General features: G+C 41.5%; 1 long non-coding RNA gene across 1 annotated transcript; it reads right to left on the bottom strand.

Annotated features, from left to right (window-relative positions):
* Window positions 1-22,641: 22,641 nt before the first annotated feature.
* Window positions 22,642-33,007, bottom strand: LOC120098808 (uncharacterized). Its single transcript, XR_015644727.1, has 3 exons — window positions 32,786-33,007; window positions 28,015-28,178; window positions 22,642-24,221 (listed from the first exon to the last, which is right to left on the bottom strand). It is a non-coding gene; the product is annotated as an uncharacterized LOC120098808 (long non-coding RNA).
* Window positions 33,008-72,089: the final 39,082 nt, after the last annotated feature.

Raw genomic sequence — 72,089 nt, 5'->3', positions numbered from 1 at the left:
CTTGTTAAGTTGTAATTTTGGGGCATCCACTCTGGGGTCAATTTGTTAAAAACCTTTTGCATCAAAAATCTTTTATCATAGTGTCTGGGTTGTATGTTGTTCTTAAAGGCTTCTCTCAGTTCTAGAAAACAACTGCTGGTCTCTCTGGGCCTTCCATTCTCCCCTCTCCTTATTCCCTTCCTTCTCTCATTTCTTTCTAGTTTTAAAACACCCAGCTGATCCAAAATTTGATTTAGTGTGAAGATGCATACTTTTCCTTGAGTGCCTGACCAGCTGCCCTACATAATTTACTTAATTATTCATCGTTTACCATTTCTTTATAATGACACAAAATCAAATTCCTAGACAAATAATTTGTCCTGAATATTCAATGTTGGGTTTTTATCCCAGTTTGAGCTTCCTTAACAAAATCCTTGGTTTGAACATAAGGCATTTGTTTCCCACAGCTCCTCCTTCATCAATCAGTGTTGTTGTTGATTTCTGATGGGGGTTCCCTTTCTAGTTAGCATTCAGCTGTCTTCCTCACATCATTAAAGGGAGAGGAATCTCTGCTTTCCTTCTCACAAGGGCAGTAGCTCTGTCCACTGTGACCTCCCCTCCCATGGCTTCATTGAAAGCTACTAAAGGTAGCACCACCAAGTGTCACCCAATGTGACCATTGAGTGTATGAATTTGAGGAAACACATCCAATCCATAACCATTTTAGAAAAGCATTAAATACAAGTACCTGCTACCCTGGGCAGAATAAAGAGCCTACCTAGCAATATTCCATTCTACTCAGATGATCTGAAGATTCCTGGGCTGTATCTCTCAGACAGGCAGCTCCTACTGTTTGTGTAGCCAGGCTATAAGCCAATCCTAACAACACAATGTATTAACAACTGTCGCAGAGCCATTCATTCATTCATTCATTCATTCATTCATTCACTGATCATGTGCATAAGAAACCATGGAGACACGTGTGTCATTGATCTCGCAGGACCCTGAGCCCTGTGAAACATGAAAGAGGGTCTCTGTAGAATAAAGCGTGTTCAGTCAAATGACTTGTAGCAACTGGTAGGAGTTGCTTCTATCCTGATTTATGGTGATTCTTACCATCAAATAAATGTCACACACAAGCACTTCCAAAAAAAGCAAGAAATGTTTTATTTCAAAATCTACGTGCATCTGTGGGAAGACCCAATCTATGTGAAAAAAAAACAAAAAACAAAAAAACAAAAAATGACACTTGAGGGACCTCTGAATTTCCTGCCTTTTCAATGGTTTCCTCATTAAAAGTACACACACACACACACACACACACACACACACACACACACGAACAGTAATGAATAATTAAGGAAAAATGAATTTCTGTCCTATAGAATCTAACAGAGACCAATTTTGCTAAGAAACTGGTAAGCCACATAAATATTGTATCTGGGTCAGCAGTGACTAATCAAAACTATCTACGGTGTTTTCCCTTTACTTGAATTGCCTTGAATCATAGTCACCAGGCAACGGGCCATGGCACATTGTTGTGCCCGCTGGTTAGGTTGTTATCAAACCTGCCTAGACTTGAAGTCTGTTGCAGCAAAAACGAGCACAGCCTCCGAGTGAAGTATGGAGTGGGGTGAGAACCAAACAAGTGAGGGGAGACACTGAGTTCCCCAGCACTTTGTGTAAATGTATTTGGTGATGTTACTCACTAACTCCAAATAAAACGGGAACCAAACAGAAACAGCATGTGCATTGTTGAAGCTGGACGCATGTTACTCGTATCCATCATTTTCCGTGGTAAGTCACATGTACACTACAGATGCTGCTTATCTCATCTCAGTGATGTAGGTAGCTGGTTAGTGTCCAGAAAAGTCCTGGCAGGGTTAGTGGGTTTTGTGTTTGTTTTATGTTTGCTTTAAGTGGTGGAACCAAGGACTGAGCACCCAGTAGGTAAGCAGGCGTTCTTCTACTGAGCTCGATCCCGAGGTCTTATACCTTCTCACCCCTCCCCACTTTTCTGCACTGAAAATAAGTTTTAAACTTTCCAAACCACGTGAATAGAGTTTCCTAAAATTCACAGGCTATTGCTAAATTCAAAAAGTTGCCCCTGAGGGTCGGGTGTCACCCTCACCACTGACTTCCGGTGGGGCTGTGATCTGTTGAGGCCCAGGAAGCAGAGAGGAGATGAAGCCAAGGACTGTCTATCATGGAACAATTTCTCCTCCTTAAAGGTAGGCATGTTCACGATATCCTTTAAGGAACACTGAGAGAGTTTTAGAACCTAAGCACCTTGCTGGGGACCCTCATGACTCAGCTAACACTTCCAACAGGTATCTATGTAAGAATCCACATTCCACAACTAACATCACCATCAATGACGACCCAAGGAGGGTTGGCCTGGTGTGGATGCTCACACATATAGCTGCAATGTGAAAGGGTGAATAAAGAGGGGGCAGGTGAGACCAACAGAGAACGAACGGGAAGGCCCCATCCAAAGAGAGTTCTAGAACGGAGGAATTGCTGGTTCATGAAGGAAATTAAAATAGAAAATACATGCCCACTATGAATCTATAGTTCACATCAGACTTTCGCTTGTTTTGAAACGAAAAATTTAAAATGTTTGTTTTGTCTGTCCGAATGCACATGTGCCATGTGGGTGCAGTACTGACAGAAGCCAGAAGAGGGCGTCAGACTATATAGTCTGGAACCAGAGTTACAGAGAGTGGTGCCATCCATCGTGCAGGTGCTGGAAACAGAAACCCGGTCTTCATGAAGAGCAGCAAGTTTTTGTTTTGATACATTCTGCGTTTGAGACAGGATCTCTCTGTGTGGCCCACGGAACCAGGAGGATAGACCAGGCCATCTTACTGTCTCAGCCTCCTCGGGATTACAACCATGTGTCAGTACACACGACCAAATCCTGTTTCTTGCTGTTTTTTAAAATATTCATTTTATTTACAAAATTCCAAGGGGGGGAGGGTGGGGGGGGGGGGGAGAGAGAGAGAGAGAGAGAGAGAGAGAGAGAGAGAGAGAGAAAGAGAGAGAGAAGGGGAGGGAGAAAGCGCTTTTGCATCTTGAAAAGTAATTGTTAAAAACACTACTAGCAATGAAGGGAACTCGACCAGACTTGAGCACATAGGCCTACCCATTAGAATACAGAAATAGAGTAGTGCAGGCAAAGAGAATACGTGTTCTGTCTAGTCGGCAAACCTCAGGTATGAGGTATCAGAGCTCTCCGAGAAACGCTGTACAAGAAAGAAGATTACATTTCCTGAAGGACACTATGATGGTTTGAACATGCAGGCCCAGGGAGTGGCAGTATTTGGAGGTGTGACCTTGTTAGAGTAGGTGTGGCCTTGTTGGAAGGAGTGCGTCACTGTGGGCGTGGTCTTTAAGACCTTCATCCTAGCTGCCTGGAAGCCAGTCTTCTTCTGTTTGTCTTTGGACTGAGATGTAGAACTCTAAGCTCCTCCTACTCTGTGTCTGCCCGGAAGCTGCCATGTTCCTGCCTTGATGGTAATGGACTGAATCTCTGAACCTGTAAGCCAGCCCCAATTAAATGCTGTCCTTTATAAGAGTTGCCTTGGCCTCAGTTAGTAAAACCCTAACCATGGCCACCGGGAACTCATTTCCCTAACTTGTAGGGAGCTGGAAGTGTATGGCTTAACCAAAATGGAGGTTAGTAAAAGACACTGTTTAATGGTTTGTAGCTTAGTAAGCTATTCAAAACAAGCCTTTGTTTGGTTATATTAAGAATTTATTACTATAATTTAGAACATAATTACACTTCAGAGATAATTTTACTATATTTTGATGTCAAAAACCTTAATTTTCTATGCCAACGACATGATGAAATTATATGTTAAAGCCATAATTAAAGTAGTAAAGAATTCAAGACCTGGCGTTCTTTAGAATTCAAATTCATGATGTTAGTTAATACTACAACATATCTGAGGGCTATTCTCTGAAAGGGGCACAGTTGGGTGACTAGAATCCCTGTAGTACATTTATTGATGTCAAATGAATGGATAAAATTGCAGTATTAATAAATGGGGATTTAGTATTTGAAAATTGAAGATTTGCAGATTTTTTTATTGAAGAAAATTTAAATATTCATAAATCTGCCCAATTAAGTGGGGGAACAAATGCCTAAAAGATACTTGATTAAAAAACCATGCAGTTTACTAATACCAAGTCGACAGGGTTAGCGTCCGTGCATACTTGTAACCTCAGAACACAGGCGGCAGAAGCAGGAGAATTGAGAATGTAAAGCCAGACAGGGATACTTGTGAGGCTCTGCTTCCTCCTTAAAAACTGAGGGGAAAGGTGTTACTCAGATCACCAACTACAAGTCCTTTTATTGAGATGAAGAGCTTTTTAACTTAGAAGATGGTCGGATATACTAGCTAGGACAAAAATCAAGAATAACAGTCAATCAGAGCCAATATGCAAATTAAAAATACAATAACACCTGGTTCTTTGTGGGTCAAAGCCTGTGAGGCTGAATTAATATCTGAGAGGCCATTAGAGGTCAATCACCAGAAAGAGTCTAAGTGGACAGGTTTGTTAGAAGGGAGGGGACCCCATTCTCATGGGCCACAGCCCAAGAGCAGGTCAACACTGAGAACAGGTTGGGGTCAGTGTTTGTCCCTCATTAGATCTGTTTTCTAAGGCATCTTGCCTTTATCTGTATTTCCTTTTGAAAAGATTTCCTGGGTGTTATAGTTTGTCTTTGTTCCAAGAAATATTGAGATGAATGAACTGTGAGGCAGTTTAGAGACTGTTTGATATTAAAATATTGAATCTACTTTAATTAAAGGAATATCACAGAACTTATATATTTTGTTGGTCAATGGTAAAGTATTGATATGGCTTCAAATTCTCACTTTAGAAAGGGAGTTCCCATCAGGAAAATGTTACAGTCTTTGTGCCAGCTAGTTTTATGTCAACTGATATAACCTAAAAGTCTGGAGAGGAGGGAACATCAATTAAGAAAATGCCTTCATAAGATCTGTCTGTAGGCAAGTTTGTAGGGCATTTTTTAAATTAGTGATTGACCAGGAGGGTCCAGCCCATTGTGGGCGGTGTCATCCTTAGGCTGGTTGTCCTGGGTTCTATAAGAAAGCAGGCTGAGCAATCCACGGGGAGCAAGCCAGTAAAGCAGCACCCCTCCATGATCTTTACAACAGCTCCTGTCTTCTTGAGTTCCTGTCTTGACTTTCTTCACAGATGGACTATGAGTGTCAAAATGTAAGACCAATAAATCCTTTCCTCCCCAGCCTGCTTTTTGGTCATGGTATTTCATTGCAGCAATAGAAACCCTAACTAACTTATACTTAAGTTTCTTTTTCCAGTCCCATGGAGTCTTAAATAATCTTTTTGTCACAAGTAGTTATAGAGTTAAATACAAGTGAGTTCCTTTCAATTTTTAGAGGTTTAGTTTTTACTTTTATCTGTGTGTCTGTGTGAGTCCACAGAGTCTAGAATAGCATTGTTCTATCCCCTGGAGCTGAAGTCGAGGGAGTTGTGAGCTGGCCTATGGGAACTTTCGTCCTCTGAAAAGACATCAGACATGTTCTCTTAACCACTTGGCTATCTTTCTAGACTTCTGGGATGTGTCTTTAAATCAGAGTAGGGAACTAAAGTGAGACTTTGAGTGCATATCTGAATAATAATACATAATGCTAAATTCCCAGTACCACTTGATGATTCTAATGAAATAGTCAAGTTAGATAAATTGGCACCACCTGTGTTACATTTTAAAGGACCACATTAACCCTATGTCTTCCAGGTCTTTGTGAGTACAGTGAGCATGAGGGCAGCCACGAGCTTGTTTTGCATTTGTCATGGCTGGTGTCAGAATGAAGTTTACTGCTCATAATGAAGCAAGCCGAACTAAGTCAGAGGTGGGTCAACAGTCACTTGCTTGCCAGCTCAGAGGGTAGCTTAATTTTCTGAAGAAGCCAGGCAACACTGCTCATCTGAAATGGCAGCATGCTGACATTTTCCCTAAGGAGTCAGGGCTGGTACCAGAGTTCTGAAATTTAATCTGAGGCCCAATAGACAAGTGGTATGACCTTGGTTGAAAATAATAATGCACCTGGGGTGCGAGGGTTGCTTTCAGGTTTAGAACAGACCCAGTGCTGTTTACAAAAGGAGCCTGGTTTTTCGAGGAATGAATATTAATGTCTTATTGCCATAAGGATTAGAGAAATTCTTTTATTTTCCAACTCATAATTGGTTTATCAAGACGGTGGTTAAATCCTCAAAATGGTCTTCAGTTTGTGGCAAGCATGTAAACTTATTTGTCCTCTGAGCCATACATCCCTGGCAATTGAAAATAATTTAAGGGGTTGGAGATTTAGCTCAGTGGTAGAGCGCTTGCCTAGCACACGCAAGGCCCTGGGTTCAGTCCCCAGCTCTGAAAAAAAAAAAAAAAAGAAAGAAAAGAAAAGAAAATAATTTAAAAGAATGTTTGAAGATGAAAGGTATATGTTGGATAAGAATCACCAGAAGTGACATGTTTGTGACTCTATGACTAGGGCCAAGAGGTGCTTCATCTATCTATGAGCTTGTAAACCTTTGAGGCTCCCCTCAACCCCAAGAGCCAGTACCAGACTTTGTCTACTGTCTATGAAGAACAGTGGGCATAGTCTCTGGAAGGTTCTGGTTTTGTGGAGAAGCTTCCATTACGGTTTCCTTTCCTGGTAGAAGACAATAGTTTCAACACTCTAATAGACAAAATAAGTCTCCAAATATTTGGATTAAAGACTTGTATGTAATTGACTGGTCTTTTTAAACATCCAAGTAAAAGGTAGGTATCATACCAAAAATAAAATTTCAGTCAGTTGATTTGTTTTTATGAAGCTATAGTAGTAGAATACTACTACTACTATTATGGTAGAAAAACACCCACAATATGCTATTGTTCATTGACAGTTTATCTTTTTGTCAATATTGATCATCTTGGAAGAGAACAAATTACTAAGAACCACAAATAATGAATCACCTTCACCTTCAATTTGCTGTGTGACTCACTTTATCTTTTTTCTGCCTTAAAAATGTTAAGAATACTCTTCAAAGACCCAAAATTTGTGAAAGGCTTTTAAACTCTCCAACATGAGCAACTTTGCTTTTTAACTCCAATAACTTTAAAACAGACTTTATTAATTACCAGTAAAGTTTGTTGTGACGTTTTTAATGGGCTTGAACACCAGAGGCTGTGAGTTGATTAAGCACTGGGCCTGGGAGTCATGTAGGGGGTGCACATCTTTCTTTGATCTGCTGCTGTCTCTCACAGAGTATCATTTACAGATACTTAAACCCTTTGAAGCTCTTCCTGAGACTCTCGCATCATTCTTTCAGCAGTTGGGGAAAGCACCCAGCTCTATGCTAGCCTATTTCACCAAGAGGAAGAAGTCTTTCCTTCTAATCATCCTATCAATTGGCCCATCAGTCTAGTTGCAGCAACTCATTAGACGTAAAAATATCAATTAGGTGTAAATATTCTCTTGCTTCAGATATATTTATTATCTTAAAAGTGGCAGTAGGCAACAACAATAGGAACAATATAAAATGTAGTGAATTCAACTATTGGTCTATGTGCTGCTGGAGGCAGAACTGGAAGAATGGGGCCATCTAAGCCCCTTGGAGCCCAGATGATTCCACAACAAACCCAAGATGCCTGACATGGAGCTGCAGAGCTTGGTGTCTGCTAGGCTGTCTTTCACCCTTGCATTTGATATGACCAGCCCTCCACCTCTTTTGCAGTATTTATCCTGTGCCTTTGAATAATGTAATGATACAACTTGTTTTCTAATGTTATGGGACTCAGTTAGGAGATGCTTGAGTCTCAGAAGAGGCTTTGAACTTTGAACTGGTGACAGAACTGATAAATATATGTGGAGCTGTGAAGGTAGACTTAATGTACTTTGCTCTATGAGATGGCCAGGGGCCTGGGGAGACAAGGGATGGGAGAATATGGCTTAAAAGCAATGTGTTTGTTCAGGTTGATAAATGGTGGACTTGTGGTGGTTAATATGGACTGACAACTTGACAAGATTTGGAATCATTTAGAGACCAGCTTTAGGCATGCTTTGAGGATTATCAAGAGGGTAATTGAGGTAGAAGACCCATGCTAATGGTAGGTGATGTCATTCCATGGGCTGAGGCAATCGACTGACAAAACCAGAAATAGAGCTGAGCACCAGCATTTCCTCATACTCTACCTCCTGACCATGGCTGCAATGTCATCTTCTGCCTATGACTCCTGCTACCTGCCTCCACTTACCACCATGAGAGGACTGTACCCTAAAACTATGAGCCACAGTAAAACCTTTCTCCTGTAAGTTAATGTCTCAGGATGTTTAAAACAGTGGGAGAGTAACAAATACTTTATCAAGACATGGCTGAAAATAAGAAGGTAGATTTTTGTTTGTTTTTAAATGATGAGAGGGATATGCAAGTTTTAGTAGGTTTATACTTTCATTTCTCTAGGCTAAAGGTCTCAACTAATTTCACTTACCATGTGAAAACCAAGTAAATTATTTCTTCAGGATCTATACCAAAACTATAACTTGTCTCTTTTCAAGGGTACCATTAAGATATACTTGAAAGTAATCATTTACAGGTTTTCCACAGTTAGTGGTGATATCTGTTTATAATTCAAACACCCCATAATAAAACAAACCCATTTATAATAGGTAATAACCGAATCAAATCAAATCAAAACCACAACAAGCTCTCTAGGAATAAGTTCAGCCAAGGAGATAGAAGATGAAGGGGTTGGGGATTTGGCTCAGTGGTAGAGCACTTGCCTAGCAACCGCAAGGCCCTGGGTTCGGTCCCCAGCTCCGAAAAAAAAAGAAAAAAAAAAAAAAAAAGAAGATGGACTTCAAGACATTTAAAGCTAACAGTGCTGACATCAAGGAAACAGGTAAATAAAGCGAAGACCTCTCATAGTGGTGGAGTGGAGGAATCAGCATTTCAAAAGCATCCAATTTCCAAGGGAACTGACAGGTGTACCACAATCTCTGCCAGCATCACAATGGTATTTTTTCACAGAGAAAAAGAATTAATATCCACTCAGAGCACAAGCTCATAGTAGAGCCAAATCAATTTGAGTAAGAACAACAGAGCTGATTCCATTAAATCTGTCGATTCCACAAAGTATCATGAAGGTATGGAAGTGAAATACAGGGCTGCCTTCAGGATGGGCATATAGGGGAGTGGACAGAAGAGAGGGCCTGGAAGGAAAGCCCAGTTATAGTCAACTGACTTCAAGGAGGGGACCAAGTACGTGGGATAGAAAGGAGCACTCAGTGCAGCAAATGCTGTTGAAAGAAATGCACACCCATGTGCAAAGGGCAAGATTGACCCTCGTTGTTGATGCATGCACAATTTAAATATAGACGGAAGACAAAAGCAAATAACTGAAACCACCCACTGGAAGAGAGCAGAGAGGAAAATCTTCATGACTCTGCTGTAGGCAACTGTTTGCCAACTATTATACTAATAGGTAGTATATTATACAAGCAAAGGTATATTAAGTCAAAAATTTCTGTGCCACAAAGAAAATAGTAGGATGAAAAGTTGAGCGTATAGAGTGGGAGGAAATATCAGAAGTAATTATTTGATAAGGGTTAGTAGTCAAAATGTATAAGACAATTCAATAGCAAGAGACAAAATGAGCAAAGCAATTACAAAATTCCCACCTAATTAAATAGTGAACAAATGCCTGGAGAGAATCTGTCCAAGGAAAATAGACAAATACGCCAGTAGGCATAGGGGGAAAATGAATAGGCCATGATTATCAGGGAAATGGAAATGAAAAACTCAGTGTGGACCATATCACGTTTTCAGGTGGCTGTTAGGAAAAAGTCCTGGTGATGACAGGCTGGCAAGGATGTGCTGAAAGGGGTCCTTGTGAAGAACTGATAGAAGTGGGCTCCCTTTGGATGGAAGCAATTCTAGAAAACAATAAGGAGGTTTCTCAAAATAAAACTGATAATATCACCACACGATGCAGAGTCTCATTTCTGCATACAATTAAAAATAGAAACCAAGATCTCAAAGAAATATCTGCAGTCCTTTTTTTTTACTTTGTGTCATTTAAAATATTTTTATGTAATACCCTTTACTTTAAAATAATTATATCTATTTCTTGTACATGGTGCTGTATTGCAGAAATAAATTTTTCTACACACAAGTTCCTATCTATATCTATCTATCTATCTATCTATCTATCTATCTATCTATCTATCTATCATCTATCTATCTATCTATCATCTATCTATCATCTATCTATCATCTATCTATCATCTATCTATCTATCTATCTATCTGTCTGTCTATCTATCTATCTATCTATCTATCATCTATCTATCTATCATCTATCTATCATCTATCTATCTATCATCTATCTATCTATCATCTATCTATCTATCTATCATCTATCTATCTATCTATCTATCTATCTATCATCTATCTATCTATCTATCTATCTATCTATCTATCTATCTATCTATCATCTATCTATCTATCTATCATCTATCTATCTATCTATCTATCTATCATCTATCTATCTATCATCTATCTATCTATCATCTATCTATCTATCTATCTATCTATCTATCTATCTATCTATCTATCATACATTAGCATATCCCCCCTCCAAGGTTCAGTATCTGACTATGGCAGAAATTCAGAACATGATGGTCAAATCACTTGCCACAGAAGTTGCAATAGTTCATTAACAGGCCATTTTGTGGGTGGAAATAATATTTTAGGGCAGCTATTCCTATAGTAATATAAAAATAGAAATATTGAATGCAACTTTATGTAATCTGCTAGTTCCCCATGACTCTGGGCTCACTTAGCTTTTGCTTTTCCACACTACCAACTGCAGACATTGTACAGTTTGGCACTTAATTCTTAGTTGCATAGCTCCTGTTCCCTAGGGAGTGATTGGTGACACTGAATAAGTTGCCATCTTCATAGGGCAGCGTCTTCTCCTTGAGTTCCTGTGATTTTTGCAGAGTGCTGGGTGTGTGCTCTGCACTTAACACTTAGAACAGTTAAGCCTGAGCTGGCTGGTTTGGTCAACTGTATTCAGTTGTGGCGCCAAGGATGTTTTGTAACACGCACAAGATTAAACTGGGTTCTCCACCTCATGAGCGCTGGTACAGGTGAGTGTCACCATGCCTGGGCGAAACGTTTGTCTTAGAACCATTCTGAGAGCACTATCCTGTGTTTTTGTTGTTGTTGTTGTTGCTGCTGCTGTTGTTATTTGTTTGAGAAGAGCAGAATGATTCCTTGCTATGTTACAGAACTGGACAACTAGAGTAAGCGAACACCTTGTGAAGAACAGGTACTAGATCCGTATAAGCCGATCGCATCCTTATTGACTCCCTGTCATGTTGCAACTACAGGGGTTTCAATGCTCACTTTTGGCCTCTGAGGTCACTACACACACACACACACACACACACACACACACACACACACTCATATCATGTACTCCAATCCCATTCATCTCCCCTCCCTTTCATACTTGGTCTCTGACCTTACAACCTCCCATTGAAAAGAAGAGAAGAGAAAAGAGAGACGAAAAGAGAAGGAAAAAGAAAAGACAACACAAAGCCCATGGAAGCTGCAGTGTGCCACAGAGCCTACCCTTTTGCTCCAACAGCTTCATTTTCAAACATTCATTTCAGCGAGTCACTGGTCTGGTTAGAGACCTGTGGCTTTTGCGACTCTAGCAGTACTGGGTCCTCACGGGGACTCCTCTTGTATCCTGTTGTTGCCCTGTGTCGTGGAGATCCCACAGTTTTGGTTCTGCAGGATTGGCTCCTTCACACACTCTAGCAGTTTATAGATGGGTAGGTGTTAGGCTGGGCTGACTCAAAGTCCTGGATCTAGGCCTGGGTGATAGCTGAGTTGTTCAGGCCTCTCTTGTCCACCTCACAAGGGCCAGTTCTCCAGCGCTGTTACAGTAAAGGTTGGGCTAAGCTCTTCCATGTCCATAACGCCAGGGCCGGCTCTATCTACTGTGTTGTCCAGGAAGGTGCAGGTCCACTCTCCTAAATGCTGCGGCTAGTGACGGTTGAGCCACACTGCCCAGGTTGGGGCAGGACAAGTGTCCTGCCACAGGCAGTGAGGGGCATCTCTCCCACACCGAATGTACCAGGCTCAGGTCAGGGGCAGGGCTTCTCTCTTGAGTGCAACAGCTGGTGTAGTGTGGAGCCAGTTTACCCACTCGTGTACCCTGGGAGCCAGTTCTCTCATTCCACCCGGGTGAGGGGTGGGGCCAGCTCTTACATCTCCTGCAGGGAGCAAGGGGTTGGGTGGACATCTCCCACAACACTGAACAGCTGCCAGCGCTCTCACTCTGGTGCCTTCAGGGCCAGCTAGCCCATGCTGCCTAAGTGGGAGACAGGGCCATGTCTTTTGAGTCCTGTATTCAGTGAGGGGCACAGCTCTCAGATTTCAACATGGCCCTAGGCAGCAATCCAGACCAGGGACGCCCACATGGCCTTTGGTGAAAACATGAACCACAGACATCACATCAACACACACACACACACCTGCTGCTGTAGGGCCACAGAGTCAGACATGGCCCTTGGTGCCAGCACGGGTGAGGACATCATCATGACCTCACAAGGCAGGGCAGGGTACTCACACCAGGGTGCCACTTACCACCTTCATGTTTCCGGTTCCTCCTCTCTTCACAGTTCACAGACCCTTTCTGCTTCTCTTTCTCTCCTATCTTTCTACCCCATATTTGCTTATCCTAGCGGCACCCACCCAGAGGTATGGCACACCTCATCATAAAAATATTCTTTAAAAAGGAAAAAATATGGGGGCTGGGGAGATGGCGCTAGTTAAGAGCACCAGCTGTTCCTGTGGAAGATACAGGTTAAATTTTTAGCACCGTAGGGTGACTCACAGACATCTGTAATTCCAGTTTTAGGGGATCTGATGTCCTCTGATTTCCTTGGGCACCAGAGACAAACGTGATGCTTGTACAGGTATTCGGAAAACACTCATGCATGTGAAATCGAAAAACAAATTTAAAGTATGGTTATGTATCTAGTATCAGTTTCAGTGTGCCATATATTGAACTTGGTGTTTCATAGAAACTTATTTTAAGGTTTCCGTTTTAATAATGCTTTTCATGCAAATTTGAAGAGCTTGTATTAGCTGCTTCTCTTGTGAATTGAACAGCCTGTGATAATGATTAAAGTCCAGTTTCTGAAAAAGCAACAGCTTCTCAATATGTGTCGAATAAAGAAAAACACTCTCCATTCCGGGCCCCACCAACCTCTGCTCTGCAAAAATAACTACTACAAAAGCAACCGCATCGAGCCTCTTCCCCATGTCCCTAGGAAATAACATTCCTATGCACAAACTGAATAGGATGCAACTTTACGTAAGGGAATCACATGGAATGAGCTGTCCCATAACATATTTAAATTTCAAAGTATACTCTGAATGTGTTTCTATATCTATCAATTTTTATCTTTTCCTTCTTTTATTTACTGCAATATATTTTAAAGTGTTATGGTTTAAGGCTGCAGTGCCCCCTTCCTCCTCCGTAGCTCATACACTGAACATCGATCCTCGGCTAATGATGCCGTATTGGAAGATGCTAGAAACTTTAAGAGATAGGGCTGAGCTGAAGGAAGTAGGTCACTAAGTGATTTTTTCTTTTGTCTGTGTGCTTTTACCATGGTCCAGGAGCAATGGAGCAGCCAGCTATGGGCTGAAAACAGTCTAAAATAATTTCTCCCTTCAGTGGTTTGTGTCAGGTGTCCATCACTTCAGTGACCACACACACACACACACACACACACACACACACACACACACAATGTGTGGGTAAACCATAGTTGGTTTGGATATTTCTCATCAGTGGACATTGCTACAGTTTGAAAGCTCTGTTTTCTGTGTAACTCATGTCGAACACCTCACGTTGTGGTTGCGTTTCTAGGTCGGGCTTTGTTGGAATGATGGCAGCCTGAGGTTGTGTCCTCATGAGTGGTTAGTGACTTGTAAAGACTTTCTAGAGTCCCCAGATCTTTTGTTCTTGAGCTTTGCAAGTTAAGACACACGGTTCTTTGCTTCCAGAGGCTGAAGCCTCAAGACTGGATTTTGGAGACACACAGAGTGGCTCTTACCAGCTTCCAAACATGTCAGTTGCCTCTCTTTGGGATGTGTCAGCCTTCAGAAAGTTCTGGTAAATACATCTATATCATTTATAAATGAACAAGCCCGAGGTTTGTTTGTTTGAGGCATGGCTTTGCTCTGTAGCCCAGACTAGCTTCAGAGTTGTGATCTTCCTGCCTCTGCCTCTGCCTCTGCCTCTGCCTCTGCCTCTGCCTCTGCCTCTGCCTCTGCCTCTGCCTCTGCCTCTGCCTCTGCCTCTGCCTCTGCCTCTGCCTCTGCCTCTGCCTCTGCCTCTCTGCCTCTGCCTCTCTGCCTCTGCCTCTCTGCCTCTCTGCCTCTCTGCCTCTGCCTCTCTGCCTCTCTGCCTCTCTGCCTCTGCCTCTCTGCCTCTGCCTCTGCCTCTGCCTCTGCCTCTCTCTCTGCCTCTCTCTCTGCCTCTCTGCCTCTCTCTCTGCCTCTCTGCCTCTCTGCCTCTCTGCCTCTCTGCCTCTCTGCCTCTCTGCCTCTCTGCCTCTCTGCCTCTCTGCCTCTCTGCCTCTCTGCCTCTCTGCCTCTCTGCCTCTGCCTCTGCCTCTGCCTCTGCCTCTCTCTCTGCCTCTGCCTCTGCCTCTCTCTCTGCCTCTGCCTCTGCCTCTGCCTCTGCCTCTGCCTCTGCCTCTGCCTCTGCCCCTGCCTCTGCCCCTGCCCCTGCCTCTTAAATGCTAGGTATACAGGTATGTTCCCCTTCCTGGTTCAGGTGGTTGTATTTTGTCATAACAACACAGTTGGGTTGAGGTAAGGACTTGTCTGTATTTTTTTCCCCATTGCATACCCCACATGTACTTCTTTCTGCAAATGATGCTTTGCTACAGGATAGTCAATGGGTATTTTGATATTCATCATTATACTTTAGAGAGTGATCTAGACACTTGCAGAGAGAATAAAGAATGCTTTTTACCTTCATTAAATTTCAGCCTGTATGGAAATGTATTGAACTATCCACAGGCTACTTTTACCATCCCAATGGAGGGAGTGCCCTGTAACCTTGGGGAATTGGGAGGATTTACGGAAGAGGCAACAAAGGAGACCTGTCCTGAGGAATGAATAGATTTGGCCAGTGCAGACGGAAGCTTCTTTAGAGACATTATGTTGTCTACAGAAGTGATAGCATTATTTCAGGCTGGACAAGGCAAGCTGGAGTGGGGTCTCTAAGGAACACACATCCAGACAGTGCCAAGGGAGAACTGCTTCCAGGTGAATGCCCTGAGCAGAAGCAACAGAGAAAGGAATGAATTTCCAGGAATGATAAATCATGGGATTTGGCCACAGCAGATTTGTAGAAAAGGCAAAGAAAGAAAAGGAAGATTGAGGTCAAGTCATAAAGGTCTTGAATTTCTGGCAAAAGCCTTTGGATATTCTCCTATAGGACCTGGAGGACAGTTATGAGGAAGAAATTGGCAGCCATACCATGAAAAACAAGGTAGAATTCTGGAGAGTGTCTTTGTATTATGGGAAGGAATGTATTTTAACTGCAGGCAATTAAAGTATTTTAGACAACATTAGTTAAAAATTGCCTCACATTTTAAAGTGCTCAGATATATACTAACCCATTGCTGATTAGTTTCCTCATGACCTTCAATACACATTTAAAATTCTCACAGAGAGAAAGATAGCAATATCAGAGGAGAAACGGAGGAGAGGTAGATGGGGGTTTCTGCTACTATACACAACAGTCTAGAGGGGAGTAACAGTGGCAGCCAGGACAGTTGGGGGCTATTGCAACAGACCATGGTGGCTTGGGGAAGGACAGGAGGTTTGTGGTGATGTGTGGTGAGTGGGAGCTATCTGCTGAGAGAGAAGAGCAGTGTCAAGGATGCCTCCAAAGGAGTGCGCTGTGGCCATGGGCAGAGACGGCGGGGGAGGCCTCTGTGTTGACTCTGTTGACATTTTCATACTGGCTGGCTTACTCAGCAGCAAAACTATTCATTCTGTGTAGTCACTATTAGTTTCTGAAAAATTATATTTGACAAAAGTGTTTGGGGATTTTTAAAAATTATTATTAATAATTTATTTACTTTATATCCTAACCGAAGCTTCTCCTCCATCCTCTCCTCTTAGTCCCTCCCTTTTGTCTCCCCTACCCCTATCTACCTCTCCTCCCTTTCTCCTCTGAAAAGGGGAGGCCTCCTATGAATGTCAACCAGCCTTGATTGCAGTGAGACTAGGCCCATCTCCTCCTATTGAGGTTAGACAGGCAGTGAAGTTAGGAGAAAGGGAGCCAAAGGCAGGCAACACAGTCCGAGACAGCCCCTGTTCATGTTAGGAGTCCCACATGAAGACCCAGCTTCACAACTGTGCAGAGGGCCAAGGTCTATCCCATGCATGCTCTCTGGTTAGCAGTTTAATCTCTGTGGGCCCCTTTGGGCCCCGGTGAGTTGGTTCTATAGATTTTCTTGTGATGTCTTTGATCTCTCTGGCTCCTACAATCCTTCCTCCCCCTCTTCCACAGGATTACCCAGGCTCTGTCAATGTTTTGCTGTGGGTCTCCGCATCTATTTCCATCAGTCTCTGATGACAGTTGTCAGATCCTGTTATAGGCTCCTGTCTTGCAAGTATAGCAGAGTATCATTAATAGTCAGGGGATGGGTTTCCTCTCATGGAATGAGCCAGTCATTGGTCAACCCCTTCCTCAATTTCTGCTCCATCTTGTAGGTAGGACAAGTTGTGGGTCTAAGGTTCTTGGTTGTGTTGGTGTCCAAGTCTTTCTATTGGAAGTCTTGCCTGGTTACAGGAGATAGCAGTTTCAGGTTTCTTATCCCCATTGCTAGGAGCCCTAGCTAGGGTCATAGATTCCTGGGAGTTCCCGTTGCCCTATAATTCCCTCCCTCATTCCAGTTGTCTCTCTCAGTACTTTCCCTTCCCCATCCTTCCCAACCTGACCCCTCCTGTTCCCATTCTCACCCTTTATCCCACCCATTCCCCTCCCTCCATCCACCCCTGATGTCTCATCTAGTTCCTTTTCTCAGCAAGATTCAAGCACCTCCCTTGGGTGTTACTTCGTTTCTTTGGTTCTGTGGATTGCAGCATAGCTATCCTGTACTTTATGACCAAAATCCACTTATAAATGAGTACATAATGCACCTGAACTTGGAAGCCAAGCAGGGTTGGGCCTGGTTAGTACTAGCTGAGATTTTTTTTTTTAATTGACCATTTTAGTATTTAGGAAATGTATAAAGCTTTTATAGTAGAACCCCCAAAATTTAGGATTAATTGTCCCTGTAGTCTGAAAACTACAGTTTAGCTATGATTCATTTTTTTTCTGTAGATGATTAAAGGAGTCAGTTTTGGTGGCCATCTATAAGTCTGCTACTTGCTCACTTCATTGAGGACTTATTTCATGTTGTTGTTTCTCTATTCATGGGAGAGTTTATGAAATAAATGTCAGATGGTATATGTAAGACAGCAACACAAATTTAGAAACTAAAACCTATGAGAATAACCATTGCTTTTCTTCCTGACCTGTACTCATTCCGCTGGTTAAAGTTACCTATTCAGTAGCACCAGTGGAAGGGGAAGCCCTTGGTCCTGCCAAGACTGAATCCCCAGTGAACGTGATTGTTGGGGGGAGGGTGGTAATGGGGGGAGGATGGGGAGGGGACCACCCATACAGAAGGGGAGGGGGAAGGGGAATAACAATAGAAATGTAAATAAGAAATACGCAAGTTAATAAAGATGGGAAAAAAAGTTACCTATTCAGGCAAGTGTACTCAATAAGCAAGACTATCATGAATGAATCAAATCGGTCCCCACCCTAAGGCAGCATACTGTATAGCAAGCACGTCAGTTGGCCTTAGCAAGCTGTGTGTTGAGAACCTGGTTCTCCCATCAATGGTCTGGCATGGTATGCTGGTTGGGTTTTTGTCAACTTGACACAAGCTAAAGTCATCTGGGAAAGAGTAAACCTCTTTTTAGAAAAATGTCTCCATCAGAGTGGACTCTAGGCAAGTTTGTGAGGCATTTTCTTGATTAATGATTGGTATGGAGAGCTCAGCCCACTGGGGATGATGTCACCTCAAGGCAGATGGTCTTTGGTTGCATAAAAATGGAAGTCAAATGAGTCACGAGAGCTTGACAGTAATCATTATTCCTCTGTCCTGTTTCAGGTTCTACCTGTAGCTTCCTTTGCTTCAGCTTCTGCCCTGTTTTCCCTTAGTGATGGAGCCTGGCATGTGTTGAGCAAACCCTTTAATTCCCAAGTTTATTTTGATGTTTGCCACTGCAATAGTAAAGCCAACCAGGACACATGGATAATCAGGACTAGACTCCATGTGGCCATCAGTACCACTCGACATGCTTGTCATGCCTCCGGATTGTCCCTTCCCTATCTCATGGCCAGCTCTTGAAGTTAATGACTGGGAAACCTAGGCATTCTTCGATTTAGGAAATTTCTTTCTTGATTTAGATCCACACAATTTGTGTTGCCCTGAAAAGTACTGTATTTCACACATGAGGCCCCACACGCGTCTATGATTAGAGTGCCAGTTTCTTCCCCATACTTTTCTCAGCATCAAATGCTTTTATTTTCTTTCTTCTTTTAATTAAAAAAAAAAAACAATAATTAAGAAGGGTTTCATGATGTAGTCCAGGCCTCAAAGTCACAGTCCTCCTGCCTCAGGCTCTTCTGTGGTGAGATTACAGGTATATGCCACTGTATGTAGCTTAAAACAACATTGCGACTTGGAAATGCAGAGCTAACAAGGAGCAGGAGACAAGTGCATATTAAATATCAGGGGACCGAGTGGGCGCCATCCCCTGTTGAGAGCAGCTGGCAGGTGATGTGGTAAGACGCTTCTAAATACAGTGTTTAAATACACAGACGTGCGGATTACTGCTTTTATTTCTTCGGCTGTTGTCTCTGTGTGTTCCTCTCAGTTTCTGGGAAGAATGTACTGGTTTACATCTGATTTGCTTCTTTCCTATTCAGCCTCATTATCTTTATGCAAATGCCCATGCTTAATTACTGCCCATGCTTCTGCTGCCTGAAGTCTGAGAGCGGCTATGCAGGTATTATGCGGGGAGGCACCAGGAGATTTCATGCTTCTCCAGGAATTCTTTTTCAGATCACTACCTTTGATGAGTACTATTGTTAAGTGTGTCATCGGGGAGATCTCTGCCTTTTTTGTGCTCATTCGCCCAAAGATCAAACCCAAATGCAAAAATTAAAAAAAAAAAATCGTTGTAGCTGATCCACCCCGAGTCACATGAATTTAATGCCCTGCTACAGCGTAAGTCTCATGTGTAGATCCAGAAAGAGGCCATCTTAGAAGCTGGATCTAGCTCTATATTATCTGTATCTCTATATGCCTATCTCTATACATCATGCTAGAGCACCACAGGAGCGTTAAAGCGTGCTCAACTAAATATAATGTGCATTCTCCTCTGTGGCTAATGCTATTGGTCTTTGAGCGCCATTGCTTTGGCATCCCCAGCCCTGCCCTTCCCCACCCCACCTCATTCCCTACCCCTGCCTTTCTCCTCCCCACCTCATCCCCCACCCCTGCCATTCCCCTCCCTACCTCATCCCCCACCCCTGCCATTCCCCTCCCTACCTCCATTTTTGTTCTTGGCACACATAGTAGGTGCTCATCTAGTATTTGTCAGAGGAATGGAATTAACATTCTTTAACTTGACCCCTTTCTTCAGCCCACTATTCTCCCTCTACCTCACCATTGACTGTCTCTTAGCTGTGGAGCCTTCCCTCAGGCAGAGTCCTTTTTGCTACCCAGGAGAGGCTGGCATTTGTTGCCATCCCTGTCTGTCATTTCCACAAGGTCTGCACTCATCACATCCTTCCACACTTTCATTTTCCTCAGAAGGCTGTGAGCTACTTGGCTTAAAAAGACAGGATTGGCTTGTCAGTGGAAATCTTACACCTAAGCAGAACGCCTGGCACATGGCTAAATGTGCCAAGGAAATTATTAACTCCAGTAAAGCACAAAGACAGAGGACAGTGCGATGCTCTTGGTAGCGGGTCAGCTCATCACCCCTTCCCAGCAGATTCAGTCGCTTGGGGAAACTAGTGGCTGTGAATTTTTTTTCCGTGAATATGGACTAAACCCGGGATGCCGCACAGCATTCAAGGAGGTTTTCATTATGTTTGGTGAGTCATCCTTCTTTTCCTTCCTATAACAATCTGCTGAATCTGTCAAGCAGAAGTAAATGCCTTTGACAGTGAGCTCACCCCTTCTCCAAGGAGTGCTTGACATACACTGCTGGGTTCCTGACTCTCCTGACTCGTGCCAACCAGGAAAAGACATTTGCTAATTGGATTGCTCTAGAGCTTCTTTTGAGAAGTTCCTGTTGTGACTTTTAGCTACCAAAGCATTTGAAAAGTCACTAATGACCTTAAACTTAGATTCCGTTATAGCCCAGGACAGGCATGTGCGACAAATTCGACAAATCAGAGCATGCCCCTAGTTTGAATGAGAAGAAGACTCATGGGAAGACAGTCCTGTGCAGGAGAACATGGCAGCTGGTGAGCACAGGAGGGAAGCAGGCTCCATCAGGGTGGAAGTTCAGCATCTTCACACATGTCTTCTGGGCACACCAGGCATGGCTGTGTCATGCTTCCTCCTGAGGTATCCTTGTTTATTTTGAAGTCTTGTCCTTTCGGCACTACCTGGGGCTATTCTTCATGGCCTAGTATTGCTTAATAAAGTTGCTTCTTGTTTCAGCTGGGCTGGGCAGAGGCCAATATTTACATCTCACATTCTTATTCAACACTCACAATGATCCTGTTATTTAAATAACCATTTCCAGAGAAATATTATTTTCTAATTATTCCTAGGAAAGCTCCTAGATGTGGTATTTAGAATACAATTTCTTATATGACCTTGCTCATTTCCTTAAATTCTATTGATTTTCTACTCAGAGTAGTAATGTGGCTTTGTAAAAACTTCCTCCTCCTCCTCCTCCTCCTCCTCCTCCTCCTCCTCCTCCTCCTCCTCCTCCTTCTTCTCCTCCTCCTCTTCTCTCCCTTCTCTTCCCCCTTCTCTTCCTCTTCTTCCTCTACCTCCTCTTCTTTTACATTGAGTTAAGGTGTCCCACTAAAAGCTCTATCACAGCTCCCTACTGAAGTCAACTCCTATTGTACGAATAGTCTTCAGACATTCCTTCGAATTGCTTCCCTTCCTACTTGAAAGAGACATGATGAAAAGAATGATAGTTTTTAATCATAATGCACACAAATGAGACTGAAATGCAGTGAGGCCCAGAGGCTTGATCAGCTGGGATCTTGGAGCCCAGGAGCTCACTGACATTGCTGTTGCCACTCTCTCCACAGACTGAGTGCAGAGCAGCAAGGACCACACTTTGGCAGAAACAACACATAGCATACACTGGTTCTAGAACAGCCTTTGCTATTCTCTTTCCTGATTAAGAATGACATCAGTGATAGCATGTGTCACAAGTTCCTGTCTTCTGCCCCTGCTTCAAAACTTTTATTTGTCTTGTTTTTAAACACACACACACACACACACACACACACACACACACACACACACACACACACACTCGCACGCACACACAAAATTTATTTTTATTTTATGTGCCTTGGTTTTGCCTGCATATATATCTGTGTAAGGATGTCAGACCTTGAGGTTACAGATAGTCATGAGCTACCGTGTGGGTGCTGGGAATTAAATCCAGGTCCTCTGGAAGAGTAGTCAGTGATCTTAACCACTGATACAAGGATTTATAATGCTGGCTGCAAACGTCCCTCAGAGGAGGCCTCTTGGGACTCAGAGGCTCAGGGTGAGGATTTGGGTTCCAAATCCACTGCTGTCAGGAGACTTCAGCAAGGGCCTCAGTCTTAGCTTCTTGGTCTGTAAACTAAAGGATACTTTAGTAGCACAATGGCTGTGACCAAAAGAGGAACTGCAGGCCTTTATTTGTGTCGGCAAAGGGATAATTACTGCATTGTTGTAAATGTGAGGATCAATTTTACATTCATGATCATTCAGTTGAGAGCACATTCCCTTAGCAGAAAAGGGAATGGCTTTCCTTCTTACCAGAGAAGAGCAAATGTCGTTGTGAAGTTGAGATGTGTCAGAGACAACTCTGGCATTTTAGAAAACACAAGAATAACAACGGTTGTAAGGGGGGATTTTGAGTTGAAATCTGAATCATAGACTTTATTTGCAGTCATGGGTAACATGGGTCCAAAGAATCAGATGCTCTTTAGGACAGGAAACCAAGGGTCTTAGTGCTTTTGTTTACTTTTTTAAAGGTTATTTTTTCAAGGAGCTTTTGCAGTAAAAACAAACAAACAAACAAACAAAAGAACAACAACAACAACAACAACAACAACAAAACCCCCAAAAAACCAAAAAACAAAACAACAAACAAAAAAACCCCAAATGGATCGGTGACCCGACCAGCAGGTCCAGTTATTCAGGGTCCTGAAGAGGCGCTACCTGAGGGTCAAGGGAGGGAGAAAAGAAGGAGACCAAGCAAGGTTCTGTTGTCAAGGTCTTGTTTATTGAGAGGAATGTACAGCATTTAGAGCTCTGAAGCAGGAATTGAAGCAGGAACTGAAGCTTAGGGCGGCGGGGTGGTGGTGGTGGTGGTGGTGGTGGTGGTGGTGGTGGTGGTGGGCACTGGGAAGTGCCCAAGGACATAAGGTGAATCATTAAACTGCAAGATATCCTCCTTAGACAAAGAGGCAACAGTCTTCCGGGGACATATTCTTTGAAAAGGTCAAGCCCTTCTCAGGGATCTGCTCAGGGCAGGGCTCTAGCTTTGCTTAGTTCAGACGTCCGGTCCCCGACATCTCCACCTTTCCTTAACTATCAGTGGGAGGAAGTTCTGTCTATATGGTGTGCATCCACAACCAGCACCTGGTCGATGAAGCCCCGTGTCTTAGGCTACACAGGTTGCCCTCACGTCTGGCACTCTCACTTAATTTCCATTATTTCCACCAGGGTGGAAGTAGTGGTCTGAGAGAGATCAGACATGCCTCACAGAGTGCCCAGCTTGGCCATGGCGAGCCACTCTTGCACTTAGGACTGCACCCCAATGGCTAGGAACGATCTTATGCTTTAACACACTGTTCCGGGCTATACGTGTGTGTTTTGTGAGAGTGGGCAACCCAGATCATGGACCTGTGCTAATCCCATCGTAGGGTTACTTCACAGCGGTGAGGTGTGTGCCTGGTATGTGGCACTATATTATTCCTGTCATTGACACTTCTACCAGCAACTGATTTTCCAGCCTGAGTTACAGACTGTATTTAGGGTGGAGAAGTCGAGGCCAGCTGTGGGTGACTCAAGGGGAGTATCACACCCCCCGGTTGTCTCAGCCTCCTCACAATGGAGGCGGTGGTAATGGACTGAGACCTGCTTGGTAGGTGAATCTACCTGGGCCTTGATAAAATCAGTTAACTTTCTAAGCACCCATGGACCAAAGGAGACGAGTAGCAGGAGTCCTATAAAGGGACCCAGGATACTGGGTAGAAGAGTGGTGAGCAGGGGAGAGGCAGAAAACCAGTTTTTATACCAGGCTTCACTCTTTTCTCTTTCTCTTTGTCTCTTTTGTAAACTTTCATAAAAAAAAGCAACACTCCTTGAGGGTCACACAGAGCCCTCCCTGTTGGAGAAAGAGAAGATCTAATCCCCTTCTATTTTGTAGAACAACCTTAGCCAAGGAAGCAACTGAGTCTTTAAGATAGGTTATTCCTTGTTATAGCTCACTGATGTCCCTGTCTATGGTGGCACTGAGCTAATAACTCTGTTGGGAGGTGATCAGGGAGGCAACCCCAGTTCCTGTCCCCACAGCTGACAGGCCTAGGAGTACTGCAAGAGTCACGGCAGTGATGGGTTCTCTCTTTGTACACGTGGAGGTGCCTCTTTCCCAGAACTGCAGGAACTCAAGATTGGGCCAGGCAACTTGTGCAGCGGTGGTGGAGTTGGCAGACACCACATCTCTGGTGCCATTAAGAATCACCCAGGTATAGTTGAAGATCTGGTGAGGCGATGTAGCAAGGGCAGACGTGATGATGCTTCCAGGGATCCAGATGAAGGGAAACATGGTCAGCATGATCTGTAATTAAGCATAGTTAGACTTTTCCTCAGGGTTGTCCCTGGGTGGGTTAAAGGTCTTAAAAAGGCACTCAGGTAGCCAACGGGCACCCCCCAGTCTTTGAATCATAAATGCAGGCTGATCCATGTCGCCAAATGAGGACCAGATCAGGGCCATATCATTGGGATGTTAATGGGTCCTTCCATAGGACTCGTGCATAATCATAAGAAGTATGGGGGTGCCACAGGCAGTCTGCTGCAGTTTTTCCATCCTTGTCCATGACAAGGTAGTTAAGGACAAAGAGTGCATGATTTATAAATTTTTGTGATTACGGGGGAGGGGGAATAATATTCCCCCATTTGACTGTAATTTATGGATCATATTTTTAAGGGTTTGGTGAGCTCTTTCAACTATACCTGTCCCTGAGGATTATAAGGAATGCCCGTGACATGTTTAATTCCCAGTTGGGAGCAAAAGTCTTTAAAATTAGAACTAGTATATCCAGGTTCATTATCTGTTTTAACAATCTTAGGTTGAGGTAAAACTGTGAGGCAAGCCAGAACATGACTTATAACATGTTTGGTGGCCTCCCCTGTCTGCAGGGATGCATAGATAAAGCCGATAAGGGTATCAATGGTGACATGAATATATTTTAATTTACCAAAGGAGGGAAGATGGGTGACATCCATTTGCCAGAGCTCTCCAGGGACCAATCAACGGGGTTTGACCACCAGATGAGGGTCAGGTAGTAGGGTCATGCAGCCTTTGTAATTACAGACTATTTGGCAAGCCTGTTCACCGTTGATCTTATATTTAATCCCAAGGGTTTGTGCATTAAGGTGACGTAAGTCATGTGTTTTTTGGGCAAGTGTAAGGGGCAAAGAGAAGGCCCCCTGGCCCAAGGCCACAATCGGGTGAGGTGATCAACGGCATCATTACCATCAACCAAGGGGCCTGGCAATCCGGTATGTGCTCAGATGTGTCCCACAAAGAAGGGGCAAGAACGCCTCTGAATATACTTTTGTAAGGTAGCAAACAGGGGGGCAGCATTGGTGGTAGGCCGAATAAAGGGCACTGTTTCTAACAGGGGGATAGAAAAGGCAAGATATGAGCTATCTGTATATAGGTTAAAGGGTGCATCAGGCAGCGCACGAAATACTGATAGGATAGCTTGAAGCTCTACCAGCTGAGCAGAATCTAAAGGAATAGAGAACTGTTGTATTTGACCATCAATGAAAAATGTGACTTGTCCATTAGAGGAGCTGTCTGTAGAGACAAGGTGGACTCCCGACATAGGGTGATCACGTGTTACCTTTGGAAAACTGTATCAACTTATCTAAGGGATAATGATTATCTATCTTACCCTGAAAGGCAATGCAGCTAATTGTCCATTTGTCTACATGTTGACTGAGCCAAGAGACCTGGGAGGGACTATAGGAAAATATTAAAGCATTGGGGTCCCTTCCAAAGAGCTTATGGGACTGTTCTCTTCCAAGACGTATGATTTGTGCCACCAGCAAGGGATAGGTGGGAAGGACCCTAGCTGAGGAGGTAGGTAAATGTATTCAGTAAAGAGTATATTGCTGCCAAAAAACTGCCGTTGGGGAAAAGGGGGTAGGAAGGACATTATTGGAAAATGTCGAGAATACCAGTGAAAAATCACAAGGAAGAGCTTCCTTTTTCTCAAGATTGTTTAACTTTATGGTCCGCTAGTTCCTGGGAGAAGCTTCCTGCTTCTCAAGATTGTTCTCTAAGATTTTAATCTAACTTTATGGTCAGCTAGTTTCTGGGAGAGAGTTGTCGAACCGGCTGATGTAATTTACCCGTTCTATAGTCCTAGGAGAAACTTCCTGGAACATAACAGGGCCTAACCATTTTTTTTTCTTCTACTCTGAACCTTTGTCTGGGGGTTGGGGGGCAACCTTAAAACTTCTACCTTTCATTCCCCACTTCTTCTAGTGGCTAGTTCTAATCATAGAACTAAACTAAAACATGATATTGCTGACGTAACATCAAAATCTGAACAGCACTCATTCTTTTTCTAATGAAGGTAACTAGCTTATTTAACACACATGGACTTATAATCAGAAACAGGAGCAAAATTAAGAAGGGTCCCTTAAAGGAAGATATCAGAGTAGTCATTCAAGGAGATCTAATAAACCAGTTCTCGAACCATCCCTTATGGTCTCTGGCTCTCTGTCTTTTGTCTAAGCTTTTTTAAAGTTTACTCATGGAGTCTTTAATTACTCCTGAATGGTCTGCGTAGAAGCAACATTCTTTCTTTAGTGTAGCACACAGACCTCCTTCTTTAAGGAATATCAGGTCTAATCTTCTCTTATTCTGAAGGACTACCTCTGAGATGGAGGTTAGGGATTCTTGGAGGTCTGCTAAAAAGTCTTTTTTACTCTTTTTATATCTAAGTCAATGGCAGTTCTGAATTCTTCATAAGCCTTGTGTTGCAGGGCAACAGCAGATGTCCTTGTAGCTGCCCTTGCAGCAACTAGACTCAGCGTTAGGATAGCCCTAAGTAATTCTCAACTCTCTTTTGCATCTTACTAAGTCTTTAGCATCAGAATTCCAATCTGGACACTATCTGAACCTATACACCAAGGTCATGACTGTCTTTTAGAACTTCTAACCTTATACAGGCTGTGATCCCTGAGGCACAGTCCCAAGAAGTGTTAGGAGTACTAACATATGCAATGTTACATCATTTGCAATAGAAATCAAGCCTATCCCTACACCTATCCCGATGGGACCCAGGGCAAACATGAAATTCTTGTTTCTAAAGCACACTCCTCAAGTGAGCATTATAGATTTCCTGTAACAGCTACTAAGAAGCATCTCAAGTGGGATGGTGAGAAAACAAGAAGAGAGTCCAGAAAATAGAGGTCCGCCGAAGAGGGCAAAAACATTCAGTCACACAGAAAGACAATCAAAAGATTAACAGACAAACAACAACAACAAAAAAAAAAAAAAAAAAAAAAAAAACCAAAAGTGCGCACAAAAAACAAGTGGCTACCGCAAGATTGCCACAAAATCGAACTGATTCAGATGGGAGCTTCCATGAACTCACCAAAGACTGATGAAGGGGAGTGGGTTCCACATCACTCCTCCTTCCCAACCAGAATCTTCTCATTGTCAAAGTCACAAGTAACACAAAACAAAGACCTAAGACACACAGACAAAGACCACTCTGGAAATACAGACAGCCAGAAAGGCGGGCCTTTTCTCCAATCCATGAGAATCACCGAATCCTCACTGGCACCCAGACGGGAATCTCCCAGGTGTCCCTGAGGTCCCTTCTCATGTCCTGGGACGTCTCCCAGGGCAGCGCAATCTGTGAGCCCCTGGCACATCTACCGCTCACATTCACATCTCTCCTGAGACATGGGCCTCCCTCTCAGCCCGAGATGGGAGCAACTGCAAAACCAGAACTCCAGAACTCGAGAGGAAAATACAGACCCAGAGTAGTAAATACAGACCCAGAGTTTAGCCGGCACAAAACACAAAGACGAAAAGACACAGAAACTATCTCCTGAATCGGAACTGCCTCGGATCCTTTTTCTTACAAAAAGTCATTTCAACACTTTCCAACCTTGTCCCAACTATAGGAGCTAATTTCTGGTCCTTCAATAATAAACCAAGGACAAGTTTCTGACACAAAGACAAAAAAATTTAAAGAGATCCCTTTTCTTAACTCTTATTCCTCTCTCCCTGAGTGAGCGCTTGATCTCTCCTATGAAACAAGCTTCCTTAGACAATACCTTCCCCATGACAATGGGACGACAATTATTTGGGGGCCCTGTCTTACCTCCCTCTCCAGCGACGCATGAGCAATGCGGCCTAAAGAGTCCTCAGTTTTTCCACGGATCTCCTGTCTCCGTTGTCCAGTAGTTGGCGTGCTTCAGGTCCCTGTTCAGGTGCCACTTACTTATCTAGCAGGTCCAGTTATTCAGGGTCCTGAAGAGGCGCTACCTGAGGGTCAAGTGGGGGAGAAAAGAAGGAGACCAAGCAAGGTTCTGTTGTCAAGGTCTCATTTATTGAGAAGAAAGTACAGCATTTAGAGCTCTGAAGCAGGAACTGAAGCTTAGGGCAGGGGAGTACTGGGAAGTGCCCAAGGACATAAGGTGAATCATTAAACTGCAAGATGTTCTCCTTAGACTCTGAGGCAACAGTCTTCCGGGGACAAGTTCTCTGAAAAGCTCAAGCCCTTCTCAGGAATCTGCTCAGGGCAGGGCTCTAGCTTTGCTTAGTTTGGACGTCTGGTCCCCGACAGATCGGTGGCTACTGGTACCTGTGCGTTCCCACTCCACGTGGTTCCGTGGGAGCTGCATGCTCTAGCTGTTTCTCTGCCAGCGGTTTTCACACACTGTCCCCTTGGCAGGCTGTTACCACCCCTGACACACACATCTCATTCCTAGGGCTGTTCTAGTGTGGCACCATGCCACGCTAGCCCCAGGCATTCTTTATCCTAGCATGGCTTCCGAAACTGAGACAGGTTGTCTCTCTGCCTGCTGGGAACTTTGCTCACATCCCCTGCAGCCTGGTAAAACTTGTAGTTTAACGATTATGTCTGTATGTTAAATTCTCAATCTGCAATACATCTACAGAATAAATTCACTGCCAATTAATAAAGATAGAAACCGCCCACCTAGACAAGATAAAAATTGACCTAGACCACTTGGATCAGAATCATCCTCCTTTTCTGTCTCCCTCTTCCTTCCCTTGTTCTTCCTCTTCCTCCCCCCTTCCTAGACTTTTCCCTGTCTACCCTTCCTTCTCATCCAATGATAGGCTATGTCTTATCCTGGACCTGCCTTGTTGCATAATGATGTCATCCTACAAGGAGCCTTTTCCATTTGATAATGCAAAGGAATGTAGAAACTGACTCAGTAGGAAAAGTGTGCTTTAAAATAAAAAGTTTCAAAGTTGAAAAATGAAATCATACCCCCCCTCTATACTTTTGTTGCTGTTTTAGTTTTAGTGTGGGAATTAAACAATAGCACCATGCCAGGACTTACTCAAGGCACAGGCTTCAAATGAGGGACTGAGGGGACCGGCTCTTGCCTAGCTTACTCCCCCTTAATAATTAGTTCTTGTTTCTATGGAAACTCTGTCCTGTTTTGCTATTTGCATAGGATACCTTTAGATTTATTAAAATAGATTCAAATGGTTGAAACTAATAGTCACATTCTGCCTTAAGGATAACACCACACATACATTCTCACAGATGACTTAATAAACCGAAATATATTATGTGAAATTTCGCTGATCTAAGACAGCAGCTGTAACTGGAGACTAAGCGTTTGAATTCCTGCATGCTTCTAAAATACCAGCATCAGGATTCAAAGTGGGAGACAATTGCATAAAAATCGTATAAAAAGCAAATATAATCATACATGCAAAGAATGAGTGTTTCAATAAATACATTTAAATATAGAGTGGCTAGTGAATAAAAATGCATAATAATAAATGCATAATTTATATTTTAAATACAATTTATGTTATATAAATATATGTAACTAATAAAAAATATTTTCGGTCTGGTCAGTGAGCAAGAAATACAGTTTTCCACAATAGCATGTGAGTATTTCCCCCACTGTCTGGTCTATATGAAAATGAATGATAAAGAGAGGTGGAAGGGTTACGGGGAAGCAGGCATCAGAATGTGAATGGAAAGACTGTGCCCTGCTACAGCTGTCTCACAAGCACACTGGCAATGTGCACCATAGACCATCAGCATATGCAAGCACCCAACCCAGGAACTTTGCTTGTAAGAAATTTACCAACGAATTTATGAAGAACTAATCATAACATCTATTATGCTAGAAAACACACAAGAAGATATTCCATCAGTAGCTTTGTCTTTACAGATATATGATGCTGTAGGTTGTTCTGAAGTTTGATTCCTCTAGGTTGAAGCTCTGTAGCAGAGATTGACTGGATTCTTCTGATCCACTCTACCTATTTAAGCTAGGCTGTTATTCATAAGACCCAGCTTTATGATTTTAGTTTCAAAGTTGCCATTGTCATTTGGCCATATCATAAAACCTACTATAGGTTGACTGTGTTACCCCTCAGTTCATAGGCTGATGTCCTAGTCACAAAGGTAATAGTATTTGGAGACAGGTACTTTTGGAGGTAGCTGGGTTTAAATAGGGTCATGGTGAAGGGAGCCTGTCACGGGATATGTCTCTTAGCCATAGGCCACAGAAAACATGACAGGACTGTGACTGTTTATAAGCAAAGGACAGAGTCCTCACCAGAAACCCAACAACACTTCTGTTGATTTTTGACCATTCAGGCTCCAAACCCATGAAGAGCAAATTTCTGTTGTTTGGATGACCCCATTCCAGTATTGTGGTCAGCCTCTCTCAACAGGCTCTCCAGGATGAGAGCTTTGGTAGTTCTCCACTTAAGGAGCACATCCATGTTCTGTGCCAAGTTCTCCAGCATCCTTGAGATCTGTGCATGGCTTCTCCTGTGGTTTGTTCATCTCTCCCTTCAGACTGCCTTTTCAAACTCAATCTGAAAGGAAATTCTGCTGATTTCAAAATCGACACTCTGATGTGGTCTCCAAGATGGTCTCATTCATAACTAAGCTTGTGTTATGACAACATTATGGGAGATGTGAGTGCAAATCACTTCTTAGTTGTGCCCCCCCCCATCTCCACCTGCCTAGGTAGCACGGCCAAATCCAAGCAAATAAAAAAGAAATATTTATGAGGTAAAGTCTGAATTACTAACCCCTTTACTAGGGTTATAAACAAGTTAATACAGACTTAATTATGCATTCAAATACAATGCTTTTATACGGTAAGTGCTTAAATCATTTCTTATTAGTATCTATCTCCTTAAAACACATTGCATAAGAATGTTGCACATAATTCTGAAACTTTCTAGGTAAAAATTAAGACTCAGACCTGCATGACAGTGCCTTTAAATATATGTAAAAGAAGCTAGGAACGTATTCAGAGGTACTCAGAGTACTTGTGTAGTACTGAGTGTCTGATCCACAGGATTTAAAGTCATTTAGAGGGGTGTTTCCAGAAGAGGTCCACAAGTGGGAAGACCCATTAGAAATGTGAGTTGCCCCATTCCATGTGCTCTGGGCTCCTGGACTCTTCAAAAGGACAAAGCTAGCTGATTACTCATCTCTCTCCCTCTCTCTTTCACCTCTCTCTGTCTCTGATCTGTCTCTCTGTCTGTCTCTGTGTCCTCCCCGCACCCCACTGCAGAGGCAGCACGATACTGCTTTGGTCAGGTGTAAGTCAGAGCGGTTACAAATGTTGCTAATGAACCTGGTGTGCACAAAGCCCTGTTTGACCCCCAGCTTCACAACAAAGGTTCACATGCAATTGAAGTAAGTCAGGTGCAATTTAATGCCCCACTAGGAAGGAATGCATAGGCTAATTAAATAAAGACCTATGCAAGGAAGCAGGATCCTCACTGTCCTGATTGTGCCTCTTACCTGCAGTGCTTCTTCTGTCCTGAGCTTCCTTCATCTAACTTTTGAAGAGCACCTGCTTTGACTTCAGGGCCCACCTGAGCCTGTATATCCCGGGACAGTCTCCAGTGGCACTTTTAAGAAAAGCCAATCTCTATTTCCTTCTATGTCTAATTTTCTATGAATTTTGATTTTCTGTCAGATGTCATTTCCACCTGAGCTACAGAAGCGACTTGGTTCTTGACTAATTTCACCCAAAAATGCTTACTGCAATGTGAAATTATTGGCTTGGCATTATGGCAAAGGTGTGGAAATATATGTGTATATATACACATATATACATATATATAAATATGTGCATATGTATATATATATATTTCTACACCTTTGCTGTAATGCCAAGCCAATAATCATATTGTATACATATGTACATATATTCATACACGCACATATAAAAAGATGTAAACTTTAGAGAGGTATATAATAAATAGGCCAATAGCCATTATTAAAAAATTTACTGATATATATATATATATATTTGACTGTGATATATATATATGTTATACATACATGTATAATAATTCTGCAATTTATTTATACACATATATTCTTTATATGCATATAATAATTTACTACTATATATATGTATTGCTATTGACCAATTTATTTCTACATAGCTCCCTAGAGTTTGCATTTTTATCTCTTGACACCTGTCTATGGCTTCCAGTCAAATACATCAGTAGTTTAGCAGGACAGGATTTACTGACTTGGTTCAGTGAGGTAAGGTAGAACACACAGTGGGCAAGTGTTGGTGGCTCAATAAAATAGTGTTAGAGTGGGTTAGAATAAGGGTTTGGGCTGGATGACTCAGGGAAAGCTCAAGGATCTCCCCTCTGCACTGGGCCCTGTGAGGAATTCTGCCACTTGGGGTCTTCAATACCTTATGCAAACAGTAGAAGCAGGAAGTCGCCCTGCAGCTGTAGCTGGCAGGGAGGAGGAATTCTGCCTCAGCCAGGAGGAGGCAGGTTCAGGGATTCTGGTGGTTTTTAGCAGGCCTGTTGTTTTGTCCAAGATCTGACATGGCATGGAAGTGGTCTATGTTTGCCATGATCCATCAATGTCCCAGTGTTCTTACCAGGTACAAGTGATCTGTGAAGTTATACTCAGCAGAATGCTGTAGCCCCTGGAAGTGCCAGGCCTGATTGTGGCTGAGGGATCTGGCCAATTCTCTTCGCATCCTCAGCCGGATGTAAGAATCCTTGAGGACCACCACCTTGCTTCATGAGTATCAATGAGCATTGGTAGATACTGAGTCCTTCTCTCTGCTCAGCTTGGCCTTAAGGGTGGTTTTCTCCTACTAAATAAACAAACAATATTAAAAGACATAAGTCTAATTTTAAACTTGTTTAACAAGTAATTATCCATTAGCAAAATGTGTTCCCACAGTTCCAAATATATTATTTTTTTGTTGTCTCAATTAGCATAATTTACCAACACTAAAAATAATTTCAGAAACAAAAATCTTCTGAAAATAGAAGTAAACAGAGTTCATTTCCTCCTCATTTTAGAAATCAGTCTCCTTCTGTTTCACGACCAAACCTTGAAACAGCTATAATGAAATACTGACACTGATTTCAATTCGAAATCATTTTCTGATTACTGCCCATTAACCATTTGACGTTCCCACTGGGGAAAGCACAGTGCTGAAGTGGTAGGAAATTGCCCTATACCAGTGTTCAGATGTGGCATGTTTGTAAGATTATCCTTGGAAAGATTTACAATACAAATGGCCTTGGTTATGACAGTGACCATTGCTCACTATATGTGCGTTTGAACCTCATTGTGAAGAGGGGTCACCAGAAAATGGGGACTTTTGTTGTCAGGAAGATGATTTAAGATTTTGATGGCAAAGGCCATTCATTCGTTCTCCAACAATTATTAGTCAATTCATGGAGTTTTAAATCTGAGCTAGGGTAGGTGCTTCATGATGGATCTCAGTGGAGTTGAGAACAGAACAGAGAAGAGTGAGGTCATGACAAAGCAGAGAAAATGGACATGGGTTGGATGCACAGACGAATGTATACAGGAGTCCTTTGGACAAAGGGAACTTATTTCCATGAAAGCATGGGATAGTTGTACCCCAAATAGACCATACTTTAAGAACAGGCATTCCTTGGAGAGTGACTTCTAAGCTAGAAAAAGGGGTAGGTGAGACGCTTGAGATGAAAGTGGTACATATGGGGCTGAAGAATGTTCTGGATCCCACCAGAGCATGAACTGAATGTAGGAAATGGAGTGGACCTAAGAAAGGCTTCTATCCTGGAAAGAACCCAGATGCCCTTCAACAGAGGAATGGATGCAGAAAATGTGGTACATCTACACAATGGAATATTATTCAGCTATCAAAAACAATGACTTTATGAAATTCATAGGCAAATGGATGGAACTGGAAAATATTATCCTGAGTGAGGTAACCCAATCACAGAAAAACACATATGGTTTGTACTCATTGATTAGTGGCTACTAGCCCAAATGCTTGAATTACCCTAGATGCACAGAACACATGAAACTCAAGAAGGATGATCAAAATTCGAATGCTTCACTCCTTCTTTAAAAGGGGAACAAGAAAACCCTTGGCAGGGAATAGGGAGGCAAAGTTTAGAACAGAGGCTGAAGGAACACCCATTCAGAGCCTGCCCCACATGTGGCCCATACATATACAGCCACCCAATTAGATAAGATGGATGAAGCAAAGAAGTGCAGGCCGACAGGAACTGGATGTAGATCTCTCCTGAGAGACACAGCCAGAATACAGCAAATACAGAGGCGAATGCCAGCAGCAATCCACTGAACTGAGAACGGGACCCCCGTTGAAGGAATCAGAGAAAGGTCTGGAAGGGCTTGAAGGGGCTCGAGACCTCATATGAACAACAATGCCAACCAACCAGAGCTTCCAGGGACTAAGTCACTACCCAAAGACTATACATGGATTGACCCTGGGCTCCAACCACATAGGTAGCAATGAATAGCCTAGTAAGAGCACCAGTGCAAGGGGAAGCCCTTGGTCCTGCCAAGACTGAATCCCCAATGAACGTGATTGTTGGGGGGAGGGTGGTAATGGGGGGAGGGTGGGGAGGGGAACATCTATATAGAAAGGGAGGGGTTAGGGGGATGTTGGCCCGGAAATCGGGAAGGGGAATGATAATCGAAATGTAAATAAGAAATACTCAAGTTAATAAAGATAAAAAAAAAAAAAAGAAAAAAAGAAAGGCTTCTATCTTAAGCTGTGCTCTCTCCAAACAGATGCCAGGACGATTTGCAGCCAGGTGTTTATTATTTGTGCTTCCCAAACTAGATAGAGCCTACAAGGAAAAGAGGGTGCTTGAGAGCTGCGATGCCAGCTGGAAATGCTTTCAAAAAAGACTGATGGTGGCTTCTGCCCCTTAGAGTGCCAGGACTCTGGGAGCCCAGCAGAGGAAGAGTGTGATTCAGCATGAGATGGCAGCCCAAACTGTTCCTCAGTTTAGAAAGGGAAACTTTGTGCTGTTGCACATTCCTTAATGTTTGACCTGTGTGTGACTTAAGGTCAGTGACCTGGAGGGAGGGTGAGTAGCAAGACAGGAGGCTTGCAGTCAGGGAATGTGAGGTGGAGACTGGGGGCTTGAAGGTTTTCTTAGGAATGTCTGTTTTGTCTTAAGAACTCCTCTGGAGAACCTCAGGGGTGAGGGGTGGAGTGGGGATAAGCTGTGTGCTACTTGTCCTCTTTTAGATCAACTCATCGATCTTATCTTCTAGGATAGTCATTCCAATACTGCTGGTTGTTGTGCTTCAGAACAGAAGCCAGACAACAGTATAAACGATAGAATCAACAGTGTCTATGTCTGGGGTCGAGAAAATACTTGCCCTTTTTAAAAAAAAATTTATTTTTCTTGGATATTTTATGTATTTACATTTCAAATGTTATTCCTTTTCCCTGGTCTCCCCCTGTTTTTATGAAGATGCTCCTACTCCCTCCCACCCACTTCCACCTAAACGCCCTGGCATTCCCCTACACAGGGGAAATGAGCCTTCACCGGACCAAGGGTTTTTCCTCCTATTGATGCCAAATAATGCCATCCTCTGCTACATATGCTGCTGGAGTCATGGATCCCTCCATGTGTACTCATTGGTTGGTGGTTTAGTCCCTGGGAGCCCTGGTGGGTCTGGTTGATTGATATTGTTATTATTTCTATGTAGTTGCAAAACCCTTCAGTCTTTTCTCTTTCTACATTGCAGTCCCCTTGTTCAGTCAATGGTTAGCTGCAACCATCCTCATCTGTATTATTAAGGCTCTGGCAGAGCCTCTCAGGAGACATCCAGATCAGGCTTTTATCAGCAAGCACTTCTTGGCATCAGCAATAGTGACTGGCTTTGGTGGCTACATATGGGATGGATCACCAGGTCGGGCAGTCTCTGGATGACCTTTCCTTCAGACCCTGCTCCACTCTTTGTCCCTGTATTTTCCTCCTGTGATTTTGTGCTCCCTTCTAAGAAGGACTGAAGTATCCACATTTTGGTCTGCCTTCTTCTTGGGCTTCATATGATCTGTGAATTTTTTCTTAGATAGTCCAAGCTTTTGGGATAATATCCACTTATCAGTGAGTACATACCATGTGTGTTCTTTTGCGATGGGGTTACCTCACTTAGGATGATATTTTCTAGTTCAATCCATTTGCCTAAGGATTTCATGAAGTTATTGTTTTTAATAGCTAAGTAATATTCCATTGTGTAGATGTACCACATTTTCTGTATCCATTCCTCTGTTGAAGGACATCTGAGTTCTTTCCAGCTTCTGGCTATTATAAATAAGTCTGCTATGAACATAGTGGAGCATGTGTCCTTGTTATATTTTGGAGCATCTTTTGGGTATATGCCCAAGAGAGGTATAGCTGGATCCTCAGGCAGTTCAATGTCCAATTTTCTGAGGAACCTCCAGACTGATTTCCAGAGTGGTTGTACCAGTCTGAAATCCCACCAACAATGGAGGAGTGTTCCTCTTTCTCCATATTCTCGCCACCATCTACTGTTACCTAAGTTTTTGATTTTAGCTGTTCTGAGGGTGTAAGGTGAAATCTCAGGGTTGTTTTGATTTGCATTTTCTCTGATGACTAAGGATGATGAACATTTCTTTAGGTGCTTCTCAGCCATTCAGTATTCCTCAATTGAGAATTCTTTGTTTAGCTCTGTAGCTCATTTTTTCATAGGATTATTTGATTCTCTGGAGTCTTAACTTCTTGAGTTCTTTGAATAAATTAGATATTAGCCCTCTATCGGATATAGGATATGTAAGACCTTTTCCTAATGGGTTGGTTGCTGTTTTGTCCTATTGACAATGTTTTTTGCCTTACAGAAGAAGCTTTGCAGTTTTATGAGGTCCCATTTGTTGATTGTTAATCTTGAAGCATAAGCCATTGGTGTTCTGTTCAGGAAAGTTTCCCCTGTGTCTATGTGTTTGAGGCTTTTCCCTTCTTTCTCTATTAGTTTGAGTGTATCTGGTTTTATGTGGAGGTCTTTGATCCACTTGGACTTGAGCTTTGTACAAGGAGATAAGAATGGATCCATTTGCGTTCTTCTACATGCTGACCTCCAATTGAACCTGAACCATTTGTTAAAAATGCTATCTTTTTTCAATTGGATTGTTTTAGCTCCTTTGACAAAGATTAAGTGACCATAAGTGTGTGGGTTCATGTCTGTGTCTTTAGTTCTATTCCATTGATCTACCTGCCTGTCTCTGTACAAATATCATGCAGGTTTTTTTCGTTTTTTGTTTTTTTGGTTTTTTTTTTTTTTTTGTTTTTTTGGTTTTTTGTCATGATTGCTCTGTGATATAGCTTGAGGTTAGGGATAGTGATTCCCCCAGAAGTCCTTTTATTGTTGAGAAGTTTTTGCTATCCTGGGTTTCTGGTAATTCTAAATGAATCTAAAAGTTGCTCTTTCTAACTCTATGAAGAATTGAGTTGGAATTTTGATAGGGATTGCATTGAATCTGTAGGTTGCTTTTGGCAAGATGGCCATTTTACTATATTAAGATGGCCTGCCAATCCATGAGCATGGAAGATCTTTCCATCTTCTGAGATCTTCAGTTTCTTTCTTCAAAGACTTAAAGTTCTTAACATACAGATCCTTCCCTTGCTTGGTTAGAGTAATACCAAGATATTTTATATTATTTATGGCTATTGAGAAGGGTATCATTTCCCTAATTTCTTTCTCAGCCTGTTTATCCTTTAAGTAGAGGAAGGCTACTGATTTGTTTTAATTTTATATCCAGTCACTTTCCTGAAGTTGTTTATCAGCTGTAGTAGTTCTCTGGTGGAATTTTTGGGGTCACTTAAGTATACTATCATATCATCTGCAAATAGTGATATTTTTACTTCTTCCTTTCCAATTTGTATTCCTTTGACCTCTTTTTGTTGTCTAATTGCTCTGGCTAGGACTTCAAGTACTATATTGAATAGGTAAGGAGAGAGTGGGTACCCTTAAATAGTCCCTGATTTTAGTGGGATTGCTTCTAGTTACTCTTGAATTAGTTTGCTGTTGGCTACTGGTTTGCTGTATTTTGCTTCTACTATGTTTAGGTTTGAGCATTGAATTCCTGATCTTTCCAAGACTTTTATCATGATGGGGTGTTGAATTCTGTGTGATGCTTTCTCAGCATCTAATGAGATGATCATGTGGCTTTTTTCTTTGAGTTGTTTATATAGTGGATTATATTGATGGATTTTCACACATCGAACCATTCTTGCATCCCTGGGATGAAGCCTACTTGATTATTGTGAATCATCATTTTGATGTGTTCTTTGATTTGGTTTGCAAGAATTTTATTAAGTATTTTTGCATTGAAATTCATAAGTGAAATTAGTCTGAAGCACTCTTTCTTTGTAGGGTCTTCGTGTTGTTTAGGTATAAGCACAATTGTGGCTTCAAAGAATAAATAGGGTAGTGTTCCTTCTGTTTCTATTTTGTGGAATAGTTTGAAGAGTATTGGTATTAGGCTTCTTTGAAGGTCTGATAGAATTCTGCACTAAACCCATCTGGTCCTGGGATTTTTATGGTTGGGAGACTTTTAATGACTCTTTCTATTTCTTTAGGGGTTATGGGGTTGTTTAAATTGTTTATCTGTTCCTGATTTAACTTTTGTACCTGGTATCTGTCTAGGAAATTGTCCATTTCCTCCAGATTTTCAAGTTTTGTTGAATATAGGCTTTTGTAGTAGGATTTGATGATTTTTTTGAATTTCCTCTGATTCTGTTGTTATGTCTTCCTTTTCATTTCTGTTTTTGTTAATTTGAATACTGTCTCTGTGACCTCTGGTTAGTCTGGCTAAGGGTTTATCTATCTTGTTGATTTTCTCAAAGAACCAGCTCCTGGTTTTGTTGATTTTTTTTTTTTTGTATAGTTCTTTTTGTTTCTACTTGATTGATTTTAGCTCTGAGTTTGATTATTTCTTGACATCTACTCCTCTTGGGTGAATTTGCTTCTTTTTGTTCTAGAAGTGCACTGTCAAGCTGTTAGTGTATGCTCTCTCCAATTTCTTTTTGCACACACTCAGAGCTATGAGTCTTCCGCTGTGCACTGCTTTCACTGTATCCCATAAGTTTGGGTATGTTGTGCATTCATTTTCATTAAATTCTAAAAAGTCTTTAATTTTTTTCTTTATTTCTTCTTTGACCAAGTTGATGTTGAGTAGAGCATTGTTCAGCTTCCATGTATATGTGGGCTTTCTGTTGTTTTTGTTGTTATTGAAAACCAGCCTTCGTTCATGGTGATCTGACAGGATGCATGGGATTATTTCAATTTCTTTGTATCTATTGAGGCCTGTTTTGTGACCAATTATATGGTCAGTTTTGGAGAAGGTACCATGAAGTGGTGAGAAGAAGGTATATTCTTTTGTTTTAGGATGAAATGTTCTACAACTATCTGCTAAATCCATTTGGTTCATAACTACTGTTAGTTTCACTGTGTCTCTGTTTAGTTTCTGTTTCCATGATCTGTCCATTGATGAGAGTAGGGTGTTGAAGTCTCCCACTATTATTGTTTGATGTGCAATGTGTGCTTTGAGCTTTAGTAAAGTTTCTTTTATGAATATGGGTGCTCTTGCCTTTGGAGCATAGATGTTCAGAATTGAGAGTTCATCTTGGTAGATTTTTTCTTTGATGAGTATGAAGTGTCCTTCCTTACCTTTTGATAACTTTTAATTGAAAGTCGATTTTATTTAGTATTAGAATGGTTACTTCAGCTTGTTTCTTGAGACCACTTGCTTGGAAAAAAATTTCCCGGCCTTTTACTCTTAGGTAGTTTCCATCTTTTTCACTGAGATGGGTTTCCTGTATCCAGCAAAATGCTGGGTCCTGTTTACATATCCAGTCTGTTAGTCTATATCTTTTTATTGGGGATTTGGTTGTTGATGTTGAGAGATATTAAGGAATAATGATTGTCGCTTCCTGTTGTTTTCGTTGTTAGAGATAGAATTGATGTTGAGAGATATTAAGGTAGAGTGATTGTTGTTTCCTCTTATTTTTGTTGTTAGTGGGTATCTTCTTTTGGGTTTGTTGCAATTACATTTCTTTCTTGCTTTTTCTAGGTTGTAGTTTCCCTCCTTGTGTTGGAGTTTTCTACCTATTATCCCTTGCACGGCTGGATTGTGGAAAGATATTGTGTAAATTTGGTTTTGTCATGGAATATCTTGGTTTCTCCATCTATGTTAACTGGGAGTTTTGATGGATATAGTAGCCTGAACTGGCATTTGTGTTCTCCTAGGGTCTGTATGGCATCTGTCCAGAATCTTCTGGCTTTCATAGTCTCTGGTGAGAAGTCTGGCATAATTCTGATAGATCTGCCTTCATATGTTACTTGACCTTTTCCCCTTACTGCTTTTAATATTCTCTCTTTGTTTTGTGTATTTGGTGTTTTGACTATTATGTGACAGGAGGAATTTTTTTTCTGGTCCAATCTGTTTGGAGTTCTGTAGGCATCTTGTATGTTTATGGGCATCTCTTTGTTTTGGTTAGGGAAGGGTCCCATTTCAGGCTGCCCTGTGTCTTCTAAGCTCTGTGACCTCCCGATGGGTCTCTCCTTGAACAGTCAGTGGAGAAAAAGTAGGGTCCCACCTGGAAGCTGTGGTCTTATGAGTAAGAGAGCTCCTGGCAGGCCAGCTCTCTGTGGGCAGGTTTTGTGCTTGAGGACTGAGGAATAGTCCTAGCTCTAGAGTCAATACTTGCCCTTTTTAAGAGTGTCCAAGTACTAATGTTTACAAAAGCTCTCTCTGTTTATTTTATATTTCACTGGCTGTTTCTCAGTCAATACTCAAGTGCAATACTCAGATCTAAGAGTGCCACTTTAATTTCACTAACCATGGTCCTGTGTCAAGCCACCACAAGGGATACCAGTTGCCCAGGGTTGGTTAGATTTTCTTTCATATGTGACTATATTCTGTATATCTAAATCACTAATGTCACCAATAAAATGACATTTTAAATATTTACCAGAAAGACCAAATGGATTTAGGAGAACTGCTTTCTGTTTGGCTGGATGCTATAATCGGATGGCAGGAGTATGTATGTGCTTGGTGTTTAGATGTCCAGTCTGATCTCCACTGTGAGTCATTTAGACTCTAATGCTCCAACCAATGTCTGATTCTTTGGAAGCACCAGAGAAGCAGCGGAAATGATTCTTGTTCAGATCCTTTCCCTGGAAAGATGAATCATGCTAATTCATAAAAAACCACTCTGAGCTCTGGTCTGACAGTTTAATAGCTTTTCCCTTTAGTCAGTTGGTGTAAGAATCTAATTTTGAGCCTATTCATTTATCCTAAAAGGTCAGTGTAATTTCCTAAGAGCCCCTGTGGTCCCACCACAGAATTGGTTGTCTTCTAACTCAGCACTGATGCTGGTACCAAGCTGTGTAAAGTTAAAGCTCCCAGATGTCTCTCTTGCTGACTATTGCACATCTGTCCAGATTCACAAGCACAAAGTCTTTACCTGAGCATCATGTGAGCCCTTCATTCTTATGTCACTATCAAACTGTATGATTTGTCTTACCTGTCTTCTAGAAACCGTCTTTCATTTTGTCTGTCACTAAAGAGCAAATTTACCACCATTACCACTTGCTTTGATCATATCCCCTATCAATTTATCCAAATAACCTTTAGTTGTTTACTTCTGAGGCTAATCCCCAGATAAAACCCTCAGGGGGTTAACTTCTCAGGATATCCCCTGAGGCTTCCCATCAACCTAGTTGATAGTTTCCCTAGCTAGGACTTGTCCTTGCTATTTCAATCTCCATGTATACACCCTGCACTCTGCATTACAGAAAAGATCGTCTTCTATCCTTTGGAAAGCCTTTCAAATGAAAACATCCAGGAGAACAATGGTCGTTTAGGCAGTTTTTCTCAGTGGAGGCTTGATAGGAGGGGTGTCTTAAAGAGACAGTTTCAGTCCTTCCTGGTTCTTCCTTTTATACTGTTGAGAATAGGGTGAATTGTTTCCTTGATGTGAAAAGGTTTGCTGGAATTATGCTTCGATGAACCATGGTATCACATTGTATTACATTATAAAGATTAAAACCCATCACCTGGTGAGATAAGACTCTGGTTGTAAAAAAAAATTATATCTGAAACAGCTAACTACAATTGCAACTAATTCTAGATTTGAAAAGGAACAAAATATTCTGACTGGAGTATTTAGAAAGAAATAACGTTTGGTTTGGTTGTTGGAGCAGAAAGAGGAATAGAAGATCTGAAAGGAGTCCTAAGAGGAACAGAGCCTGAAGGTCCCTGGGGAGATATGCCACCAGTAGTGATGAAAGAGGATGTAGAGTTAAGGTGAGAAATGACCCAGGCACGGGACCGTGATGCCAGGGAAAAGACTTTTCATTTTGCTCTTAACAGACCTGTTGAGTGTGTTTTGAGTGGGTCTGATTTGTAGTTTTGTTACTCAGCTTTGTGAAGGAGTATCTGAAGAAACTCAGCAGTGTAGAAAAGAGTGGAACAGAGGGTGCTCAGGGCAGCGTCACTTGGACTACTAGAAGACAAGCCTGGGGAACACTGGGTTTGCAATAGGGGAGTCTTACAATGGGTTGTACTGTACATGGCAGTGGGGAAAACAGGTGAAAATATCCTGAGATTTCTTGTTTCAGCACAACAGCCAACCCCAAATAGCCCCCACTGGTCCCCACTCCTTGGCTTCACCCGTACTCATTATGGTCCCTTCCCACACTGAACCAAGGTTATTCTCTTTGGCCAACAGAATATGCCAGAAGCAATGGTGTGCCCCCATTGACATTTTGACCAGAGCCAGAACTTGTACTACTCAGTCAAGTTTGCCCGATTCCTAACACTCAGGAATGACATGAGATTTTTTTTTCTTCTAAGTTTTCAGAATTTGTTATACAACAGCAGACACCAAATGTTTTGGGTGACTAGGACGATTTGATTAACTATGAAATGAATCAAAGGAAACGGGAACTAGTTATATCCAGGAAATGAAATTTTCTGCTTTTTAGAACATACTTTGGCTGTGCCAGCTTCCTACCTCTCTCTGCTCATCAGGAATAGACACAGACTTGGAATCTATCCACAGAGTGCAGACAGTACTTTCAAGATGAATAATTCATCAGAATCATTTGATAAACTGGAAGCTGTATTGGACCCACTAGTGTTCTGGTTCTGCAGGTTTGAGGATGGGTCTTGAACCAGCTCATGATTTGGGTTTAGGAATCAGAATCTTAGTACCCTTAGTACAGTATGAAAGAAAGGGATGCAGAATGCTAGCATTTATTATAACTTTCTCCAGCTGCACTGACACATTCTAGAGGACCTCTGTGGTTGGGTTCTGATACTCCCCCATGCTCCACATTTGTGTTTCATGTATGAAAGGCCTTATCTTCTATGGTGCTATTGGAAGGTGGTGGAAGCTTGGACTCGGAATAGTAAGAGACTTTAGGTCTTTTGAGGTGTGTTCTTAAAGGGGATGGCAGGGTTTTGACCTATCATCCCTTGATTGCTTTCGGGCAATGAAGTATACAGTTCATTCTACCACATGTTCCATACCCTTCTCCTCAGTCACAGCCACCAGAGGCCCAAAGCAGTGGGCCCATCTAACTATGGACTGGAAACCCCAAAACTATAAGCCAAAAGAAAACTTTTCTCTTTGTAGGTTATCTTAGGATGTTGTTATTGTTGTTTGTTTATTTGGTAATGGTTTATCCAATGTTGTTTTTGTAAGCAACAATTAACTTATATACTTGTGCAATTTAGGGGGGAAAATGTAGTATTCCAAAGTGGGGAAAAGACATTGACCTTTGGCATCAGGCTTTGCCACCAGCTCTTGTGGGCACTCATCCCTCCTCTCAGCAGTTGTCACCAACGGCAAAGTGACCACTGAAATGATAATGGAGTTAGATTAATGCTAATAATTTGTATGTTGTATTTTATTTTTAGCTGCCAGGGGAATATTCATCCATAACCAAGCACACCTAGTTCTTTGCTTTCCTTTTGGCTTACAAATATGAAATACATATATATATATATATATATATATATATATATATATATATATATATATGTATATATATATATCCCAAAAACCATAAAAACAGTTTTGTTATTCTTATAGGCCTGATGTTATAGGGTAGATTTTAAAGAATAGGATTATTTTAATTATACTTTTCACAGATTATAAGCTGTGGGTATCATATCTATTGAGAGGGAAAGATATCCTGGATAAAGTAGTAAATCTGGAAATTGTCCTACCAGTTTGGAAACGAGTGTACACGGTAAATCTTGAACTTGTGTTATAGGGGACAGCTAGAACGACAGGTTTTATGGATTTACAGCGAACATCTTTCCCTTTATTCTGATCCCGCCCATTGCTCTCCATGGTGTATATTTGAAACCTGTCAGTGGGTTTCGGGTGATTGGGAAGCAGGAGTCTAAAGTAACACTAGAGGAAGCACCAAGTGTCCCATTATACACCACAGGATTTGGAAACTTACATTGCTGGGTCGAGTCTCTAGAGATCTATCTTATTCTGACAACCAGGAGGGCAGATGACATAAATCCCATAGCAAAACTGTGTGGCATGAGGTGTCACACTTATCTCTGCAGAGAAAGCAAACAGCCTTCTAGACAGGAGTCCATTTCTATGACTCCTGAATATGAATAGCTATTCGCTGAAATAAAGGGTTACATTTCTTTGTCCTTTTGAAAGTTCACATGAATACCAGTTAAATGTTTGATTCATATAATTAGCTAACTAGGGAAAGACAGTAAGTTGAATGTTACATTTTTCAATGGTGTGTGTCTGTTTGCATGTGTTTGGATGTGTGTGTGTGTGTGTGTGTGTGTGTGTGTGGTATATGTGGTATATGTGATGTGCATGTGGTGAGGGTTCATGTGAATAGTATGTATATGTATACGAAGGTCTTTGAGGATTGACTATTTTTGCATGTACAGGACTAGTTTTACATCTCCTATAGCCATCTTGCATTAAAAGGAGGGCAAAGTATGCAGTCACTAATGTTTTGATAGAGGAAGCTGATTCCCCTTAGTATTCGGGTTCTCTGGATTCCTAGTATCTGGCCTTCTAGCTTGCTGTTTGAGATAGATTTTCAACCTTGTTGCCTGGTGACCATGCTGATCTGGAATTCCTGCCAGTCAGTGCCAATTTCTTGTGCCTGGATTCTGATGCCAACTTCTGCCTTCCAAATTGGACATTCGTAGTCTGCTGCATAGGAATCCTCACGCCACACATCTTGCTGTGGGTGTCATGTTCCTTAGCCCTTGCATACTCCCTATAGAGTCACCTCCCAGGTTGGGACCTAGCTGTGTTTGGATCTCTTTTAGACTGGTGCTGTCTCAATTAGACTCTTAGCTACTAATTTCTCCAGTTTAGCTCAGCAGCAGCAGCAAAGCCTTAATATGTGCCTTGGGAAGACAAAGACAAGATTGAATTTGGGAAAGATGACAGCCCTTTCTTGAGGTGAAGCTGAAGCCTGAGGTCATGTGGAACTAAGTCCATTCTGTTACTTCTTCATTAAGGAAAAGCGATCTACTGGAGACTATCACTTAAGCTCAGTGAGTCAATTAAAATGTCTTATTTTTGCAAGTATTTTGACAGTAATCAATTATCTTTTCAGCTACTTCTTGATTCCACATGGACTGGTCAGAACTTTAATCTGTGTTTTTGTGAACATGTGCTAAGAAAAAGAATGACTGTCTCTACAGAACCTCCAAGGGAGACATTGCACAAAACTCTTCCTTGGTTGGTTCTCTGCTGCATCCTTATAGGCCCAGGCTGTGCCATCCAGAATGTTCTCGGCATAAAAGATAGATTGTAAGCATTTTCCATATTCAGGAAGAACAAGACAGCTGCTTGATAGCCTTTTGTTAGAGTAATATATGAATATACAAAGAAGTCTTCCAAACCCAGGGAGGACAGGGAGCAAAGCCTAGCAGCCTTCAGCCTTGTGTGCACATATACTGGCTTTATGGTCACAGATTCAGCCAGAACTTAACTACAATTTACATATGGAAAATAATTGGCTTATTTGAGTATAGATACAGAAATAAATAGGCTAAAGCTATCTTCCAATTTTGGGCTAAATGTCTACTGTATTATCTTAATTTAGATGTTTCTGACTTGCTGTCACCAAGTACAGCCCTCTAAAGGATTCAGGGCAATGAAACATAATTACTTGTGGAATGGAGTAGAGGTGTGTGTGTGTGTGTGTGTGTGTGTGTGTGTGTGTGTGTGTGTGTATAGTGTGATATATGTGTATGTTATATAGTGTGTGGTATGGTATGCTGGTGTGCATGTAGTATGGTGTGTACAAGCAGTATATATGTATGTTGTGTGTAGTGTATATATGTGGTGTGGTGTGTGTGGGATATAGTAGAGTCAGATCAGACACAGAGCTACAGGATTTGGAGTTTGCCATGATGCTGGCTTTTAGTCTTATGTTGTATAGTGGTTTGGATAAGAATTTCCAATAGGCTCATGTATTTGAATGCTTAGTCACCAGGGAGACTGCCCGGGGTTTGGGGTGGGAGGTGTGGCCTTGGAGTAGGTATTGCCTTGTTGGAGGACCTGTGTCAGTGGGGTGGGCTTTGAGGTTTCAGAAACTCAAGCCAGTCTGTGTGTGTGTCTCTTCCTGATGCCTATGGATCCTGATATAGAACTCTCAGATCTTTCTCCAGTGACACGTCTACCTGCGTGCTGCCATTCTTCCAGACATGCTGATAATGGACTAAACCTCTGAAATGGTAAGCAAGCCCCAATTAAATACGTTCCTTTACTAGAATTGTTGTGGTCATGGTGTTTGTTCACAGCAATAGAATGCTGAGACACTTGGTCTAGTGTTTCTTTACTATGCCTTCGTTGTTCTGTTGTTCACACACATTGGAAGTATGTAATTTGGTTTTGGGGTTACAATGGGTTACAACCCAAAAACTCCCTTGAGTCAGAGAAGAGACTTTGAACTTTGGAAATTTAAACAATGTTGAGACTGAAAGAGTGTTGGGGACTTGAAGTTGGAGTAAATGCATTTTGCATTATGACATGGCCATAAGCCTATGGGATGCTGATCATAAAATCTGGAGGTCTCAAGGAGAATGACTCCTATAAGGCTTATGTACTTCAATTCTTTGTCCCCAGCTGGAGAAACAGTTTGGAAAGAATTAGGGAGTATGACTTTGTTGGAAGAGGTTGGCTTTGAGGTATCAAAGATTCATGCCATTCCCAGTGTAACTTTTGCTTGTAGATGAGGATGTGAATTTTCAGCTATTTCTACCACCATGCCTTTGCTCTGCCATCATAACTTCTAAGTCCCTGAAACCATATGCTCAATTAAATACTTTATAAGTTGCGTTAGTCATGGTGTTTTGTCAGAGCAATAATAAAATAACTAAGACTATGTATATGGTATGTATGTATGAGTGTATGCGTTTGTAAGTGTGCATATGTGGATATGTTTATGTGTGTGTGGTTTGTGTGTTTGAGTGTGTGTGTGTCTTTGTGGTGTGTGTGTGTGTGTGTGTGAGAGAGAGAGAGAGAGAGAGAGAGAGAAGTGTGTGTGTGTGTGTGTGTGTGTGTGTGTGTGTGTATGTGTGTGTTGCCTCTTCCAGGCTTCTAACACAGTACTGGGGTCTTCATAGGTAAATATTTTACATTTATCTATATTATCCCTTGAAAATAATTCTTTTAAGTTACTTTATCCCACTGAGCATAGCTCCCTGAACTTTTCTTCATCTTTGTATTCTCTGCTAAAACTTAGTACCAATTTACCCAAATTTCCAAAAAGTCCTGTCTCTCCCAGGCTAACATCCTAGATGCAGGTAGTAAACCACTTGTGGTGGTTTGAATATGCTGACCAGGGAGTGGCACTATTAGTGGGTATGGCCTTGTTGGCAGAAATGTGTCCTGCACCATGCCTGCCTGGACGCTGCCATGTTCCTGCCTTGATAATGGACTGAACCTCTGAACCTTTAAGCCAGCCCCAATTAAATGTTGTCCTTATAAGTGTTGCCTTGGTCAGTTGTCTGTTCATAGCAGTAAACTCTAACTAAGACAGTACTTATGATCAAATGTGAGTCATTTAGGATACTACTGGGTTTTCTCTCAAGGATCCTTTTGTCTCTTCTAGACAGAGTCTCACTATATAACATCTGTTAGCCTCAAATAAATGGTCATCCTACATCAGCCTCCCATGGGTTGGGACTATAGTGTGTGTCACCATACCTAACTCTCTTAAGGATCTTTGGGGGTTCTGAAGACTCACTGGTGCTGCTTACACACTCATGGCTATGGTTGGTTGCTCAGGTCTAAGGTGGTGTATTAGCCCCTTGTTCTGCTGGCAATAAAATACTCTTACAGAAGCAACTTAAGAATGGGAGAACTTATTTTGCCTCACTATTCCAGGGTATAGTCCACTAAGGCAAGGAGGTTATGGCAGTAGGAGCCTGAAGCAGTCGCATCAACTTCCCAGTCAGGAATCAGAGGGAGATAACACACAGTCTAATAGATTTCCCATCTTAAGTCAGTCCAGGACACAGGCCCAGGGAATGGTGCCACTCACTTTCAGAGTGGGTCTTCCCAACTCAAGAAACTCAAGGCGGTCTTTCACTGAGGTACCTGGAGGCTTGCCACCTAGGGGCTTCCAGATCATGCCACGTTGACAATCAATGCTAACCACCACAGTCAGACCCTGCAATATAACCACAGATATTACAAATCAGCTGTCAAGTTATTACAAATCAGCTGTCAAGGAAGACTGAAAATAAATTAATAGTTTTAAATGGGGAAAATGGAAACTGAGTTCCTGTCAGTTTCTTCAGGCCTCCAGGAAGGCTCAACTATGCTTGCTCTATGGAAGGCAGCATTGGGACAAAGCAATGATCTCAAAGAGTATCAAAAGTAGGTCCTTGGGAAAGTTTGTCTGGCTTGTGATTTGAGGGGATAATTTCATTATGGCAGAGAAGGCATGGCAGGGGAGCTGGAGGCTGGCTGGTCACATCACACCCACAGTCAGGAAGCTGAAAGCCATGAGGGATCATGCTCCCTTAATTCCTTCCTTTGCATTGGGCCAGCAGTTAGGATATATCTTTCATTACTTTGTTTCCAAGCTGATTCTAGATCCAGCTTCACAGTCTACATAAACATTACCTTGGTTTTGTTCTTTGGATTTGTTCTTGTGTAAAGCAGCAGTGATTTAAATATGACTTTCTGCTGCGTTGTCCTCTAGGAAATTGACCACTGTTGGTCACATGGGATCAGCAGAACCATTTGTTTCCTAAGACAGAACCTGACAGCTGCTCTCCTGACCTCTGGATATTCCATAAACCTCACCACCGCAGCAGAACAGAAGGCCCATGGGACTTGGGCAAGGCAGTTATTAATTTGAGCTTCTATCCCTGTTAGCTATCTTAGTACATCATGCAACCTTTTCTTTTCTTTTCTTTTTTTTTGTTTTTCTTTTTTTCGGAGCTGGGGACCAAACCCAGGGCCGTGCGCTTGCTAGGCAAGTGCTCTACCACTGAGCTAAATCCCCAACCCCTCATGCAAACTTTTCAAACCACAATTTCTCCATCTGTAAAGTTGAGTTATTAATTAATTCATTTCAGGATTGTAAAGGGCATTAGATAAAATAATGTAAGGCCAACAGTTCAGTGCTTAATACATGATAAAATCTCAATAAGTAGTATGTTCATGTTCACACAGTGTCAGTTGCATGGTGCTTGGGGCTGAGTGGAAAATGTAAATGTGATCTTCCTCTTGGTGCAGACCATGAAGGAAGCTACCATCTCTCACATGGCATCATGGTTGCTCACTCTCAGACCACTGTGAAATTTGATTTCATGAAGAAGGAGGAGGGGGAAAGGGGAGGAAAGGAAGGTGAGGGAGGTGTTTATCCAGCACCATTTAAAACAGTGATTCTCAACCTGTGGGCTGTAATCCCTTTGAGAGTGTATGTCAGGTATCCCGCATGCAAGATATTTATATTACAATTCATAGCAGCAAAGTTATGAAGTGGCAAAAAAATATTCATGATTGGGGGTCATCACAACATGAGGAACTGAAATAAAGGGTCATAGCATTAGGAAGGATGAGAACCACTGATTTAAACCAATTAAGTCCAACCCCAAATATGTTGACAATGAGATGTAGAGGAGATTCAGAGACTAAACCTTCGTGCCCAACCTTAGTTGTTGGGAACATGAAAACAAGTACAGCATGCTCACTGGATTCTAGAAATATTTTTGTCCACAAAGTCAAGGAGCTAGGGACTTTCCTGTCCAGAGACTGCACAAAGCATTTCCTCTAAGAACTATAAAGCCTGTGTGAAAAGAATGACTCAGCTGACCAGAGGCACAAGTTCTAATACAAGATGCCACAGCAAGGGAACTGCACAGATGGCCCTTGTGCTTAAATAAAGACACCAAGCTGCCAAACATCGGACCAGCCAAGTGGAAATGTGTGCCCGTAATTCGGTCATCAGTGTGGAGGCCCAGAGTGTAAGACATAATATTAAGTCAAATACAGAGCCCTTCTCAGAACTGGGAGCCCACAACTCCACAGATTTTCCATGAAGCCAACCCCCAATGAACACATTAGGATGTGGGTCACCCTAATATGATGATTTTAACTCACGTTGCTTTGTCTTGAAGTCAGGTCTGAAGATATGCAGGTTTTGACTTGAATGCCTTCTAAAGCTAAGGCCCTCCACTCCTCTCTAGAAGGCTGAGCAGTAGGTTATAAAAGGAAAATGGTGTTTTTAGATAACATTGGTAATGACAATACAGGTAGGAAATGTATTCCGTCAGTTTTGGTTGCTTTTAACTTCTAAGACATCTTTAAAGATGACCTACAGTCTAATGTTCGGATTTCATTCCTAAGTATTTCATGCTCTTTGGCAAAAAAAAAAAAAAACCCCAAAACTTTAAATAATCACTATTATTTATTTAAAGTGCTTTATAATAAACTTATTAATAATAATTAAATTAATAATAATAAACAAAAGATCATGCCAGTTTCCCTTCAGATGAGGAAGATTTCTAACAGTAGCTAAGTTCACTATTGTCACAAGTATCCCTGTTCTCACCCATGTGATGGAGGAAGCTATGTTTATTTAAATGCCAAAGAATAGATTTTTAAAAAAAAATAGAGTTATTTGCTATCTGATTTTTAACACATCTTCTATTTGTATAGATCAAACGAAGCTTCTCAAAGGACAATTCCATAGGGACAAAACAGACAACCGTTCTAAGGTTAAAAATGGCTCTAGAATCTGAATAAACCACTCTGTGTTCTTTCTGTCACACTTCACACTTTCCCTCTAGGAAAACAGACAACCAAGAACGTCAACAGAAACAAACAAAAATTAAAACACCTACTCATGCTTCCAGTCTCAGCTTAATGCCATTTTGTTTTTCTGATTCTTCAAACTAAATTCAGCTTCATGCTATCCAAGATCAACTTTTAAAAATTCCATGTTTGTACCAGTCCTCAGACTCGCCTCAGCTCCCTCACACCATGGCTGTGTGGGCTTATTTGGACAACTCACATCTTCCTCAGTGTCTGTGTCATCTTTCTCTTTGTTTCTGTCTCTCTTTGTGTCTGTCTGTCTCTGTCTCTGTTTCTGTCTCTGTCTCCCCCTCTGTCTTTCTCTCCTTCTCTCTGTCTCTCTCTTTCTCCTTCTCTCTCTGTCTCTCTAAGACAAGAATCTTGGAGGTTTAATTGATTGTCTTATCCTGTAAATCTGACAGTGACTAAAACATGGAGTAACTCATTACATATTTTTCTGAATGGGAAAATAGCAAAGATATGAATGGTAGGGAAAAAAAATACCATGTTCTACATTTACTAGAGACACTTCCAGTTACAAGTCACTGTGATTTCCTGGGAAAATGGTACTTAAAGAAGTTAACACACACGTCCTTAGAAGGCCTCTGGCTTGAAAAGAGGATAAAACACTTAACAAAGCGTACAGTAAGAGAGCCATTTTCAGGACACATTCCTTGACCTCAGAGCCATGGCAGCAGGAATGAATAGCAGGGTTAGGCTGAGTTCTTGGAATTGAACTTGAGAGCCTTGCTGAATTCTCAGTGACCTAATATGGATGCTGTAGGAAGCTAGCCTTGCTGCTGAATTTGTGAACAAAACAAGCCAACCACACTTCGTTATTCCGATGACGACCATCTCTCTCAAGAGGCATCTCTCCACATTAGAACACTTGAGTGTTCCCTGTTGTCAGAGCCAAGGGTCTAGTTCTTTTCTCCTGGTTATTTGATAACAAGTTCATGCTGTATTTACAGAAATCCAGATCCTAGGTTATGGTAAAATCCTGGCTGAATTCAGTGTTGACAATGTGAAATTCGGGAAGTTACTTTAAATTATGTAACTGTGTGCAAGAGTCTTTAAGATGGACATTCATAAAGGAGCATCTCCTCAGAACGACAGGCTGGAACCCCGAGGATGTGAGGCGAACACAGAACAGAAAATAAGAAAACAAAGATGGGGGCACTCTTGCTCTACATCCTGACATCAGAATCCAGCACCCGGATGTAATCAGCAACAACCTGGGAGCAGTCAGAATAGGAACCAAAATGTCTGCACAGACAAGATAATCCTTTGAAAGGTCATAAAAAAAAAACAGGCTCCAGGTAGCTCAAGAAATGTTTGGGTCTCTAGTGTACCACAGCACAACACATGGGCCTTATACCCCATACCAACAGAAGAGCCTTCCTATGACCGTGTCTCCTGCCAACATCTCCTGCCTCTTACTTAGTTCTTGGCGAACATTGAGTGTCCAACACTGACACCCTGGTTGACCTGGGTAAGCACATCTGCAGCCTGGAGCAGCAATCCCCCATCATTCTCAATAAACATCTCTCTCAAGGAGCCAGAGCCAGCATCCACTCACTGCCCTTCCCTCCTCAGGGGATTTGGACATGCTGGCTTGCTGTGTGCTTGGCAGTTGAACTTTGACCTGCTGTGCCACCTCTCCTTAATGCTCAGGGGTGAGTGCCTCCTCTGAAGACTGGTGTCATTGGAACTAGACTGTTAGGTCGTTAGCTTTGTCGCGAGTCATTTTTTATGTGTGAATGATAAACTATGCATTTGAAGACACTGGACTATCTGCCTCTGTGACACATAAATCCTGTTCAAGACAGGACACAGTTCTATGTACATATGACAATGGAGGACAGAACTGGCGTTCCATGAAGGCCCTTTATATCTCAGCAAGGGATATGTGTCACTTTGAACAAGAAACTTGCAAATAATCTGGGTTGCTTACAGCTCTAATCCCAGCACTGGGGACTGTGGGGCTGAGTTTTACGCAGCCTGAGACCTTGTCTCAAGAAACAAGAAAAACAGGAAGGTGCCTTCCTACCAGAGCAACTTCTGGACATGGTACAAATTTTAGAAGATTTATTTTAATTTTTAATTATGTATTAATTTCTGGATATAAATGTCCATAGATCCAAATGGGTGTGAATTCCCTACAACTGAAGTTATAGGCAGCTGTGAGTTGCCCAGTGTGGTTCCTGGAAACAAAACGTGGGTCCCCTCTGAAAGCGACACTCATTTGTAACCACTTGGCCATCTCTCCAACCCCTAGAATTTGCAATTAAGATTACTTTCAATTCTATCCATTTTTTATAATATTCTAATGTCTCAATGATTGGACTATATATGGATTTTTATAAAATGGTTGTCATTCTCAATACCTCAGACTTCTATACTAAAATATATAAAGCTATATTTTTTTCTCTTACCTTTGTAGATAAACCAGCTTCTTGATTTCACCCTTTCGGCCCACCATGTCTGGAAGTCATTAAGTTCACTTATACACTTGAGAAGCTCTGGGTCTTTACAGACCATCTGGAGCACCAGATACTGCTGGAGACCCACATCTGCACGGTATCCTCTCACCTCTGTGACACCTCATCTTTCTCATTTCCTCCCATTTCTGTCAGTCTGAAGACACTACTTCCTTTGCCTGTCTCTTCTATGTGACATTCTGGTAAGTTGAGTCCTGCCCTCTCTTCACCTCCAGCTACTTTCAAGGCTTCAATGATCCCCTATTCATTGATACTTGTGACTCTGAATCATGGACCTTGAGGTCTCTAGCATGGGCTAGACTTCTCACTGCCTTGCCTTTTACTGCAACTCTGCTGCTGCTGACCTCCTACCTCCTCACCTCTCTGATATCTGTTCTTTGCCATGACCCAGATTTCAGGGATTTGTCTCTTTGGTTGCTCCAACTACAGACCCAGGTTTCTTTTTCTCTTTTTACTGATGGATGAACATTTGTCTGAGCATGGAACATTTACTATTTTACCTTCTTTACGACTACATGAAGCCATCACACCTCTCCATTCTGCATTAGTCTTGAACACTTTGTTCTCATCTAGGATACTGGTGTAGGCTTGTAAGACTGATGTTTTGCATTTTATGACATTAGATCATTTTTAAAATGATTTTTAGGTGATTTTTTTAAAAAAAGTTGGGTTTTTGTTGTTTGTTTATTTATTTTTGACTTTTTACTTAAGACCCTATAATATGTCTTTTTGCTTTCATAATAGAATATAAACTCCTAAAAAACAACATATAGAACTTGCTATAACCATGTGAGTTGGGCTGGGTGTAGCAGTGTATGTCTTTAATCCCAGCACTCAGAAGGCAGAGACAGGATTTTTGTAAGTTTGAGAGCAGCATGGTCTATAAAAGAGTTTCATGTTTAGCCAGGGCTACAGAGGGAAACCCTTACTCACACAATCGTGTAAGTCAGTGTCCTCATTGTCACCTGTTTCACAAATATGGTATTTTTATAGAACTTCATGTGTGTTTATTCCCCTCCTAAGCCCTCTCTGTCATTCCCTATGTCCCTCCACCCCTTTCTCATTTGACCAGACGAGCACCATTGTGCCAAAGCCGATTCAGACTTCGTCAACTTTCGAGGCTCATTTTTCTGTAACTGTGGTCTCTACACAGCCAAATGATTGCAGTCAGCATTTGGAGACTTCTGACAAATGAGATTATGACAGCCACGGGGAAGGTGTCATTGACTACAGGAAGGATTTTCTTATTAGGGGGAAAAAGGAACACGGAGAAAGTTATTTGACAAATGAAAGCTTTGAGGTTATATTGATTGATTCTAGGGACAATGTCTGTGCTCTGAAAACAAAGGAATTGATTAGGTGATTGTTAGGGTAGGTTGCTTTGCTTTTGGTGCTGGGAAGGAACCCAGAACCACCCACAAACATACAAGACAAGTGCTGAACCCCTGAGTTCTGGCCCCAGCCCCCACCTCTTTCTTAAAACGCAGTAAGAGAAAAATCTTAGTGTATTAAAAGTGCAAACCTTTCTTAGGATGTTCTCATATCAAGAAAGATTCCACAGCCTTGCTTGTGAAGTAACAATTTCCTTTCGGTAAAAGCCCCTGTTGCTCTATTGCGAATTTATAAATGAGCTCAGTGTGTGTATATATTGTAAAGTAACCTGGAAGCTATATTTCATTTTACTAACACACTCTTGAATTTCTCAAGGTCTATTCTAATGATATAATACACAGCACGGGAAAGTCCTTTACTTAAATTCTGAATCTTAGTAGTTTATCATAACTTAGCTTTACTGCATGTAAGTATTTTATATCTCTAGAAAAAAGAAAAGAACAACATTAATCTTTTTATCCATAAATTATAGAACAAAGATTTTTTCCCCACATGACACTGGACATCATTGCTGATATCAAATCTGTGCAGGAAAAGATCGAAATTTTGTGTGTCAAAGTCACCACTAAGTGTCAAAATAGAGCAAGAGAAATGTCCCAAGGAAAGTGCCAAGACAAGGAAGCTGACAAAGAGTTTGGCTTGGGTAGCTGGAAAAAGAGATCAGGTAGTAGAGTCGTAGCCCAGCACAGAAGAGGCCCTAGGTCCATTCCCTAGCACTGCCTGTTGTCCAAGCATGCAGGAGGTAGAGGTGGGAGTATTGGGCATGCAAGGTTGGAGGGCAGTCTGGGCTATATGATAGCATTTGTGTGTGTGTGTGTGTGTGTATGTGTGTGTGTGTGTGTGTGTGTGCGTGTGTGCAGGACTGAGAAAATTCTCCATTATTGAAAGGGTAATTTTTAAAGCATCTGTTATTTCTAATCATGTTATGGAGAAATTCCTCAAATAGGAATTATATTTTTAAAAAGTGTTTTAAAGATTTATTTTATGTGTCTTTTATCCCTTTTACTAAAAGTATACTCTTATATAATATATATATACTTATTATAGTTTATATATATACTTATAATAGATATAATATATATATACTTATAATATATATATACTTATTATAGTTTTCCCTCCCTCTGCTCCACTCAGTTCCTCCCCACCTCTTCTTCTATCTGGTCCATCCCCCTTCTGTCACTCTTAGAAAAGAACACACTCCTAAGAGATAACCACAAAACAACAAAACAAAATAAAATCTAATAAGACATTAAAACAAAAACTATTACATCGAAGTTGGACAAAGGTAAAAGCAACAGAAGGAAAAGAGCCCAGGAGAAAGCAGAAATAGAGACCCACTCAATCCACACACTCAAGAATCCCATAAAAACGCCAATCTGAAAGCTACAACATAAATATAGAGGACCTGGTGCAGACCCATGTAGGTCCTGTGTATGCTACTTCAGTCTCTGAATTCACATGAGCTTTGCTTTAGAGGGCCTTTTTCTCCTACCATCCTTCATCCCCTCAGGTTTTTAGCCTCTTCCAGCTTCCTCTTCCTCTGGGTTTCCTAAACCCTAAGGGGAGGAATTTGATGGAGACATCTTGTCAAGAGCTGAGTGAGTATTCTAAGGTCTCTCACTCTCTGCATAATGTCTGGCTGTGGGCCTCTGTGTTTGTTCCCATCTGCTGCAGGAGGTAGTCTCTTGGATGATGACTGAATAATAGACTGGTCTATGAGTATAGCAGAATAACATTAGGAATGGTTTTATTGTTATCTTTTTTTAAGGACCCTAGGTCTTTGGGCTATCTATTCTCTGTCAGGTTTGGGTTCCATCTAATGGAGTAGGCCTTAAGTCAATGCAGACATCAGTTGGTCACTCTACCAGGTTTTTGCCACCATTGCCCTAATCACTCAACACAATGGATAAAGAAAATGTGGTACATTTACACAATGACTCAGCTCTTAAATGATGTCATGGAACTTGTTGGGAAAAATGGATAGATCTAGAAAGATAAATATGGTATGTACTTACTTATAGCCGGATATTACCCATTAAACAAATGATAACCAGGCTATAATCCGTACATCCAGAGAGGTGAGGCACAGAGGAAGGGACTAGGGACAAATGGATCTTTCTGGGAGGGAACAATAGAGTAGATTTTATAGGAGGACTGGATCAAGTGGGAAGGGGAGAGGAGGGAGGGATTAAAGAGGGAACACCAGGAGAGACAGTTAGAGTTGGAGGGTATCTGAAAAGGTGTATGGAAACTTAGTACAGCAAAAACTTCCTATAATATATGAAGGGAATCCTGATAAAGTCTCCACAATGAGAGAGATAGAATCCCAACTGCTCATCTCTTGTCACCAAACAAAGCTTCCAGTGTGGTGACCAGGTGTCTTCCAATTTGGTGGTTGCCTGAAAGAGTCCCATGGAAATCCCCAATGGGTCAAGGCTGTTGCTAAGGCAGTAGGTTGCTCTCCAGAAACTGAAGGCAGGGCCTCATTGGTGAAGACAACCATCTACACAACTCATTGACAATGGAAGGGTTGAGCTGGTACCTCAGAACATCCTCCTGTCCCCCCGCCCCATTGTCTAGTGTCTGTGACACAGAAAGGTTCTCTGCAGGATACCAAAGGAGAAAGATAAACACCAACCCAACCACAAACCTTTCCATCTACAATCTTCCCTGCCTACAAAATATATAGGGCAATGATAAATCACTCATTTGAAAGCTGGCAGCTTAAGCATGATTTGATTACTTTTTAGTTAAATTTAGACTAAAGCTGAACCAGCATTCTTTCTGAATAGATTCAATACCAGATGTTATGAGCAAAGGTGCTCTTTTGCCAATTAGTATTTAATTTCTCTTCATTAGGACCAAAGGTATTATAACCTAGAAATGTCAATGTACTTAAACACGTTCACATGAGAGTCTCAGGGGGAGAAGCTCCTTGCTTCCTGAAGGGCTGCGAATGCTCTTAGCGTGTAAGTGAGCCAATCAGCTTGAAAGAGCCCTTGAAAAACCCAGGTTCCCATGGCTTCAACTCGAATTATTTCTGGATTCAGAAACTATCCAGGGTAGTTATCCAAACTAACACATGAAAAGAAAGAGGATTTAATCCCATATATTTCGTGGCACTAAGATAAAATGTTAAGACATTTCTCTCTTGGTGATAAACTAACAGAAACTATTGAGTCCCATTCTATCCCCAGAAGGTGTGTGTTTATGAGCTGAGGAGTGTCATGGGAGGACAGTAAGGACCAGGAGAGTCTTCATGGAGCCTTTATTTATCCTACAATTTCTGGGCTTGGCAAGACATCTTTTGCCAATGTCTGTCTATCTATCTCTCTATCTATCTATCTATCTATCTATCTATCTATCTATCTATCTATCCATCATCCATCCATCCATCCATCCATCCATCCATCCATCCATCCATCTATCCATCCATCCATCCATCCACCTACCTACTCACCTATCCCTAAGCACACTCACTTCCCAGCCCTCCAAGGTCTGTTCCCTAACCCCCACTTGTGACCTATACTTTGTGTTGGCCATATCCTCATTGGAGGATGGTCAAACTCCCCAGTGTCCAGCCCTGAAAACTGAGTTCTTCCTGACCTGCACCCCTCCCAGAAGCCATCAATTGTGGAGAGCTACACTTCAGCATTCTTATCACAACTTTTAAGAGTTTCTTTTATGGCTTTCTATCTAGGATGTTATTTTGGCTGGGGTGGGGGTCATAGTTTCTCCCCCACTCCTATCCCCATCCCACCCCAGCTGTGAGTCACCAGTCACCAATACCATTTGCCAAGCTCTCTTAATGCTTTTTTTTTAACCACCTTCAGTTCTTAAGTATTCCAAATGCTTCTGAACATCACCCCCTAAAGCAATCACAGGTCACATTGTAATATTATGAGCACTCCACCACCAAAACATGTGTATTGAGTACTTTAAAAGTACAGGGAAGAGCTGGGGTATTCTAGTGTGCTCATTAGGGTGGGCTTCATGGAAAATCTGTGGAGCTGGGGGCTCCCGGTTCTGAGAACTGCATTTTCCTTAATATTATGTCTTATACTCTTGGCCTCCACACTGATGACCAAATTATGGACACACATTTCCATTTGGCTGGTCCGATGTTTGGCAGCTTGGTGTCTTTACTTAAGCACAAGGGCCATCTGTGCAGTTCCCTTGCTGTGGCATCTGGTATTAGAACTTGTGCCTCTGGTCAGCTGAGTCATTCTTTTCACACAGGCTTTATAGTTCTTAGAGGAAATGCTTTGTGCAGTCTCAGGACAGGAAAGTTCCTAGCTCCTTGACTTTTGGACAAAAATATTTCTAGAATCCAGTGAGCATGCTGTACTTGTTTTCATGTTCCCAACAACTACGGTTGGGCATGAAGGTTTAGTCTCTGAATCTTCTCTACATCTCATTGTCAACATATTTGGGGTTGGACATATTGGTTTAAATCAGTGGTTCTCATCCTTCCTAATGTTGTGGGGTATTCAATACTAGAATCCTTCCTAGCATGTGCAAAGCTCTAAGTTTCATTTCTAGATCCACAATAAATAAATGAATAAATAATAGCGTGGTGCACAGTATAATGTGTCTTGTGGTGAGATATTAATCCCTAAAAAGCAATCTAGGGGCAGGGGAAGAATCAACAACGTCATGAGTTGCCTCCTGTTGACCTCTTTACTGAATACCAATACTTCCAGTTCTTTTTCATCTTTCCAAGACCTTACTTGGACCCTGCTTCTCTTTCTAAAGTAGAGTCAATTGTTTTCCTTGGTATCATTGTGAAACTTTTAAAGAGAGGCACTGTGATACCAGAATTAACTGTACAGTCCTTAGATGTGGGTCTGATTCTGCTTGGATCTTTCATTCCAAACATGTGCAAAAATTCAATACCTAAGGTCAGGTGATTACATTAGCTAGAAGATTATAGCAGACATATTTTATTCAAGGGACTTAAATTAGTTTCTGAAAGGCCAGAGGGAAGATTCTCTGCTCCCTCCGCTGTGTGAGTGTAGGGGTGAATTCTCTGGAAAAAGCTGAGCCACTGACCTGGGGCCAGCGTAGAACACACACACTGTGGCTCAACCTTTCTTCTCTGTGTCTTAATGGCCCACTTTACAACCATGGGCTCTTGCCTCAACCCCAGCATCTCTGCACTGACTTTTCTTGCCAAGAGCCGGTTTCCACTCTCAGTCTGGGCATTCGTCACTATTGAATCCCCTGCTCCTCACCCTGCTCTCACTTTATTATCTCCCTGAGAAATCTTCACTCCCCTGCGAAGGGGTCACAGTTGCACTATGAACCAGTGTCTGGCATCAAATGTGGTGGCATGTGCCTTGAATCTTCCTGTTTGGGGGCCAGAGGCAGTATGATTACTGCAAGTTCTAGGCCATTAGGCCACACGAAGATTTCCAAGTTAGCTAGGGTTGTTTAGAAAAACACTGTCTTTAAAATAATAATAAAGTAAACTGACTGATTGATACAAACAGAAATGGCCTGAATTGTCTGAGATTGCTATGGATAAAACCAACAGGAAATAATGATTCTTGTCTAGGAGGGCATCCCAAAATTACTTACACAGATTTTTTCCCTCACTAAAAATTTCACCTCATGACCAAAATAACCAAGGCAGTGATCCTACTGTGTACATTTTGGTCTAATTTCCCATGAAATTTGAATGCACACAATCCTTGTTAGACTTAGTTGACAAGCATTGAAGGCCCTGAATAATCTATTTCTTATCCTGACTCTAACCTAGAGAACTAAAGAAATGTATTTAGATAATCAGGATTGGAAACTATCTGAAGGAAAACCTGATTGAAAAGTTGAAAAGACTTAGCTTAGGGATAAAACCTTAAAGTGACAAACAGGTGCTTTTGTCCAAAATCAGACTGTGTAGGAGGAATCTAAAGATTTTATAGATATGTAGACATCTTGTCAAGCAAGCATCAGTGCCGGTTGAATTAGTCTTAAAGGAGTATAGTTTGAATTTTAATTTTTAAAAAGTTATTTCTTTTCCTTTTTGAGATTATTATATAATTCCATCATTTTTACCTTCCTTTTTTCAAACCTTCCTAGATACCCCTCCTTGTACTCTTCAAATTCAGCCTTTTTCATTATTATTAAATGCATATATATATACATACATATGTGTACATGTATTTCTAAATATTACCTTCTTTGTACAGTGTTAATTGTGTGTGTGTGCTCTTGGGACTGTTTGGCACTGGACAGACAGCTTGAGTGCTCTTTTTTATTTAAGATCGTGTCCCTGCTCACAGCCTCCCTGAGTTGCCTGTAGTTGTAGGGATGAGGCACCCTGGGCTTTCCCTGTTATTTCTGTTGGTGACATCCTTGTTCAGGTGAGTGTTAGCTTGTCATGTTGGTAAGACTTTGTGGGTGTAATTTCTGACATTCCTAGGAGATACAATAGCACAATAAACTCCCCATCCTTTGGCTCTTAGAACCTTCCTGACTCTTCCTCTACAATCTCTCTGAGATTTAGGTGGGGGAATTGTTTGTAGATGTACTGTGAGACTGGGCTCAAGGACTCTGCATTTTGATTGGTTTTGGTTTTCTTTAAGGATCTCCAACTGCTGCAAAGAGAAGTCTCCTTGATGCAGAAGGAGTGCCCTTACCTGTGGGCAGAAGGGCAAATATTTATAATGTAGTTAGGGATTATGCTGGTTGAGTAAAGTGGAGGTCGTAGACTCTTCTCAAATATCTATGACTTCACTAGCCCTGTAGTGGCACACATGACTTGAAAGTAACCAACAGCTCTCTAATTGGACACCACGCAGAAATTGTGACTATTGCTGCAAAGATAGTCAACTGCCCAAGGCTAAGGAAGTTAAAAGCCAGACAGGGTAGCTCTCTGTTACATATGTGCCAGGGTCCACAGGCCAGCCCATGTATGCTATTTGGATGGTGATTTAGTCTCTGAAATCTCTGAGGGGTCCAGGTTAGTTATTACTGTTGTTCTTCCTATGGGGTGGCCATGTGCTTCAACTTTTAATGAGCAATGCTTTTGTCTTTGATGCCATGTGTGTAGATAATGACACACATGTAGACAGACTCAGACTGCCTGTATGCCTTAAGTCATGGTATAAATAACTCATCCAAGAACCGATTTATATTGATATTTCTTTTAAAAACATATTTTTTTTGTTTTTTGTTGTTTTTGTTCTTTTTTTTTTTTGGAGCTGGGGACCGAACCCAGGGCCTTGCGCTTCCTAGGCAAGCGCTCTACCACTGAGCTAAATCCCCAACCCCAAAACATATTTTTATAGTTGTTTAGTATATGTGTTGTCACAAAGAACACGTAGAGATAAGAAGACAACTTACAGGAGTTGGTTCTCTCCTACCATGTGTCTCCCAGAGACTGAACTCAGGCCATTGGGTTTGGTAGCAAGTGACTCTGTCTGCTAAGCCACCTCTTCAATGCTATAGTGACATATCTTAGTGGGTCTCACTTGTAGGTGAATATAATACAAAATGGCAGGAAAGTAGTATAACATCTTCAGATACTTGCAGTATAGATGGTACCTGGACCACAGAGATGAAACTGGAAATACATGAGTGCTAAACAAATAATACTAACAGTACAGTTGGCAGAGAAAGCTATCTGAGCATGGGACAAAGTAGGACACAAGGTTTTAAAAATTGCTTGCTACCAAGGAAATGCAAGTTGAGGCTGCATGGAGACTAGCACGGATGCGTGAAAGAGGAAATTCTGTGTCATTCGATTTGAAGCGTGACATAGTGAAGAGGCTAAATGTGGGGAGGGCAACAGGAAATGTGCCTTCCACACCTGAGTGTATTTTTTCAGTCTGATCCTTGGAAGATGCTGAGTTGACCATGTGTGTGAGTGATAGTGTTTCTTACTTATTTCTGACTTCCAATGAACATTACAATTTTGAGGCACTATTATTGCTAGAAGTCCAAAGTTTTAGCATCACCTCTGACGTCTTCCCTTTCTTGCTACCCTAGCCAAAGTCAAATCACATTCCCCTTAGCGCTTCAAATAACATACATAGCACATGGCTTCATTGCTTTCAGTTACCAAAATATCAGAGCAGGGTTGCCTTTCTCCAATATGATTGTAGCTTGGAATGAAATGTCTTTGTGTTGCAGAAAAGATTCCTTATTGTTTTCCTTCACATACAGGGACCCAGAATCTGTCAGAGCAGGTGATTAGCTGTGATTAGTTTACCCAGAAATTACTGTTAGCGAAGCCTTCCCCATCACACAGATCTTTCATCTCTATAGAAAACTTACTCTGGAGTTTGTGACTGTTTCTGGCACAGGTTGATCGCAATTTATTAATTATGATATGCTTCTGATGGCCACATTTTCACATGTGCCCAGTATTTTCTCACTAAATTTTATAGGAGGATTCCTCCATAAGAAACGAGTTAACCACTCTAGTTTGGGTATATGTTCTGGTTTCTCTTCTATTGCTGCGATAAGACACCATGGCCAAAGCAACTTAGAGAAGAAAGGGTTTATTTGTGCTTATGGTTCCAAAAGGCTAGAGTCCATGATGGCAGAGCAAAGCCATGGTGGCAGCAATAGAGATCTGAAGACTCACGTCTTGAACTGCTGACACAAAGCAGAGAAGAAAATGGTGCAGATCCTTTTACTCTCAAAGCTTTGCCTCCATGACATATATCCTCAAATGAGGCCACACCCCCTAAGACTTTCAAATAGCACTGTCTGTTGGGGACCAAATAGTCAAATGCCCAGATTATAGGTGACATACTTATCATTCAAACCACCACAGTGTGCTCTGACTTTGTTCCTGTGGGTTCATATGTCTGAGTCGGCCTTTGTTGTAGCTGGGAGAATGTGGAGTGGGGTTTAGTAATGGCTTTAGGCCATTGACAATGTGCCCCTGAAGGTATTCAAGTGAACTTGGGTCAGTTCTTGTTAGAGAGTTGTTATGAAACAGGAAGACTGGCTTTTCCCCACTTTCTGGATTTCCATCTCACCATAAATCCTAGTAAGCTTCAGCCATCACCTTAATATAGCCCAGAGTTATCTGAGGGAATCCAAATTGGAAGGGTTCCTAAATGAGATTGGCCTATGGTCATATCTTTGAGGGACTGTATTGACCATTGACTGATCTGGTATGGCACTGTGGTCAGTGGACCAAGCCAGTAAGCAGCTTCTTTTCATGGCTCTTGCCTTGATTTCCTGCCCTGATTTCTTTCAACCTTGGCTTGTGACCTAGAAATGTAAGCTGAGATAAACCCATCCCTCTTTAACTTGTATTTCATTATGGCATTTATTATAATTATAAAAAGCCAAGTAGAACATGATATAATCTCTTTTAGTTTTGTATGTTCTTTACGTGCTAACCACCATAATGTGACACAGTCGAGTGGACCCTCATTAGAAGCCAAATCAATGAAGCCACCATATTTGATTTTTCATCCCTGTGAACAAGGAGGTAAACTTTTTTACAAAGTATGCAATCTTGGAGTTTTTGTCTTAGCAATAGAAATGATTGGAAATGAATAGGATACACTGCACTTCAAAATTTTTCTTCAAACATTACCTTAAGCATTCCATTTTTGCTCACACCCATAGTGTTTAATCGTCAGTGAATATAACGCACAGCTTGCAAGATCAACACAAATTTCATAGGATGATACACAGAACCCGGCTGTGCATAGCTTCTTTCTTTACTGAGTGATGGCAATTAAGTAACTTCTCAGCTTCATCTTAATTGTGAAGATAATTATATCCACTCAGTAGTATTACCATGAGGATTAGTTGAGATAAAGTATGTAAAGCTCTTACCATGTTGTCTTGCACTTGGGAAATACTAGCCCCCTTTCCTTTGCCCTTCCTTTACTAACTGATTGGTTTTATGCCTGGTCATTATTTCAGGTACTGAAGTCTACACTAATAATGTAGATGACTTAGGCCAAGCCAGTGGTTTCTGATTTACAGTGATTACAGACCCCTGAATGAGAAGTGTTCCCCATTGACTCCCATATTGGAATATATGGTCCCCAATTGGTGGGACTGTTTGTGGAACCTTTAGGAGGTAGGGACTTGTGAGAAGATGTATGGCACTGGGGGAAGGTCTTTAGAGCTTGTTAACTCATCCCATTTATATTTCCTGTGCTTTTTGTTGAAGATGTGGTCTGCCATCCCTCTGGAACTGTAAGTTAACAAAAATTATTTCTTCCACAAGTTGCCTTTGGTCCATAATCACTGAAAGGTAACTAACACACTAAGGTTTGTGGATGCTGGAGATTAGTTAGTTTAAGCCTGATTTAAAAGAGAAGAAGTGACAGAGACATCCATGTTCCCCTTACCTCCAGTTTACATGAGTTTACTTATATGACACCATTCAAAGATATGTGCCCAGCAGAACATCAGATATAAAGACCATTTCCTTACAAAACTAACCTGTATAAGGGAATAGGTTCAATAAGCACTTCCCTTGTTTATCATAGCCTTGGCTCTTCAAATTCACCTTTTTTTTTTTGTTACTACTCAGTTTTTCATTTAATTTATTTTAAACCATCTCCCAATGTATAACACTACTAAGATTAAGGAGATACTCATGAAAGATGTGTTAACCCTTTCTGATCTTCAACCCTAGTTCTCCTCACATCTTTTAACTACTCAGCCACTGGTCTCCAAATCTCTACTCTAGAGACTATGATTGGAAAGTTTTTTTTTAGGGAGGCAGTGCATTTCCAGGGTAGAGCACATGTGATTCCTTAGATATAATTCCCAACCACCACAGAAATATTTTAGAAATTATATATGAACTACTTTTAAAAATTATTATTTTATGTATATGGATGTTTTGGCTGCCAGTGTGTCCATGCCTCATGTCTATGCCTGGAGGTCAGAAAAGGGCATCCGATCTTCTGGAACTGGAGTTATAGATCATTTTGAACTAACATGTAAGTGCTGGGAATTGAATCCTGGTTCTTTAGGAAAAGCAGCCAGTGTTTTTAACCCCTGAGCCATCTCTTCAGTCCCTATATGAACGACTTTTGAGGGGAAAGGATTTCTCTGGCACCCACCCCATCATCTGAGGGTGTAAACGAATAGATGAGAAATATTCAACATTTAATGGTTGCAAGTATCTATGATGTAATGAGGCTACAGACTCTTATTACAATTTTTTCTTGGCAGACATTTTCTTTTTGTATGACTGTATATGGTTTTATATTATTGTTTCCTCTCTCCTTGGACTGTTTTCTCTGAACTATTATCTTAACCCTATTTGTTTTGGTTTTCACTTTTCAAACTTGAGGCCCTCTCCAAACCTAGACAAAGCTGGGAGACGACTGGCCTTGTCACCTCTGGCTGTCAGTGGGAGATGGGTGACATTTTCCTCTGGAATCTGAGCTCTGTCTACTTAATCTGTATCAGTTAATCGGATTATCCAGAGAGGTCTCCTTTGGCCTTCTGCCCAAAGTCTCAACACTCTCTTCTATAAAATTCTCACTTAATCAATTTCATTTCTCCACTTCTATTTCCTGTAATCCTATACAATTAAAAAAAACAATCCAGCAAGGAGATTGTAGATTATTCAAAAACTAGATTTTGCAACTTTAAGATAGATACTCTGTCTTCAAAGGAACCAGCTTCCAGTTGCCTGGATCTGAGGCAACCTTAAATTATAACTTAATTAGTGCCTTCTGGACTCTCCCATTCCTAGTCAGAAGCTCTGTAACTCCTAATATGTAGACTAAGTCACAGGGCATAAATCTTTCTCCCACTTGGAAGCCTATAAGAACAGGACATTTCTCTGTGCACCAGAACTATGATTTTGGTCTCTATGTCTCCCTTCAGGACCCCAGCATATTCTTCTAATAAAACTCTTTTTTTCCCTCCATCTTTATTAACTTGGGTATTTCTTATTTACATTTCTTTTTTTTTTTTTTTATTAACTTGAGTATTTCTTATATACATTTCAAGTGTTATTCCCTTTCCCGGTTTCTGGGCAAAATCCCCCTCCCCCCTCCCCTTCCTTATGGGTGTTCCCCTCCCAACCCTCCCCCCATTGCCGCCCTCCCCCCATAGTCTAGTTCACTGGGGGTTCAGTCTTAGCAGGACCCAGGGCTTCCCCTTCCACTGGTGCTCTTACTAGGATATTCATTGCTACCTATGGGGTCAGAGTCCAGGGTCAGTCCATATAAAGTCTTTAGGTAGTGGCTTAGTCCCTGGAAGCTCTGGTTGCTTGACATTGTTGTACTTTTGGGGTCTCGAGCCCCTTCAAGCTCTTCCAGTTCTTTCTCTGATTCCTTCAACGGGGGACCTATTCTCAGCTCAGTGGTTTGCTGCTGGCATTCGCCTCTGTATTTGCTGTATTCTGGCTGTGTCTCTCAGGAGCGATCTACATCCGGCTCCTGTCGGCCTGCACTTCTTTGCTTCATCCATCTTGTCCAATTGGGTGGCTGTATATGTATGGGCCACCTGTGGGGCAGGCTCTGAATGGGTGTTCCTTCAGTCTCTGTTTTAATCTTTGCCTCTCCCTTCCCAGCCAAGGGTATTCTTTTTCCTCATTTAAAGAAGGAGTGAAGCATTCACATTTTGATCATCCGTCTTGAGTTTCGTTTGTTCTAAGCATCTAGGGTAATTCAAGCATTTGGGCTAATAGCCACTTATCAATGAGTGCATACCATGTATGTCTTTCTGTGATTGGGTTAGCTCACTCAGGATGATATTTTCCAGTTCCAACCATTTGCCTACGAATTTCATAGACTCGTTGTTTTTGATAGCTGAGTAATATTCCATTGTGTAGATGTACCACATTTTCTGTATCCATTCCTCTGTTGAAGGGCATCTCGGTTCTTTCCATTTTCTGGCTATTATAAATAAGGCTGCGATGAACATAGTGGAGCACGTGTCTCTTTTATATGTTGAGGCATCTTTTGGGTATATGCCCAAGAGAGGTATAGCTGGATCCTCAGGCAGTTCAATGTCCAATTTTCTGAGGAACCTCCAGACTGATTTCCAGAATGGTTTTACCAGTCTGCAATCCCACCAACAATGGAGGAGTGTTCCTCTTTCTCCACATCCTCGCCAGCATCTGCTGTCACCTGAGTTTTTGATCTTAGCCATTCTCACTGGTGTGAGGTGAAATCTCAGGGTTGTTTTGATTTGCATTTCCCTTATGACTAAAGATGTTGAACATTTCTTTAGGTTATTCTCAGCCATTCGGCATTCCTCAGCTGTGAATTCTTTGTTTAGCTCTGAACCCCATTTTTTAATAGGGTTATTTGTTTCCCTGCGGTCTAACTTCTTGAGTTCTTTGTATATTTTGGATATAAGGCCTCTATCTGTTGTAGGATTGGTAAAGATCTTTTCCCAATCTGTTGGTTGCCGTTTTGTCCTAACCACCGTGTCCTTTGCCTTACAGAAGCTTTGCAGTTTTATGAGATCCCATTTGTCGATTCTTGATCTTAGAGCATAAGCCATTGGTGTTTTGTTCAGGAAATTTTTTCCAGTGCCCATGTGTTCCAGATGCTTCCCTAGTTTTTCTTCTATTAGTTTGAGTGTGTCTGGTTTGATGTGGAGGTCCTTGATCCACTTGGACTTAAGCTTTGTACAGGGTGATAAGCATGGATCGATCTGCATTCTTCTACATGTTGCCCTCCAGTTGAACCAGCACCATTTGCTGAAAATGCTATCTTTTTTCCATTGGATGGTTTTGGCTCCTTTGTCAAAAATCAAGTGACCATAGGTGTGTGGGTTCATTTCTGGGTCTTCAATTCTATTCCATTGGTCTATCTGTCTGTCTCTGTACCAATACCATGCAGTTTTTATCACTATTGCTCTGTAATACTGCTTGAGTTCAGGGATAGTGATTCCCCCTGAAGTCCTTTTATTGTTGAGGATAGCTTTAGCTATCCTGGGTTTTTTGTTATTCCAGATGAATTTGCAAATTGTTCTGTCTAACTCTTTGAAGAATTGGATTGGTATTTTGATGGGGATTGCATTGAATCTGTAGATTGCTTTTGGTAAAATGGCCATTTTTACTATATTAATCCTGCCAATCCATGAGCATGGGAGATCTTTCCATCTTCTGAGGTCTTCTTCAATTTCTTTCCTCAGTGTCTTGAAGTTCTTATTGTACAGATCTTTTACTCGCTTGGTTAAAGTCACACCGAGGTACTTTATATTATTTGGGTCTATTATGAAGGGTGTCGTTTCCCTAATTTCTTTCTCGGCTTGTTTCTCTTTTGTATAGAGGAAGGCAACTGATTTATTTGAGTTAATTTTATACCCAGCCACTTTGCTGAAGTTGTTTATCAGCTTTAGTAGTTCTCTGGTGGAACTTTTGGGATCACTTAAATATACTATCATGTCATCTGCAAATAGTGATATTTTGACTTCTTCTTTTCCGATCTGTATCCCCTTGATCTCCTTTTGTTGTCTGATTGCTCTGGCTAGAACTTCAAGAACTATATTGAATAAGTAGGGAGAGAGTGGGCAGCCTTGTCTAGTCCCTGATTTTAGTGGGATTGCTTCGAGTTTCTCTCCATTTAGTTTAATGTTAGCAACTGGTTTGCTGTATATGGCTTTTACTATGTTTAGGTATGGGCCTTGAATTCCTATTCTTTCCAGGACTTTTATCATGAAGGGGTGTTGAATTTTGTCAAATGCTTTCTCAGCATCTAATGAAATGATCATGTGGTTTTGTTCTTTCAGTTTGTTTATATGATGGATCACGTTGATGGTTTTCCGTATATTAAACCATCCCTGCATGCCTGGGATGAAGCCTACTTGATCATGGTGGATGATTGTTTTGATGTGCTCTTGAATTCGGTTTGCCAGAATTTTATTGAGTATTTTTGCGTCGATATTCATAAGGGAAATTGGTCTGAAGTTCTCTTTCTTTGTTGTGTCTTTGTGTGGTTTAGGTATAAGAGTAATTGTGGCTTCGTAGAAGGAATTCGGTAGTGCTCCATCTGTTTCAATTTTGTGGAATAGTTTGGATAATATTGGTATGAGGTCTTCTATGAAGGTTTGATAGAATTCTGCACTAAACCCGTCTGGACCTGGGCTCTTTTTGGTTGGAAGACCTTTAATGACTGCTTCTATTTCCTTAGGAGTTATGGGGTTGTTTAACTGGTTTATCTGTTCCTGATTTAACTTCGATACCTGGTATCTGTCTAGGAAATTGTCCATTTCCTGAAGATTTTCAAATTTTGTTGAATATAGGTTTTTATAGTAAGATCTGATGATTTTTTGAATTTCCTCTGAATCTGTAGTTATGTCTCCCTTTTCATTTCTAATTTTGTTAATTTGGACGCACTCTCTGTGTCCTCTCGTTAGTCTGGCTAAGGGTTTATCTATCTTGTTGATTTTCTCAAAGAACCAACTTTTGGTTCTGTTGATTCTTTCTATGGTCCTTTTTGTTTCTACTTGGTTGATTTCAGCTCTGAGTTTGATTATTTCCTGCCTTCTACTCCTCCTGGGTGTATTTGCTTCTTTTTGTTCTAGAGCTTTTAGGTGTGCTGTCAAGCTGCTGACATATGCTCTTTCCTGTTTCTTTCTGCAGGCACTCAGCGCTATGAGTTTTCCTCTTAGCACAGCTTTCATTGTGTCCCATAAGTTTGGGTATGTTGTATCTTCATTTTCATTAAATTCTAAAAAGTTTTTAATTTCTTTCTTTATTTCTTCCTTGACCAGGTTATCATTGAGTAGAGCATTGTTCAATTTCCACGTATATGTGGGTATTCTTCCCTTATTGTTATTGAAGACCAGTTTTAGGCCGTGGTGGTCCGATAGCATGCATGGGATTATCTCTATCTTTCTGTACCTGTTGAGGCCCGTTTTTTGACCAATTATATGGTCAATTTTGGAGAAAGTACCATGAGGAGCTGAGAAGAAGGTATATCCTTTTGCTTTAGGATAGAATGTTCTATAAATATCCGTTAAGTCCATTTGGCTCATGACTTCTCTTAGTCTGTCTACATCACTGTTTAATTTCTGTTTCCATGATCTGTCCATTGATGAGAGTGGGGTGTTGAAGTCTCCCACTATTATTGTGTGAGGTGCAATGTGTGCTTTGAGCTTTAGTAAGGTTTCTTTTACATATGTAGGTGCCCTTGTATTTGGGGCATAGATATTTAGGATTGAGAGTTCATCTTGGTGGATTTTTCCTTTGATGAATATGAAGTGTCCTTCCTTATCTTTTTTGATGACTTTTAGTTGGAAATTGATTTTATTTGATATTAGAATGGCTACTCCAGCTTGCTTCTTCTGACCATTTGCTTGGAAAGTTGTTTTCCAGCCTTTCACCCTGAGGTAGTGTCTGTCTTTGTCTCTGAGGTGTGTTTCCTGTAGGCAGCAGAATGCAGGGTCCTCATTGCGTATCCAGTTTGTTAATCTATGTCTTTTTATTGGGGAGTTGAGGCCATTGATATTGAGAGATATTAAGGAATAGTGATTATTGCTTCCCTTTATATTCATATTTGGATGTGAGGTTATGTTTGTGTGCTTTCATTCTCTTTGTTTTGTTGCCAAGACGATTAGTTTCTTGCTTCTTCTAGGGTATAGCTTGCCTCCTTATGTTGGGCTTTACCATTTATTATCCTTTGTAGTGCTGGATTTGTAGAAAGATATTGTGTAAATTTGGTTTTGTCATGGAATATCTTGGTTTCTCCATCAATGTTAATTGAGA

This window comes from Rattus norvegicus, chromosome 1, assembly GCF_021556685.1.
Source record: "Rattus norvegicus strain SHRSP/BbbUtx chromosome 1, alternate assembly SHRSP_T2T, whole genome shotgun sequence".
Classification (NCBI taxonomy): Eukaryota; Metazoa; Chordata; class Mammalia; order Rodentia; family Muridae; genus Rattus; species Rattus norvegicus.
This window is presented reverse-complemented; position numbering and strand designations above follow the sequence as displayed.